Genomic DNA, 55070 nt, shown 5'->3' with positions numbered 1-55070 from the left:
TTTGAGCTTCCCACCATAAGCTCTAAGTCAGAGGAAAATGGCAACCGTGTGACATTTTGTTGAGTAGGAACCGACTAATTACGTTCCCAGGGTCCCAGTAAGTTATGATAGTATTGTTGGTCCTGAAATTAAAGCAGCAAAATCCAGCCAATCAACCAATTTTATTATTTACACCTGTGCTAATCCTTTAGTGACGAGTCAGAATGTCTTCTGATAAACAGGTCTATTTTCATTCTCTGGTTCAGCTAACCTTAACTCCTTGACGCTAATGACTTGAAAGGCGGTGGCTAACACATTCACAATGTAAGCTAGGTGTTGCTAAGTTGAAAGATTGTTGCTCGTTAGCTGGAGGTCTTTGTGGTTTTTTCTTGGTTTGCTAAGTAGTTGATAAGGAATGCTTGACTAGGTTGTTGCTATTATGTTTGTATTGGTTGCTAGCTTGCAAAGGTAATACAATGCGAATTTTGCAGAAATATTAGTAGCAGTAGGGGTAGTCTAGAGAAACCAGAGATGTGTTTGTGGGGATATTCTTGTTTATTCCTTTATGCAACCAAAATGATTTTTTTGTTGAAAAATAGTAATAAAACTGCCTGTAGTCATTTTGTTGATGAAAAATATGTTAACATAAATGCGACAGCAAGTTTTTTTCCCCCATGTTTAGACAAAAGTAGACAAAAAATGGACTACATCGATCAGTCATTTTGTATTTAGACAGCGACAAATCCCAACAAAAGTTATCTCAGGACACTCTACATAAAGAGCAGGTCCATGCCATGCTATATAGTATTAATTATATTATTTATTATTTTATTGATGTAAAAACAGGTGCTTATAATATATTTTTAATTTGGTGATAAAACGAAACAAAAATGCATTGATGCTTGCAGTAAATAAAAAAAACAACCAAACCAAAGTCAGTTTTCTGATTAATTACCTTCTTAATTCAAACAATCATCTTCATTGTTGCTTCTTGCCTTTGCACCACAACATTTTCCTTTCATTTCTATGCATGAGATTCCTTTTTTCCTGCAATGTTTACTATCTATAGCAGTGGTTTGTTTAGCAGGCCCTCTAATAAGGCTGATGCAATTCTTTAAAGCAGGCGAGGTTGATGCATTGACATTCTGTTTAGCCGTGTCAAATGTTTGCTGACCTCTCACCCTTTTAAATATACGATCCTGAGAGCAGTGAGGCTACAAACCAGATAGAAATATACACCAGACTGTGCAAGACATATAAAGCATTCATCCCCCAGGAACAGAAATGTTATTAAAATACTCCTTGAATGACACATTTTTCACAAGCATATGCTTCTTTGAGTGTCAACTACTTTATCAAATTAAATGGGCGAGAAGTCGAAGGTGCAGCCTTGGATAACATTATAAAATGTTACATCTTGCTCTGCCCTCACTGATGCGGCCTTCACCCGGTTTTAAAACTGCTCCAGGAAAGATTTATGTTTAAAATTACACCCTCTCCCACGCACAACCTCATCTGCCTAAACCTTGAATTGGGCAGCAAGAGTGAACATCCTTCAGAGGCCGCAGATTAAAAGTCATCCGCTGGGTATGGTCACTTGTGCTAAATGTCTTTGAACACAGAAAGTGACAAATTGAAAACTGGAGCAGCAAAATATTTCCTCCCGAACAGCTGCAAGAAGGCTGGACTGTGCAAGGGTAGATAAACCTGCCACTGATGGCGTTCCTTTTCATCAGAACCATCCTCACAAGTGGTCACGTGGAAGATTTTTAAGACATGTCTGGATGCTGAAATACATCAATTTACTTGTCCTAAAAGCTATTATCTCTTGATGTGTATTTGGGGACACAAAATTGCAAACGTGTGGGAGGCAGTTTGGAGAAGCTAAGTGTTTTTCTCTGCAGATTTCCTTCATTATTTGTTGGCTAAGTCAGAGAAAATAGTGTTTATTTAGCTTTTTATTAGCTTTTTGGGAAGAGTTGCATGAGGAAACTAAAACCTATCCCCTGCCAATACAGTATATAAAAAGATAAATCCAGCAGCCAGCTAGCTTAGTATAAAAGATTAACTCAGGAGACAGACGAAAACAGCTAGCTTAGTGCTAATACCCACTCTTTTTTTTGTTTAAAACACCCATTCACTGTATTACATGGTTTATATGCAGAGTGAAGATTTCCTGGAGTTTTTGATTGTCACAGTCCCTCCTCCGTGACATCTGTGTGCCTGTGAGTGTGTGTTTTTTTGAGTTTTCATTGTGAGTGAGGAGCGCTTGGTGTGCTTAAGTTTTCCCCTCCCTCTTGTCTCTTTCACTCTCTGCACACCTGCTCTGGATCTCCAATCAGCACACCTGCCTGCCTTGTTTATATTCTGCAAGTGCAGAGCTAGTTTAGCCCTTTAGCCTGCCTGTGTAACTGCCTTGATTTACACCTGTTCTCCCTGTCTCCAGGACTTCCATTTTTCCAGTCTGCCCAGCCACTTACAGATCCCGTCAGGCAGCCAACTTCCTCCCGGATCACTTCATCACTCCCCAGCCCACGTCCCCAGCCCACGACCCCCGCCAGGTACCCCTTCACTATCCCCTGCCAGCTTCTTTAAATGAAACATGTTTTTTACACCTTCCCTTTTTTAGTCTGTATCTGGGTTCAGCCGTAATTCGTAAAATTGATGGCCACTACAAAAAAACAATGTATGAATTTACACTGAGAGATTAAAAAAACTACAAATTTCACAGTTTAAAGGAGCAATTCGCCCCTGGAAAAAAGCCACTGTCAGTCAAAGCTGGTGTTCTCTGTAATCGATAGAAGCAATAATATTTGAAATTAGCGCCATAGCTGTGGAGAAAGCTGTACAAACAGCTCGTGGTTTCGCCCGTACAACACCCAGCGTGCATTGCGCCCCTCCCTCTGAAAGAACCATTTTCCAGTCATGGATGTTGATCACTGCAGTCAACGGCTCAGAGTGGTACAGAATCCAAAATACGACGAGAATATACCGGTGGATCGTCTAGAAAATCTTCGGCTCTGCAGTCTACATTTCAAACCTGACGATTTTGAACGAGACATGACATCGGAGGCGGGCGTCCTAGATTGAGGAAGTGTAGTTTAACAAGCTCCTTAAAACACGTCATCTGGCGGAGGTTTTCCAGAGCCAATTGGAGAAGCGGATAGCGTCCTCCAAAGGCACAGAGCCAAATTGCATCTCTTTTCTACCATAATGGCATTAGCTCCCCATAATAGCATGGTAAGACTGAGGTTGAAAATCAGCGAACTGGCCCTTTAATAAGATGGTTTAGGACGGCTGCTTTTATTTGGACAAAGCCAGGCTAACCTTTTCCCCCTTTCCCCCCTCTTTATGCTACGCTAAGCTAACCTGCTGCTGACCGTAAGGAAAGCTACCGGCACAAGAGTGGCAACAATCTTCTCATTAAGCTCTAATCAAGACAACAAACAAGTTTAAATGTTAAACTATTCATTGAAAACAGCGTTGGATATTTTTATCAGCTGTTACCACTGAGAATTTAAATTACTTCCTGTGTATTCTTCGTTAAAAACACAGACAGAGTGTGAGTGGCAGAGCTCAGCAGGCGGCTGTTTATTATTGCTCTAGTGTGGATAAGAATATCTGTCAGAAATGATACTGACAGTTTTGAACGGGATTCTGTGCACTGCTGGATTGTAATACAACACATCAGTGCAGGAAAATCTGAGGGGGAAGATGTTTTATTTGTATTGAATTTAACAACCATATGGACATCTCAGGGAAGAAGCAGCTTAGCATGACGGGAGAACTGGGATCTTCCTCTGAATGCTACACCATCATTACCTTATCTATTTTTTTTTACCATTCTCCCTCCTCCCTCCTCCCTGGTGTCTTATTTCCTCTCCGGTCACTCCTGGAGCTGTGCTATTCGAGAGCCAGCTCTGTCGGACTCCTCTTAGCATAATGAGGAGTGCACATCAGGCTCATGTGGGGTCCCTGAGCACTGCTGGAACTGTAAAGACAGAGACACCATGAAATTACAGCACAGCCTTTCCTCTCTTCCTTCCTTCCTTTCTCTCATCTCTTCTTCCTCTGCTCTACTCCTTAATGAGTGATGAGTTTGCTCTTTGTTGTTTCTCTCACTTTACACCAACATAAAACAGATTTTATGATCACACGGTTTCATTTTTACTTTCTTTCACAGAGGCCAATTAAAAGCACTAATGCGAATGATTAATGCCTCTTGTTTGCATCCGCTCAGTGATTCGTCCGTCCCTCCGCAGCTCTGATCTGCCACTGAACCTTACTGAAATACCATAAATGTGTAGGGTTCAGTCGCACATTAATTCAGCCGCCTCCGGGGGAGCTGAAGTGGGGACAGCCGCTGATAGTGGAGTGATAGTGCAGTCAGCAGATTTAACTCCAACCGCAGAGCTGCAGCATCAATTTCTCTCGACAGAAGGAGGGAGTATTTGTGCAGATGAGGAGGAGAAAACGAGACAAAAGAGAGATTGAGAAAGATATTGCCAGTGTGCTGAAGGAACAATTTGCTCTAAATTTAGATGCATTTAGCCGCTGCGTCTTTGCAAACAAGATTATTTGCTGCACCCACACAGAGGAAACATGCAAAATTAGACCTTAAAAGATGAGCAAGAATATACCTGGTGCTAACTTGTTTTTCATCGTTTCCTCCCCCTTGAAATGCACCACAGTTTTGCTTACACTCATTTGCAATTCAAAAGCAACTCAACCACCCCCATTTTTAGAATCCAAGTGTTTTTTGTTGTGTTTTTTTCTTACTGGAGAGATTCAGAAATACTTCACTATCCTGCATAATATCATGGAATTTTCTCATTTGCCTTTTCTGTGAAAGCTGTGAAGGTCCATCAATAGATATATATTTGGCGTGTAGCTTCTTAGCTCTCTCGCTGTGATTTATAGAGTAAATAACTGATTGCTTTCACATTTATTTTTGACACAAATTCCCTTTGAATCAATACCTCTTCAGCGTTATTTTGCACAGGACAGATCAGTTATTTATCAGAGTAAAATGCTTCAAAATAGATCCGACTCACTTGTTTTTCCTCCCATGCACAGAGCTCGAAGCTATAGACTGTTTCCTAGAACAGATATTGAATCTCCTGCCGCTCAACACCACATTATGCTTTAAATCATGTTAAGTACACCATTTTTGTCTTCAATACTGCATTAAACCCCTGCAGGGGGGAACTGTGGTTATATTTCAAGGCTGTAAGCAACACTTGCAGTTTATTTGGACGACTGGGGGAAGCTGCAAGAAACGGTATGTTCATCAGCTTCTTGCTTACTGTGTCTGTCTGCTGTTTGGTGCTGGGTAAGTAGTGTAAAGTTGATTTTCACCAAAACATAATGTTAATTCTCTGTGGGTTGGTCACTTCCAATGAAGCTTTTTCACATTACACACTTCATCCATTATAAAAATATCAATTCAAGCCTCTTTAAAGTCTCTGAACGCCCTCAGAAAGACCGTCAGAAAAATCATAACAATTAAAAACTTAAATGAACTAAAGTTGTATTTCTTAAGTGAGGTGCACCTGCTGAGCAGCACACTGACACACTGAAGGCAGTCTGACAAAGCTGTAATATAAGATGGGGGGGGAAAGCAAAATGAAATTCTCTGAGTGTTGAAATTTGCATAAATATGTTATTACGCTGTCAGGACTTTTTAACACAGACGCTCGGAGTAAGATGTCAGTTTCACAGCTGCTCAAAAGTCAGAGCTCTGTACCTCTGAAGAAAGCTTAGTGTTGGATTATTTGGGGGGGTTCTTGTAAGAATAAAGTGAGAAACAGAAAATTCAAGCTTTTTAAATCTTTCTTTAAACATTTTAATCATCTCAGACTGCAGTTAACATGAACTCTCTTGGTCTGATTCCAGTTTGGGTACATTTCTGAAGATCTCTGAATATTTTCGGCTTTTAATGTTGTCTTGTTTTATTTGTATGACAGGGAAGTAAACTAAATCATTGATCGGCTTCAGACTGTACAGACCTCAGCTGCTGTTTTAGCGTCTGTACACTGGCTCCCAGTGTGTTTAAGAATGGATTTTAAGATTTTACTGATTAAGTCTCTCAGACCTGTTGTACTGTACGAGCCGACGCGTACACTGAGATCCTCGGGCAGAGGTCATCTGTGTGTTCCAAATGCCAGACTGAAGACTGAAGGGGGCGGAGCGTTTGCTGTGAGGGCTCCGGAGCTCTGGAACAACCTGCCCGAGGAGATGAGGTCAGTTGAGTCAGTGGTCTCTTTTAAGTCACTTCTTAAAACGTACTTTTATCAGGGAGCCTTTCTGGATTTTTAATGTCTTTTAGAGCTCTTTTAAATGGATTTTATATATTTTTTTATGATTTTTCTTGATTTTATGACCTGTCTATGACCTGTCTGTTTTGCTTTGCTGCCTTTGTAAAGCACTTTGGTAAATGGACTGTACTTATATAGCGATTTTCTCGTCTTTGCGACCCCTCAAAGCTGCTTTTACACTACATGTCACACATATTCACTCACTGATGGCAGAGGCTGCTACCTAAAGTGCCCAAGTACTAATCAGTCATCACATTCAATTTGGGGTTCAGTGTCTCGCCCGTGTAGACTGAGGGAGCTGGGGATCGAACCTCCGATCTTCCAGCTGAAATACGGCCAACTCTACCACTGAGCCACAGCCGCCCCACTTTGTAACTTGGATTTGGAAAAGTGCTCGATAAATAAAGATGATTATCATTATTATTAAACCTGGATGACACATGTACTAAATCTCTCTAGATGCTCAGAAGGAGGGGGATGTAAGTTGAAATTAAAGTGAAGAAAATTGTACTTTTTACCTGCACTTCATAAAGAGAACACTGAAGGCAGTCTGAAAAACATGTCATGTAACGCAAGATTACATGGCAGGTTAAAAGTCAGGCACAGAACCTGTGAAAGCCGAACGTGGGATGATTTGGAGTTAAAAGTTTTAGTTTTAAAGTTCTTTCTTCAAGTATTCTAATTATCTAAGTCTGCCTCTGACATCCTGTTTCTTGGTTTCATTCCTGTTCGGGAAGATTTCCCAAAGAACAGTGAATATTTAACAGACATTTAAAGGTGCAGGTCCAATAATTGTCTTTCAGTATGCCTTCCAGTTTCGTCATTTAGGCAAGAACTGGGAATATTTCACAGAGATTTAAAGGGGCTAGTACGTCCTAATGTGTTCTTATATTATTTTTATACTTAAGTAGTGAACCAGAAGGTGGTGGATTTCAAACAGAGCAGCAAAAACAACTTTTTTATATGACAGAAATGTTTAAAGTAAAGTGGACTAAATCTATTTTTACACCTGCTGTGCAGTCTGACAAAACACTGATGTAAGATAGGGACTGAGCTCAATGGAAATTCTGTGACTGTGTGAATTTGCATAAATATATTATTACACTGTCAAAACATTTGAACACAGACACTTGGAAATGACATGTTGGTTTCTCTGGCAGGTTAAAAGTCAGCTCTGTACCTGTGAGGAAAGCTCAGTGTTGGACATTTTAGAGAGGTAGAAAGGTTTCGCTTTAAAATTGTTTTCTTTTGGGGCGCCGGTTTAGCTCGGTTGGTAGAGCGGGCGCCCCGTGTACAGAGGCTGCAGTCCTCGTCGCACTGATCGCAGGCTCTACTCCCGGTCTGCCGATCCATTTGGTGCATGTCATCCCCCACTCTCTGCTCCCCACATTTCCTGTCTCTCTTCGGCTGTCCTACGAATAAAGGCAAAAAAAAAAAAATTGTTTTCTTTTTTCCAACATTTTAATGATCCTGGTCTGAATGAGACATTTACTCTCTTGGTCTGATTCCAGTTTGACCATTAATTGCATTTACGTATTTAAGATTTAAAGTGGTCATCTCGAAGATAAAAAACAGTAAACAGTAATATCCAGACAGTGGCTGTTTTCGAAATGCCGTACTATATACTACATACTATATACTACGTACTATACTGCATTCGGCGGTGGTATGTATTATGGAGGAGCTTTTCAATTTCATTTTGCAGCATGCTACGCCAGGCAGAAGTAAACAATAACTGCCGTTTCTATACCTATAGCGCCCCCTTCTGCTGGAATGCTGCTGCTGTCCGTCATTTCAACTGCCGCTGTGACGTTCCAGCGCTTTGCATTGTGGGATACAGTAGGCGAGGTAGACTGGTCCGATGCATACTGGAGATTTTTTCCGAATCAGTACGACATCCTGGTATTTTTGGCATACTGCACATTTTGCTTTTGTTTGCATACTACATTTTGGCCAAATCAGTATGTACTGCTAGTATAGTACGGCATTTCAGACACAGCAAACGTCAGACGTTGGCTCTGGCTGTAACTCTTGATTTTCCTCACTGACGGTCTCTTTCCTTCATCTGAGCGTCCAATTTGTTTTTTTTTCTTTGGATTTTCATTTCTTGTTGATATTGTATCTGTAGTCATCCATCTTTTCTTTGTTTGTTCAGCCATAGTAGATTACTGTTTACTCGCAACACTTGCAGAGACCGGAGAAGCAGCCGCTTAGCTCCGCCTACCCTCTCTGGCAGACCAACCACTGCTGGCTGATGGAAAACGCATCGCCACAGACACCCAGTCTGCAAAGGATCAGTGGGCCATAGGCTCAATCACCATTGTGTCACCTCGTTTGGTGATAGATAGTGACTTAACAGAAATGTATTTAAATGAAAATCTTCCAGATTATTAATTTAAGGTAAATTAAGTGTAAACTGTGTATATTTCTTAGAGACTTAAGGTGCAAGTCCAATAATTTGTGCACCACCTTCTATTTTATTAGCATTTCAAAACAGTGAACCTGGATGGCATAAATAACTCTTTTGTATCACAGGAGGAGGGACATTTCTTTAGGAGCTGCACCGATTTCTCCTCCTCGGCTGCAGATAATGAAAAAGCGTTTGCTCTGTATCTCCTCTCTATCTGAGCCACCGAGGTGCTCAGAGCTGAAAGGTTTTCTTCTCACCTCTTTCTCTCCGCTTTATTAGTATTCATCTAAGTTTATCTGCTGTGAACTGTGCGCTTTATTCCATTTAAACACGCTGACACTGAAGAATCCCTGCTATAGTAAACAGCGCTGCGGTTTAATCAGAGGAAGAGATCATATTAAACTTCATTAGCTGAATCAGTGTGTTTCCCTTATCGGTTAACCCCTCTCTCCTCGCATGGTAATTGAAAGTGCAGATGTTATAAGGTAATTGCCTCATCGCTCAGGCCCCTCTACATGTAAATGTCGCGTTTCCACAACGACTTTTGATTTCAACGCTCTGCCTTTTAATTCAGTCACGCTCGTGGTCTCTTCAGATACCATTAGAGCTCTGCAGGCGTTTTCAGCACACCTCCCCACGTGCGTTCTGGGTTAGAGTGATGTAACAGCATCCACTCTCAGAGCACATGAAAGGCCTGTAAGCGGAGGTCTCTGGGTTCAAAGTGATTCTTAATGTGGGCAAATGTATTGTAGCCTCAGGTGGGTATAAAGAGAAAAGAGCCTGAGGATCATGAAGGAAAGCTATTAACTGTGTTATTATAAATGTCGACATTTATACCACTGACAGTTTTATACTTCAGAGCAGCAGGTCAGTGCTCTGCCCTTATAAAACTGCAAGAGTCCTTTGTTTGTCCTTTCTTTTTCTCAAGGAGACGATCAATACGAGTCACTTTAGACAAAATGATATATCTTTAGGACATGTCTGCTTGGCTCTATTTTCCTTAAAGATGAGGAGAGTTAATGAATTCAAACATCGCCGGATGCAGCCACAGCTTCATGTTTCTTTCATCTCCTGAGATCTGAGGAAACATTTTGATGGCTTATTTTGAGCACCAGCTTATTTACTGCAATTGAATCTGATTAAAGGAGAGGACTGGTGGTATTTTCTTTTTTGTGTCAAAAAGACTAAAACATTGTCAGTTGGAACCCCGAGGGGATGTAAGCCATCTGTGTTATGAAGCAAAGTGACAACAACAACAACAGCATGGAGGACGCTGTGGTCTGGGCAAGTTGTGCGAATTTGAACTTTACTGTGTTTATGAGCTGTTTCATTGATTCGTAAAGATTGTGGTCGCCAGTTGCCAGTTCTTGCAGAGTGAACCCACTGACTGTATATAAAGATGGACCACGCGTCTCCACCTCCTCAAGAGCGGGCGCTGCCATCTTGCACATTTGTATCCAGAGTGTGTGCAGTAGAGATCGGCTGGTGGTGCCGCAGCATGGACGTGGACCCAAAACACACCTTTACCTTTTGGCCTTGACGTGTTGGAGCCCTCAGGTGGGCTCAGACTGCAGCAGAGCAGCTTCTTGTGTCGGTCTGAAGCAGATATTCACGCTTCTGCAAACTTCAATGGCTGTAGTGTTAGTTACATCTCCTCTCGCCGTTCCTCCTCTACTCTGCTGCTCGGGAACAGACTGCAGCAGGAGCCGGATTTGTCAACAGAGCTGTCAATCATGAGGCCACACCCCTTTTTATAGCATCAAATAACTAATTAAAAGTAAACTTGTCAGAAAAATGAACACTTGGACATAAATCAGCATGATAGGAACTAACTAGACGTGTATTTTGATTTTATAGTTTGACTCATGTCCCATCTGTTAACATGGAGGAGGCGGGCTTTATGACCTATACTGCAGCCAGTCAGCAGGGCGCGATAGAGAGGGTTTGGCTCCACTTTTAGGGAGCCGTCATGTCGGCCATCTTTTGATACAGTCTATGTCTGTGTTTGAAATCGCATACTGTACTAGCAGTACGTAAGGATTTGGCCAAAATGTAGTATGTAGTATGCAAACAAATGCAAAATGTGCAGTACACATCCCACAATGCAAAGTGCTGGAACGTCACAACAGCAGTTGAATTGGCAGACGGCAGCAGAAGGGGGCGCTATAGCTAAAGAAGCAGCTTTTTGCTATTGGTGGGCTGTCGTTTACTTTCACAGCAGTGACATGCAGGAGAAGCCATGTAAGGTCAGCGAAACCCTTTTGAAGAAGCGGCTCCAAACGACATAATCTAATGTTCAAGACCTTTTACTGTTAAAAGGTTGACTTTATATATATCAGTGTGACTGATGGTACAATTTATTCAATCTGACAAGGTTTCAGGAAGAGTTTATTCTCCACAGCTTGCCAACCAAATCACTTGTGACAATCTTAAAATGAAGATAAATGACATTTGAGCAGAGTGTGTGTGTGTGTGTGTATGTGTGTGTGAAAGTGCTTGAGTCCATTTTACCTCCTGCTATCGTGTAGCCTTTTCGATCTATCTATCAGTTTCCAGGGAGAGATTGATCTGTAATGTGAGCGTTCATGTTCTGATAACAGAAATCTAACCTAAGAAAGCTTGTGAGGAAACATGGGAGGAGATGCAGAGAAACAGCGAGATCAGTCATCAACAAACGGCGAGGACTCAGCTTTTCTGCCGCAGTGAAGGAATTGACTCACATGTCTCTGACACACACGCAGACACCCAGAGGAAGCACTTGAGCCTGCTGCTGGAGGTTTAACTGCAGTCCTGTCTCCCTGTGGGATAATCACACTCTGTTCACACTCTGTGGGTGTGTGTGTGTGTGTGTGTGTGTGTGTGTGTGTGTGTGTGACAGAGAGGCTTGTTTGTATGCACAGCTCGGGAAAGTGACTTCAGTGATACAGGCTTTTTTACACTCTGCTTCGCACGGCTGCACCTCCACTAAAATGTTGTATTTTACTTGATTTAACACATTTAACGTACCCTTGTTTTTAAGTTTATTATCATATTTGGTGTTTTTTATTTACCTTATGTTGTGTATTCCATGTTTGTTATTTTGATCTCTATTTATGTTAAATAACCAAATGAAATCTTTATTTTTTATCGTATTTTTAGTGTTATTATCGATTGAATTCAGCTTTTTATTGTACTATTTTTGCACTCTATTCTTTTTTTTAAGGTTCATTTTGTGTTTTTTATTGTGCATTTATTTTCCTTTAAGCATCTTTAAGCTGAATTTCTTTCTATACAGGGTAGACAGTAGCCAGGGGCTTGGCTTGGGAACCACAGGGTGACCAGTTCAAATCCTGGTACAGACCAAGCATGGAACGAGGCTGGTAGCTGGTAGGGCTGTCAATGGATATTCTAAATTTGAGTAATTAACTGAATTGTAATGAAAAACGGATCGTCGCTCATTAAAATTAATATGTGACGTGGAAAAAATCAACAGTTCTGCAGCTGTCTGGCGAGCTCTCCCATCTCTCTTGCATCTTTGGATTCACACAATACGTAAATAATTAACTTTAGTCGAGCTGAAACGAGCTAATACAACAACCGTGTGGCGTGTAGTAATGAAGGCCCGGCCCGAGAGAGAGAGATTCTCACCTCCAGTGTAACAGACAGGTATAGGTATGTGGATTTTATGTTTATGTTTAAAACAAATGTTCCTGTCACAGCACAGCTCGCTCGGAGCACTGAATGTCCGTTCTACTGTAATTATTTAATTGTTTATTTTGCAAGGGGTAGGAAGCAGCATTTAGACAATTTTGACAGCATCAGTAGCTGGAGAGGTGCCAGTTCCTTTCCTGGACACTGTCCAGGTGTCCTTGAGCAAGACACCGAATCCCCGACTGCTCGGCGAGCGTGTCCATGTGCAGCCCCCTCACTCTGACATCTCCCCATGCGTGTCCAAAGGCTCCTGTTTGTGCATGTGTGTATTTCGGGCCTTTGTGTGTGTAGCCTGTTTGTACTAACAAACTGAGTAATCCACTCAGCGATGAATAAAGTATGTCGTCTTCTTCTTTTAAAAAGTTTATTACTGTTCTATTCCTCTTCTTCTTTTCCTTATTCTATCTGTTTAAGATTAAAACGAAGAGTAATTTTTTTCCCACCTCTACTGAAGTCAGGGAACTCTGTTGGGGTTTCTCATCCGTATATAATTACTCGCAATAAACTTGGACTTATTCTTGTTTCATTTCTTTTTGGACACAGTGGCAGTTCCTGTTATTCCAGCAAAACCGAAGCACCCATCATAAAAGGAGGTCCAACATAAGGAGAGTCATTATAGGTGAGTGAAAATCCCCCAGACGACAGTATCCGACTCGTTAATGTCCCTGCTAATGGAAGAAACCTGCTTTTTGATAAACAGAAAACAGACTTTGCGGCACATTTCCTCCTCACGGACTCCTCTTAACCCCCGCGCAGCGAGATAATTCATGTTGTTTTTCTGCACAATTTGCTGAGATCAGACTCATTTCAATAATGAATGCAATTACAGGTCCTCATTTATGACTTCCATCCCGATCGAGATATTACAGAAGAGCCACGCTGGTTTTCGAAGGTCCCTCCAGCTGCTGTGTGCTCTGGTGGGATAAAATCTGGAAGAAATACAAGGACTAGAGAGGCTGATTTATCAGAGGAGCATACTGAGAGTCATTTTTAAGCAGCTGTTTAGTATGAACATCAAATATCTTTTAACGAAAGGCAAATAAACAATAACTTTCCCTGTTTCTGCTCGGAAATATGATTTTGAGACGCAGCAGGTTTAGATGAGCTAGACCATCCATCCAATTCCTCTGAACATTATAAATAAGAAATAAATGGGTTTTGTTTCTTCAAATTTGGTCCATTTTGACTCAAAGATGAACCATTTAGAATTTAGTGGTCTAAGGTCAAAGGTCAGGGTCACTATGACTCTTCAAAAACTGTGTTTGAGGGGCCATAACTCAAGAAATCAAACCCTAATTCTGACACAATTTCTCCCACATGTCTAATAGGATTACATCATGAGGTGGTGACATTTTTTACCCAAAAGGTCAAAGGTCAACTTCACAGTGACGTCATAATGTCCTGGAAAAACACTGTTTTGACCGCTGGGACTTAACTTTGTCGTCAAGGCCGAGCTGATAAGATTCTGGTGATCAAATGTCGGTCCCGTTCTCGTGAACATGATATCTCTGCAAGGCTGGAGGGAATTACGTCTAGTTTATTTTTATTTGGTCGTAGGTCTGAGAGAAGGACGCCGTCTGCGATCGATCAGTCTCCTTTTTTGTTGTTCTGCTGTCATAAAAAGGGTCTACTGACAATCACATACTCTGCTGAGAAACACACACACACACACACACACACAGACGCTCTTTGCTATAATGTCCCTCTTGTAAATGTTGGTGTTTCATCCTCTCACATTGAAGGCCTTTTTATGCCGTTGTTTTCTGCTAGTATTTTCACAGCACAAATATATCCTCCGTCCCAGCCTCACTTTAACTTTCATTCTGTGGCAAACACTGACGGATGCAAACTGCAAATTCAATGGTTGGCAGTGGCATACAACCGCAAGGCTGTGATTCTAGTGCTGATAGTGGCAGTTCTGCAGCATTGCTACAGTGTGCAAGCTGTGAATCTTCAAAAAGTCTGATTGAAACCACACATTTTATTCATAATTTAATTGACTAAAGCTTATTAAATATGTGTTTGAAACACATTTTGGGTTGCCAGGTTTTGAAAACATCTCTCTGACTCTTGGGTCATTATTTTATTTGATGCTACAGAACAAAGTTTCAGGAGCAGGACCACACCTCAGCCAGCATTCCCATAAATTCAAACCTACCCCTCTAATCCTTTTTCGCTCTCGCATTCTGCACCCCTCCGTTTCACCTCTGCTCTTTTTCTGTTTCATTCTGTCCTCCTATTAGTAAAGCCCTGAAGGGGTTCGTCGTGCCCGGGTGCTGCGGCAGATCCCCAGTTAGGCTTCCCCAAAATGCTGACCGCAACAAGTTTGACCTCTCCAAGTCCAAGCATCATCATCAATGTCATTAATCAGTAAATTGTTCAAGCGTTCAGCGACGCCTGCGAGCTAGTTCAGGCAGGCAACTCAAGCTGCACTCATTTCATTCACAGGCGTCACTTTCTACAATCACCTGACAAACATCTCCTCCCAATTTGGCAGTCTGTTTAAGCTGCAAGATTTCCAGTCTCTCCCTCTGCTCTGTCATTGCCACCGCTGCCCTGCACCACTACTGCACTCATACTTTCAGGCTCCAGGCCAGAGGGGTTTAAGATATTCTCTCATCACTCCTCAAATTTCTGCTCATAAAATAAATCTGTGAGGAGTGATGAAGTCGGAGCCGAGACGCCAAACACAAGCTATGTTCTGCTGCTGCAATAAACATGTCAGACTATTACAAACATGAGTTGTCTGACTGAACTATGTTTTTGTGCCAAGAGTTAGTCTCTAAGCCAACTATGAAGCTAAAGCTAGCAGCCGATTAGCTTAGCCTAGCACAAAAAGACTGTAAATGAGGGTAAAGCTAGCCTGGCTCTGTCTGAAGGCAACAAAATCCATCTACCAGCACATCTAAAGCTCAGCAATCAACACGCCTCCCTCACTGACTCCATCACCTGTGTCTCGTTAGCTCTCAGACCTGTGCCTCCCTAATACAGTCAAGTGTGCGTAGCCTGCCTAACCTCTTATCTCCTGTTTGTCTCAGTTCTCAAACCCCGTTCCTCTCCTCTCTCCTATCTCACCCTCAATCTCGATCCTGTTAGACCCCCTCTCATCCCACCCTACTTTGACCCCCTCTCATCCCATCCTACTTTGACCACCTCTCTTCCCACCCTACTTCGACCCCTTCTCACCCCACCCTACTTCGACCCCTTCTCACCCCACCCTACTTTGACCCCTTCTCATCCCACCCTACTTTGACCACCTCTCATCCCACCCTACTTTGACCACCTCTCATCCCATCCTACTTTGACCACCTCTCATCCCAACTTACTTTGACCCCTTCTCATCCCACCCTACTTCGCCCCCTTCTCACCCCACCCTACTTTGACCCCCTCTCATCCCATCCTACTTCGACCCCCTCTCATCCCACCCTACTTCCAAAGTCTGTCATTCAATGTACTTAACCCCAAATATTATGGACATAAGAAGAAAATCAAATCAACGTCCGTAAATATCAGTGTTTAATGGAACCCCGTCTTCTTTCATATAGGTTTTACTTTTCATTACATAAATATAAAAAGTACAATCATTGGTATAAATGTGCAACTTGCAAACAGAATTAATTTGCATACATTAACTGGATGTAACACCACAATGCAAGCAACATGAGACACGCACGAAGGTGCAGAGGGATGTTGAAAGAGCCGAAGGGAACCATAACTGTGGATCACAGACTTTTATATTGAGATCTGAATGAGAGTTGTGGCTCTATGTAATCTGTATTCATAAAAAACAACAGCAGGACAAGTTGTGTGAATTTGGGAATCATGATCCAGATGAAAGCCAACAATGTGACTCTTGTTAACCATCAAAAGCAGCCAAGCAGAGCGGTAATACATCATAGTGTTAGAGAGTCGCTCAGATGTTTACCTGCCTGCTTCTAACAGCTGTTTCTAATGCGCTCCCGCCAAATATATTTAAAATATGTGGCTTTTTTCCTGGATTTAACAGTCTCAAATTACAAAAGAGTTCACGCCGTCCTCCTCACAGGAAACTGCAGAGAGCCAGCGTTATGCATCATACTGTGATTACAGAGAAATAATAGCTTTGCTGAATAAATGATTATGCCATTAGCTGCATCAACAGCCTTCAAGATTAGCACGAGCATCTCCAGCCTCTGCTTATTCATACAAATGGTTTTATTATGAGGCTTGTAATGGCCGTGGAGCATGACATTTTAATGGCGCTACTTTACAGTTAAATTATTGTCTACAGTACGGAGCAGATTTTCATGTGTGAATAGAGTAAAATATAATACACCGGCGCGCTGTGATCCAAGTCTAATAGTGTCCAATTAAATCAGCATAATTTAAATATCATTTTTGTTTTTGATTATAACATGAGGTCTACGCATTAATCACACAGAAAATAAGTCAGTGATTTTACATTTAAATACAAACATACAGTAAATCCTACAGAATGTCCGCCTGTCTCCTCTTACAGAAGACACAGAGGTCAGCGGGGCAGTTAAAACCATTGCAATCAATGGAGATCAATTTTGCAAAATGCAAAAGGATTGTATAGTACAACACACAAGCTCTACACACTATAATTTTTTCAATAAGGAACCTTTTTGTAATATGCAAGGACTAAAGTAAGGCAATTGATTTCAAGCCAGGCATGCATTTTAGGTGAGCAAACATTACTCTAAACACTATATTCAAGGTCGTAAAAGTGTTTCAGGCTTAAGGAAAATACATTTTAATGGATATAATTTTAATTTGAAAACCTCCGAGGGGGTCTTTATTTTAAGGGAAGCATTTAAGATAACATATCAGACTCCTTTTATTCTCATTTTCAGTCCTGGGTTGGACACACAAATGCATACATACACACATGCTCCTTGTCAAATAGTTAAAGATCAATGCAGATAGCTGGACTCCAGAGGATACAGCGGCTTTTACAAATCAGTAAGTAATCCTGAAGCCTCTGCTGTTGTAAGTCTCAGGGGGGAAGTTTAGGCTACAAAATCATTCAGGAATCATTACTGCCGTGCCATCAAATGTTCCCCTCTGACATATTACAGCAGGGGAACGCCATTTGATTCAAATTACAGTATGTCATTTGCTACAGCATGCCATACTCTGCTCAATGATCCCCTGGGTTTGACACTTTTCTATGTCTGCAATGTCGCTGTAACAGCGTGGCAACACATCTCTGACACGACAAGCTTCACACCACATCGCCAACATAAGCTCACATTGTTGCGTAAGCCACTGTCGGGAATTGTCGAAGGAATAAATTGACACCTTGGGGAAATACACCTATTCACTTTTTTCACTAAGGAGAAGATTAACACCACTCTTGTGTCCTCATTGTAAGTTTGTTCATTAATTTAATAATTGAGATTCAATATGTTTAGAGACCGTTAGATTGATTTGTGTGTGGATTTTATTACCGTGGGACAGAGCCAGGAAAGATGCAGCAATTAACTAAGCAGCCCAAGTTAAGCGTAGAAGGAAACAGCTAATCTGGCTCAAACACGCTAATTAAACATATTATATCTATTTCTTGTTGGGTACCATTTGTTAGGTACCTCCTGTTAGACACCAATCCTGGTCAAAAATCTGAGCTAGGTTTCTTTTAACCATAGCGTTGTTTATATCTATTTGGTGCCAATTTCAGCACCATGGACAGCGAGCGGGTGTCTTTGTATAATATGTGCAGAACCATTACATGGACATGGATGCAGCCACCTTGACTTCACCAATTGGTTTTTGGATGACACTTTTAAAGCCTTGTATTTCGCATTTTTGGCCGTCGCCATCTTGTTTTTTTGGAACCAGAAGTGACCATGTTTGGTGTCTAACAGGGTGGAAATTGTCACAGTTTGCCAAGCCCTAAAGCCTACTTGAGTTTATCGTCTATTTTACTCTAAATGGGACCATAATTTACAGATAGAACATCATGCTGTTTTTAAGAAGACTTGAAACTTGTAGTTGAGACCATAACCACATGAGACAAATGTTTACTGAGGTAATAAATCAAGTGAAAAGTATTTAAGGTAACTAAGTAAACAAAAAAAGGTGCCAACCAGCATCTCTTTCATTTAATAATAATGTGTTTTATTTTGTTTTTTAACCCGACAAACAACTTAACTTGTTGTGGTTTAACAGCTTTCTAGCTCCAGTCTTTATGCTAAGCTAAGCTAACCAGTTCGAATACATACTGAACCTAAAGTCCTGGGATATGGTATCAATCTTCTCATTTAATTCTCCACAGGAAAGTGAATTTCCCAAAATGTCAGACTACTCTCTAACATCCGTTTAAACAAAACCAGTGTTCACTCTGTAACCTAATGTCCATGTTTTTAGAGGGTAGTTAGGTTAGGTTAGGAATGCTGCATCTTGAGTAAGAGAAATGTGACAGTGAGACTTCTTCAATCATTCACATGTAGATATTTGAAAGCTATATGTAGAAAAATAGACTTGAAAGAGTCCTCTGTTTTATATACAGCTATCTTGTATGGCTTTACCATAATGGCATGCAGGAAAAACTAAGACAAGCCTGAAGATTAACTACCTGAGTCATTTTCTCTATTCTTCTTGGTGAAATTTTGGAGTTAAGGAGATCTATGCACAAACAATATGATAATCAGGTAGGGAAAGATCTTGATCCAATTCACGCCTTGATTTAAGACATCCGAATGCTGTATCTATATACATTTATGGCATGTCTTCTCAGATTCACAGTGTAAGGGTGATGAGCGTGAGGAGAGAGCCAAGATCTGCAACGAAAAGGAAGCAGGAGGGTTTTGGCAGGGGCGTGTCCAGGGGGTGGCCTGGGGTGGCATGGGCCCCCTTAAAATGGACCCACCAAGTGCCACCAAATTATCCTGAAGTCTGATTGGTTTTCAACCTGATCAGAGGCGGGACTTTAGCTCAACTTATTGGGCTGTGTTCCAAGAGGCTGCTTGTAGCTTTTATGGCATTTAAAGCTACTAAATATAAGCAGTGGAGATGGCATTGAATGCTTGCACATACTGCATGCCACCCCAGTGCCCCTGTTGGGCCACCCCAGTCCAGTCTTGACACGCCCCTGTGTTTTGGTGCAGTGTGTATGAAGTGAATGCAGAGATGACAAAGAGGAAGAATTGAGCGGCCTGGGAGGAGATTAGTTTTTCTTGATGGACGCCAGGAAGAGTTAAGCCCTTGGCTTAGAGAGGGCATCGATTTTCGATTGGGCATGAATTTGGATATAAAAGCAGTGGATTAACACCATCTTTCTACCTCTTCTACTGTCACCAGGCCCTGTCTCTGCCTCTCTTCCCTTTCCACTTCCTCTAAGACAGTTTAACTAACAGCATCTCCTCCTCTGTATGCTGTTTACGAAACATCAAACACCGTCACACGGCTTTAAATCACCACCGCCTCGGAAGAGATAGTTTCCGGCGTCAGGGACATTGATCATGCAGCCTGACAAGGAAGAACCGTATCCTCTGCTAACACCTCCCATCCATTAAACCTCGGCTACACATTTAAACTAGAATCAAAAGCAAGACCAACCTCTACAGGCTTTTGGATCTTGCTTTGTTGTACGGAGAGGGCTGTGCATCTGAAAAGAAGTCTGCCTGGATGGAAACAAAAAAAATCCTCACAAAAGATAAATCAATGCAAGTGGGAGAATCCTGGAGGGTTTTGTTTTTCACTCAAGCATCTGTGATTGACCCGGCTACTTCAAATCTGCATCATTTAACATAATGTGCCTACGGGATAAATCCATCAATATTTCTTCTTCTTCTTCGCCTTTCTCTACTCTCGTATATTTCACTTGAAACAAACTTACTTCTACATTCTGCTTAAGAACAGTAATAAACATATTGCAAGCCTTTATCGTTTGTTTTCCTTGCAGACAGCTGTTAGCTTCAAAAAGACGAGAAAGCTGGAAGGTGCCTCCTTTTACCCTTCAAGTCAAAGTCTTTGGCCGCCGAAGCATTTTCTGAGCTGATAAGGAGGCAAGTTCCCCCCTCACGAGAAATGGATTTTCATTCTTCAACTCAAGCTCGAGCTCTAGGAAATTACTCTATGTAGCCCGTTAGTGTGGCACAATCACTTCAGCTCCGTCGAAATCAGCTACATCACAGCCATGCTAAGCTAAACTCTTCTATCCACTGTCGTCTCCAGATATGAAATCAATCACCTGAGGGTAAAGCTTGATCCATGTCAAGAAAGATGGAGGTTGCACAATCAATGGAAGGTCTAGCAATGGTGCAAAAAATGCATGAGGAGTATAATGCATAGATCAGTATGTGCTATATCATTCACTTATATCAGCATTCATATATGTACATTCAAAAAAACCCAGCAACGACTGAAGTGTATGCTTGTCTCGGCTCCTTCACAGCAACATTTCAGCCGTACGTGTCCGATATATTGAGCGTTTATAACAGAGTAATTATCTGTAGACTAACACTGACATTTAAGAGACTAGTGATTTGTTCTTGTTCTTTGAGGTTAATGAAATGGGTGATGGGTGGTTCCCATGCCTCCAGACAGAGCTGCCCCCAACTAAAGATTTTTGTTGTAGATAAGTAGTCATAAGTTTAAGACAATAGTCGATTAGCCTTTACATCGGGGTGGCCAACCCTGCTCCTGGAGGGCTACCTTCCTGCATGTTTTAGGTTCCTCCGCACTCTAACACACCTGATTTGAATGATCTGCTCGTTATCAACCAACTGAAGCGTCTCAGGGGATTGGTAACGAGCGAAACATTCGAATCAGGTGTGTTAGAGTACGGAGAAACCTAAAACATGCAGGAAGGTAGCTCTCCGGGAGCAGGGTTGGCCACCCCTGCTTTACATGTTTATGATATTCATTTCTTTTGAGTTCCAGGGCTGATAATGACTGTTGTTGTTGACATAGTTAACACTTGTTAAAGATAGCTGCTTGCTAACAACAATGCTAACAACAAAAGTAGTGACATTAATGGTTCTGAATGTGCCGGAAAAAGGAGAATAAACATTGTTTAACCACAAAATAACATCATCTCTCCCCGGCTTCGGCCCTTAAAACCATAGTTTGGAGACCTGGTTTGTTTAGGCTGACTCAGTAAGCTTTAGCCTAGCCTATAGTTGCTAACTAGATAGTGAAGAATGGTCATGAGATGGTAAGGTTGCATAAAACTAGGACTACTGTAACTTAACAACCCATGGAAAACATGTGCTTCACTGGGTCTGCGGTACAACCTTGTACAGGAGAGACTCACTTCCCCAAACAAACCTGACAGAATACGTTCTGTTACCCACAAGGCCACCTTTCTTAAAGGAGAAGGCTCGGCAGGTAACACTGCAGTATGGTCTAATAGGCATGAAGACAACAGATAAGTTGCAGCTTCTGGACTGATTTTGAGTTCTCTTTGTCCTTGTGACTACCAAACCAGTGACAACTTGGTCAACGAAGGCTCTTTCCATCGACTAACTTTTGGACTATCAGGGGGCAGCCCTATTTTCAGGTCAACTTCAGGTTTCTCGTTGACTCTGTGGTTCTCTCTTCATGCCATCATCATCAAACCATCACCACCATTACCTGTATTTTACCCACAGGCTTGTAATCCCAAAGCAACCAGGAAATCATACATATCATGCATAACAAGTTTCATTGGCAATCCATTTCTAGGCCTTGTATTTTTACAGTCCCCCTCATGGTTTGTCACCCAGTGAGAAAATAAAGAGCTCCCATACTTTGCTTCCTGTCTCACTGGGTCTAACGGGAGTTACTCGTCTCTGCCAGCCTGTTGTTCATGATACCAAGGGCGCCAACCCCCCCAGAGAATCCATTATGGCGTGAGCTGCCACAGACTGTCCTGGGATACCCGTTAGCCGACTCAGACAGCTGCTTCTGCATGAGGGCTAGCGACACCTTGTTAGAGGCTGCCAAGTCTTTCATTGAGATCATCTCCCCTGACAGTCTGCGTCCCTCAGTGTCACTATCACAAGGTCCATCTGAGTCAGGCGGCGGGCCAAACCGGGCCTGGCGACCCTTAGTGCCCGGGCGAATGGCGTTTCGTCTTCCCAGAAGGACGTTGGCCTTATTACAGCGCTGGCAAAACAAGCAGCTCATTTTCTCCAGCATCCAGTTGAGCACCTGCTTGATGACAATAGAGATGACATTGAAGAGCGAGTAGATGCAGCACACGCCCGTCAGCATGAAGAGGAAGTTGGCCAACCTGTAGAGGCTCTGGTACTCGTACGCCGCGCTCTGGCTGCTGACAAAGTCTCCAAAGCCGATAGTGCTGAAGGTGACAAAGCAGAAGTAGAGTGAGTCTAAGTAGCCCCAACCCTCCACGGGGGTGTACATGGCGGATGCACAGCAGGAGATAGTGATGGCTGACAGGCCGAGGATCAGCATCACGTGGTACACAGACGGCTTCCAGCCAGGGAGGGAGTACGCTGAGAAGTCGTGGCGGATTCCTGGCGGGAGTAAACCACTGTTAATGATTCTCCGCTCTCTCACAGCCTTCATCACCACAGCCAGCAGCGTGATGATGCGCTCCAAGAAGAGGTTGAAGAAGAGGATAGTGGCAGCACAGCCCAGAAGCCCATAAAAGATTAGGAACACCTTGCCTGCAACTGTCACAGGTGTTGTCATCCCAAAGCCTGCAGAGACAGAAGAGAGATATCAGGCAGTTAGTCTGCAAACCGAGGCCAAAAAAAGAACTGATTTTCACCCACTGACAGTCTTCAGATTCCTCTCAAGAAGTTGTGTCTCTGATTAAAGGGAAGGGAAGTGAGGCGTGAAAAACCTCAAATCCAAATAAGGTTTTTGAATTAGGCTTAAGTTAAGTTCCTAAACATTTCTGCCATATTGAAAAATGTTTTACAAGACGTGATTGAGTGAAGTTTACACAAGTTATGTGCAGAAAAACATAATATTTTGCATTGAGAAAAGGCCCTTAATATGTGCACAGTGTGTTTAGCAGTTAACACATATTACTGTGCTGTTTATCGTGAATGGACTGCAGAAAACAAGGTCACAGGAGTTACTTTGAGGGGAGGGATGGATGCCAGGAATAACCTCAGGTAGGCCCTTTGAATATATTCTGTCTGTGTGATCTGGCTTCCTGCTATCTTTGGACTTCTTAGTCAATTAGACTGAGTGTTCAAGCTGAGGGCGAGGTTACGAGAGGAGACGAGACGAGAGGATGTTTATGGATTCAGCTGCGACTTGAAGATGCACTTCACAATCTCGAGGAGTGTCACAGGTGCAGCTCTGACTCTGCAGCTCTGGTGTTTAAACAAGCTGATGAGTGAGTTAGAGTTTTGTCTCCATTGTAAGATCAAATCATTTGTATAGATTCTGAAGAGGGCGACCACTTTGACAAAGGAGGAGGTGTTAAAAGAATTACGAAACGATCATTAGCTCATTATTTGAAAAGGGAGAAAAACACTTGCATCTGTCATCTTCATCTATAAACCATTATATGGGTCAATACTTTCAGAGCAGGCCTTTTAGAGAGTGGCCTATTATATATTACAGTTTATAGTTTGTCATCTCCAGGAAAAATCCAAAATGTTGCTGACTCATCCTGCACTTTGGGGGTGTATGTTTATACCCCTCCACCTAGACTGTAAAAGCTGCCGGTTACCGTTTTTAGTGCAGGAACTATGAGCCAGCTAAAGGCACATTTCTCCTGCATTTAACAAAAGTGCAGTACCATTACCCTGGAGTGTTGCAGTGTTTCCACTGACAGGCGGTATGGATTGTCGCTGTGATTTTGTTTGAAAGGTGACGGGGTGCATTTTAGGGGTGGTATCCTACTTCAGCTTTATTGGCTGCTGTAAACGCCAATCAATACTCCCAAGCGTTCCCTTTTTACAGGAAACAAGTGCAATCAAATGGCACCCCGTTACTTTAAAATGAGGCTTCTTTTATCCCCTCATGACAGGATATGGCCAGAGTAAGCATGTTTCCTGTGAGCATCCAATACTTCCAAAACTTTGACACACTCTTGGAGCAATAAAAACACCTTTATCCTCTCTGCACGTTCATGTTGGACCTTAAAATAAATGTCTCCCTCTTGACTCCCTGATAAAGTTTTGATTCCTGTACATATTAGTTTGCTTCCAAGGTCCAACATGAAAGTGGTTGCAATGGTTAGCACTGTTGCCTCACAGCTACAAGGTCCCTGGTATGAATCCTAGTTAGGACGTAGGAAGCCTTTCTGTGAGGAGTTTGCATGTTCTCCCCGTGCATGCGTGGGTTCCCTCCAGGTACTCCGGCTTCCTCCCACAGTCCAAAGACATGCTCGTTAGGGTCATTGATGACGTAAACATTGACCAAAGGTGTGAATGTGAGCGTCAAAGATTGTCAGCCCTGTGACTGACTGGCGATCAGTCCAGGGTGTAACACCGCCCCTCGCCAAATGACAGCTTGGATAGGCTCCATCCCCCCTGTGACCCTGAACAGGATAAGGCGTATAGATAATGGATGGATGGATAAAATTCCCTGGACAAAAGATGTCTATGTCTATCCCTATCCAAAGCGCATCTTAAATCACATACTTTGTACTATATACTACTACATTCTGCATACGGCGCTTGGCGGTAGTATGTAGTACAGAGCTGCTCAAATTAATTTTGCAGTATGCAACGGCAGGCGCCAGTTTCCGCTTTTGGAAAGTGGAAGTAAACAACAGCCCATCAGAAGCAAACTGCCGCTTCTTTATCTATAGCGCCCCCTTCTGCTGGAATGCTGCTGCTGTCCGTCATTTCAACTGACGTTGTGACGTTCCAGCGCTTTGCATTGTGGGATACAGTAGGCGAGGCAGACTGGTCTGATGCATACTGGAGATTTTTTACAGAATCAGGACGATGCATACTGCACATTTTGCTTTTGTTTGTATACTGCATACTACATTTTGGCCAGATCAGTACTGCTGCTAGTACAGTATGCGATTTTGAACACAGCCCAACTCTTTTGGTGTCCTGGGAGCGCGACTATCTTTACATTTTTTCAACATCATGGTGGTAGCAGAGGAAACATGAGAGGATCACCAAAGCAAGCAGGATTAATTTCCTGAGGACCAGGAGTGATTATACAGCATTTTATGGCGATACGTCCTATAGTTTTGGAGGTTTCTCTCTATGTAACAGAGTTGTTCACAGATCAATAGACCAGTATTCCTGTCATAGTCTTGGGACCATTTAGATTTCACCTGGGTCCTATCTTTGGAGGCAAACTCCTGTTTGGAAATCACAGGTTAAGAACAGAATTGGTTTTATTATGAAGAACAAAACATCAATTTATATTCTAAACATCTGAAATGTAGAAAACAGTGCAGTATTGTTTGTAATAAAAAAGCTTCAGGCTGCAAATGCTCACATCAGCATCCACAGGAGACCTCCAACATGCTGATGTTTGATATTTTATGTGCAAATGTTCTGCTCTGTACATTATATGGTTATTTGTATGCACACTTACAAGCACTCATTCTCTCTCTCAGGGCTGAAGTGAGCACGCACATGTATTCACTCTTTACAGCAAACACACACACACACCCACACACACAATGTCATTCCCCTTATCCACAGAACAGCAGATGGTATATTTGTCGACAAATAAAATCGTGCTGAAAGATCAAGCGGTTCACTTCCAGGCCAAGGTTAATTGATTTTTCCATCATGTCCGTCCTCCGTTTCAGTCTTCTCAGAACATTAGGACGACGTTTTCCCCCCTTTTTCAACCAAGCAGTCCGTAATCATCCCTGTCAGGTAATAAATGACATCAATATCGAGACAATACTTCCTTTATGATACCCAAAATGGCTTTTTTGACCTTATCTCTCGCACTGAAAACCACTCTCCTGTGTGTTCTGTTGACACGCTGGGTCATTTAGATCAACGCTGATTGATACAGATTGTTTTATAGAGACGCGGGGGAATACAGGCTCCACATATCCACACATGAGCGCACACACACACACACATCTTATGGCCTTAAACACACACAGATAGACTTGGGTAGGTTTTAAACATTACACCAGACGTTGAATCATTCGGTTTGGTTAGAGACAAAGTTCAGGAGCAGACAGTGCAGCACAAAGAAGGTGAGGGGCAGCGATTACCCAAATGAAGCCCTCCAAGTGAAATCCTATTCGAGTGTTTCATAGCTAATTAATTAGACGTCTTTTTAACCCAACTTAATACTAAGGGAAACCGATTACATCTTCAGAGCGCACGCAGAGACAGTCTTCTGCACCGTCTCTCATTACCGAGTAAATTACCTCAGAGAGGAAAAGGCACCAGGCATCGATTCGGTGTAGCATTTCAGAGCCATTACTCCAGACCACTGTGTCAGAACGCATTAGGGAAAACAGAACAATAATAGACGGTAAGGGGACGAGAAAGCTGAAACTGAGGACGCAAACAGTGTGTGACTTTCAGTGTCGCAGATTTAGCTTTACCAAAATTCACATTTACACAGTTGTTGTATATTTTGGGCCGTAAACGATAGCAATGATATTTTATTTATATGTTGCTTTGCTTTCTACAGCTATTGAACCCCTTTGATCAGCCCTGATCAGCGTGTTCTTTGATCCTGACTGCAGTGAAGACATGCCCAGGAGATGCATTACTCATACCTATTGATTTATGCTATTTATTAACAAATGATGAGGGAAGATGTCGCAGCTATTTTACAAGTTACCTGAGTAATCCTGCCTGGTGTGAGACTCGCTCGTCGTGTCTCTTCCCTGTTGATTAGTTTTGTTTTGTCATTCACTCTTCCCACTCAGGTTCTTTGCACTACTTCCTGCCTTTGTGTGTTTTCACGCTTGTGTGCCCCACCTTTATTGTTTTCACCTGTGTCCAGTTAGTCACACCTGTGCCTGATTACCCTCTCCTCCCGAGTATACTTAGTTTTGTCTTCTCCTGTTTCTGTGCCAATTTGTTCTCGTCAAAACGTCAACTCATGCTCTGTGAGCGGTTGTTTCCCTTCGTGTTTTCACCTGTTTTCTGCTTGTAACCTTTTGTTGGATGTTTATTTCTCACCTGCTCCTCCAACCTTAAGCCTTTTGTTTTGCTCTTTTCTCTATTTTTATAAATCCTTAAGTCTGCTCTTGGGTCCTCTCCATTTTTGTTACAACCCCCCCTGGATACAGCTGATTTTCTTTGTACTCTCTCATGAACAGTGGGATAGATTACCAAACAATCTGCTCAGGCCTGAGGACAAACAACAACTTCACCCGGGAGAGGAGGGATCGACTGTGAAGCTTTTTCATGTACCACCTTATCCATGCAGTTTTATATGCCTAAACCTAACAGACCAGTTGATGTTAAGCACGTTAGACAGGAATAAAAAGAGATAAAATAAGAAAGGATACCTTGTGAAAAAGCGCTTGTATTTGGGATGTTATATTTAAGATATTAGGGCAGTACGTGGTTATTGCTGTTGCCTCACAGCAATAAGGTTCATGGTTCGAATCTGTGAATTCTGTGTGGAGTTTGCGTGTTCTCCTCGTGCATGCTTTGGTTCCCTCTGGGTACTCTGGCTTCCTCCCACAGTCCGAAGACATGCTCGTTAGGTTCATTGGTTACTCTAAATTGCCCGTAGGTGTGAATGTGAGTGTTTAAGGTTGTCTGTCTCTATAGCGCCTTTCACATATAGACTTCTCTCCTAACATTTTCCGGGTGAGCTACATGTGTGAACGCAAACAGCCACATTTTTTTTCACCTCGACTCAATGCAGACTTTTTCCTGACAGCATCCTAGTAAAATGTCTGCAAGAATTCAGGGTGAGCCGACCTGTGAATGCAGCAGATAATAAGAACATTCAGCGTGAGAGAGTGGGCGGGGTGATGACATTTATAACACGCGACAGGTGTGAAACCGGAAGAGCGGCACATGACAGGATGATTCAAAACATGGTCCATCCAAGGTAGAAGAAGAAGGATCATGTACAACAATACAAGACGACAATAGCAAAGATGTCTGCAAACTGGAGAGATGTTGAGATTCGGGATCAGTTGTGGGGAACGGCAAGGGACTCGGCTGTGCATGACCAAATGACCACACCTCGCTTCTGCAGGGTACTTTTTACATTTATCAAATTTCCCCCTGTGAGGGGCATGTGTCAGAGGGAAACTTGGGAAAATGTCGGGGGCAAACTGTCTCGAAATTGTCAGGAGTGCATTTGTGAAAGCAGCTATACGTCAGCCATGTGATTGACTGGCGGCTTGTCCAGGTGTAATCCCACCTCTCATCGGCTCAGCCGCGCTTATCCTGTTAGCGCTTTAACAGGACGAGCTGCTTAGATAATACATGGGTTTTGTTATAATTTTATATCACTGCTGCATTGTCAATTTTTCTTACAGTTACATTTTTACACAGTAGATTTCTCCCCTTGGTAGGTTTTCCAAACTTCTACTTCCTCTGGTGCGGTAATTGGTAGCCTGCAAGGCTTTCTGGGTAGTTACCCCAACATTGTCGACTTTCCTCACCAACACTTTGTCATTTATATTTTAAACTCTTAATTGGTACAGCTGGAGTCACCGGTCCAGACGGATGCTCCTGCCGCCGACCTCAGATGACTCATTTAGTTCAGAAAACTTCGTAATGCAGGAAATGATATGTGGGTTAATCCCATTAAATCAAAGCCCTCTGAGAGTATTTATTAATTACATTAAATAATGCATTCTCAACATGGAAAATATTATTCCGCTTTAATGGCTAATGATGCCGGCACACGTAATTACACGCTGGAGATCTGACCAGAAGCAGCGTGATAGAAATGGTGCCATCAGTATCCATTAATGAGCGTTTTGACAGATTTAAGAGACGAAGAAGAAGATGCTCTAATGATTATCAGACTGCTGGGAAATAAAATGAGCTGGAGACAAAAATAGATGCTTGGTGATTTTAGTGTTCAGGTCAAGTTTAGATCTCATGTGCTCTGCAGCAATCAGACTCAATTTAGATAAAGAAGTCTCATTAAAAACCAATGGAAAATGATAATGGGCTCATCAGGGTTTGTAGTAAAATAAGGATGCAAACAAACAACAGATTCCTGAGCGTGTTGCTAATAGAGGTATTGATGGACTCTCTGCATTGCATTTGTAACAATTACCAAACCACTCGCCTCTAAGCGGTAATCAATCATCACATCTAACAGCAGAGAGCCTCTGAGTGAAGGAGATCTGCACAAAATCTACAACACGTACTTCATTATCTGGAGAGTCTGCAGTGCAGCAGAGTAAACGGCAGCTATTAAATCTTAACCTATAAAGGGCAGCGGGTGAAATTTCCCCAGGCAAGATATTCTGTTTTGTATTGGTGTGTGTATCCGAACAATGAGGGAGTAGAAGCGATTTTTCAATAAGCATATAATCATAAAATCACAGCAGTTTTAGTGGAAAGATTTAAGCCTTTCCCCCAGGCTGAATGCCACGTAATGCTGGCTTTATTTTCCTTTATTTGATTAGTATTGAAAACAAATCAATAAAAACATTGAAAGCTATGAATTTGTTAGTTCAGTGCTCCGTGTATTCCAACTTTTCTGCCCTCTCTGTGGCTCTCCCTCGATCCTCACAGAAGTTTCTACTGAAGACTTTAAAGTTAAAAGCTGCTACATTTCTCATTACACATTATAGTAATAAAAAAGTGTTTTCATTGTACTACAGAACCCATAGAGAATCCCACAACTCTGCCGTTCCTCTGAGCTTGAAGCAGCATTTTAACATCTTTTCAGTGGTAGCGCTGTCACGGTTCGGACGTAGCGGGCCTATGTTCTTCTCGTACATGCGTGGGTTCTCTACAGGTACTCCGGCTTCCTCCCACAGTCCAAAGACATGCTTGTTAGGTTAATTGGTGACTCCAAATTACCCGTAGGTGTGAATGTGAGCATGAAAGGTTGTCTGACTGCCGGTCAGTCCAAGTGTAACCCCGCCTCTCGCCCAATGACAGCTGCGATGGGCTCCAGTCCACCTGCTACCTTGAACTGGATGAGGGGTATAGATAATAGATGGATGGATGTATGCTTGCTTGTTCTGGTGTTTTGGCCCGGATGTTAGGTGTGTCTGCTCACTCTTTCTGCCTTCGTAGCATCACAAGGCGCAGCTGCTTTTAGCTAAACAGCTTTAAAATGTCATTTTTTTAATTTAACCATGAAAAAGCTCCTGGCCAAGACAGGCAGCAGCACATAAACAAAGTTTCAGACAAACTATGAGCAGCCATACATACAAACATAACACAGAATATGTGACTATAATACAATAAAAGACATTAAATTACAAGTCAAACCAGTCAAACTTTGTCTAAAACAACCACAATCATAAAAATCTCAAGCAGAACATCTGCAGCCCGATGTGTCTGCCTCCGAGTTATTCAAGAGTGCCTTAAAAGCATCCAATGAGATCGGTTCCTTTAATTCCAGGTCCTTTTGAAACTCGTTCCACGTGTAGGAAGCAGCAAACTCAAACGCCTTTTCCCCCATTGAGTTGTGACCTTTGGGACAGACAGAAATAGCCAAATGTACACCACCACCAGACAGACAAGCTAGTTTAACACTTCCACGTCACACATTGGTCAGTCACCAGATGTGTCAGAACTGTAGGTGCCCCTCTGTAGTGTCACCTCTGGAAGCTGTCTTCTGGCTGGATGTGGTGCTGAAGTCAGGTGACAATGTGTAAATGGACTGTACTTATATAGCACTTTTACAGTCTTCCGGCCACTCAAAGCGCTTTTACACTACATGTCACATTCATACCATTCGCTCACTGATGGTAATGACCGAAGTGCCAGTTTCTAATCAGGCTCTATACATTCATACTAGATGGCTATGCCGCCGGGAGCAATTTGAGGTTCATTGTCTTGCCCTTCAACATGTGACTGTAGCAGTCAGTGATCGAACCCCCAACCTTCCAATCGAGAGACGACCGACTCTACCACTGAGCCACAGCCGCCGCAACCAAACGGGGCAGTAAAGAATGTGTTTCTTACAAAATCTCCTTTCATCTGGGAATTGTCGAGTTTTTTCTCAGAACATTACTCTTCTCTACTCTCGTACTCGTACGGCGTCATAGTTGACATTCACTTTAAACAGTCCAACTGGCAAAAAACAGAAAGATATATCATTTAATTGTCGATTAAAAGAGAAATTACAGAAAAATAATCTGTTTAATAATTGGTATGTGAAGTAGAGTTATTGCAGGTAGCTCACCTTGGAGCTTGGGGGCATATTTGCTCGACGCTTAACTGACACTTTTAAGAAAAAGTATCCTGAAGAAGACATTGATTCTTCTTCCTGGAACAAAACCTCACAAGGCCAACGATGACAAAGCCGAGCACATTTCAGTCTCAAGCTGGAGACGCTGAATGAGTACAATTACAGCCAGAACGAATGGACTCAGCTACCGATGTACACAATAAGGGGGGAGGAGAACAGCTCCTAATGTATAGCCACATGTAGGGTTATAGAGGGTAACTGAAAGCACTCAGTCATCTGCCTGTGTCTGAATGAAGGACGTGGGCTGTGAGTCCACTCGTCTCTCTGAAGGTCGCTGATTGTCATGGAGGACACGCGACCCCCGGAGGACCTGAAAATAGACCCAAAGGTTCATTGTGAGACTGTTTTGCAAACCACAATCCTCACCTCTGCCTCCTGCTGCCTCTTCATGTCCCCAATTACTGAGCTTAAAAACAAGTCCAACCGACTGCGTCCCACTGCTGTGAATACTCTTAAATTGACCTGATAGAAGCTGCAACAGAGAACGCCACATCGCTCTGATGACTGTGTCTCTGTGGCGAACAGGAAATAATTAGTCACGGGGAGGCGTGGCGGGGGTCTGCAGAGAGGACAGAGGGCTGAGGAAGCAGAAACACGGCCAGACCCCAGACATCATCACTGCACCATCTGCCGAGGAGCTGCAAGGATTACTGGCAGACTGGAAAATAATAGGAACATTCACACTTTGCACCACAAAAAAACAGATTAAAGAATAGGTCAGAGTATATTAAATCTAATTTTAAATGCGGCTGTGTGTTGTATCTGCATGCTTAAAGCATCTGGAAAAACAAAATCCAAATAAGGTCCATAAAAGTGTCTGCATTTCAATCTAAACTCCAAATATTGTCAATTAAGTCTTTAGACACTCTCCTGAATTGGGTCTGAATTCTACGGTGGCCGACAAGGGCAATCGTGCTGCTACGGCCCAAACAGTTTCCGTTAGAGGACACAGGCGTAAATTCAGAAACACATGCAAAAGTACAAAAAACAAATGCAACGATGGAAACACGCTGCCAGAAAAAAAAACGGTGCTGAAAAATGCATCAACTTCAACCAGCTGCAAGCACAGAAATTAAGTAGAAAATTAAGTAAAAAACACAAACTAACCATGAAAACAAATGCAAAAGAAAAACGCTTCAAACCCAGTCAGCACAAGATCAGTGCTCCAGGCCTGCAGGGGGCGCTCAGTGTAAATGGTTTATTATTGACGGGAGAGAGACGGAGGGAGACGAGACAGTGAATTTATGACTTATCAGACTTTGTAATGTTTGACGCCGCTGTAGCGGAGTGTCTCTGTTATCCATGTACCGCTGACTGCTGTGCAGAAACTAATGGAAACTGTTTGGGCCACTGCAGCCTGATTGCCCCTGTAGGCCACCGCAGAGTTTGGTGTGGTTGAGCCAGATATTTATTATGAAAATAACAATTAACCCTGCAAACCAATCACAGGAAAAGTAACACAGCAGCTATCCTGTTGGTGAAGTCTGCTGATGATTACTGATGGCTGCAGGTATCGACTGGGTTGACTTTTTTCGGCTGCAGGTTGTTGAGAATCGTCAGAGGGAGTTTAGTTCTTTGATAAAACGGCACAAGCTAACACTACAGAGCTATCATTTAGCATTGCATTCATAGCTTATAAAACAAATAGGTACATCTCAGCTAACGTTGCATGATTATGCTAACGGCTAACTGATATGAACAGCAAAACATTTTGTAACTCACCATTCAGTGACCAGTGAAAGTGATTTTTTGAAATGGCAGAGCTTCAAACATAACGTTTAAGGCTGCCCTCAACACCAATCTCTCATCCCTTTGTTTTGCGGTCTGGCAGAGGGCACTTTCCTTATTCCACTTGGCAGTGTAACAAACTACAAGGCTTTTGGCAGGCGATCTGTGATGCTTTATCTATGATCCATGGAGTTACTTCCCCAATGGATCCCAGATATGCCTTTTGGGCAACCTCTTAAACTCTAATCTTACACATAGTCACTCCATAAAGCTTACAGGGGTCTTACTGGCTATTGCCAAAAAATGTTTATCGGTGAAATGGAAGTCAGACCTCCCATTATCAGCTGGACTGTGGCTATAACTAAGGAATAAGATACGTTTTCTCTATAGAATATGACAACCTTTTAGCTACACGGAGAATCTCCCATTTCACATGATTGAATGATTGTCTGCATGATCCTCTCTATTCACCACACTAATGTTTTAACCATTACATTCTACTGTAGTTAAGTTAGCTATCTCTCAGCTTCTCTTTGACGGCTCCTATGGCGATAAATGGTAACTGCGGGAGCACACTTCCCAGATATCCAGACAGTGTCTCATGCGTGATGTCCACGGTTGGCTCCGGTTGTAACTCTTGATTTTCCTGGCTGACGGTCGCTTTCCTTTTCAGACTGTTTGCTTCATCTGAGCGTCGAGTTTGTTTCTTTTTCTTTGGATTTTCACTTCTTGTTGAAGTTGTATCTGTAGTCATCCATCTTTTCTTTGTTTGTTCAGCCATAGTAGATTACTGTTTACTCGCAACACTTGCAGAGAGCGGAAAAGCAGCCGCTTAGCTCCGCCTACCCTCTCTGGCAGACCAACCACTGCTGGCTGATGGAAAACGCGTCACTAACTGGGCGCTGCTTGAGATTTTTTCCATGAAAGTCGCCACAGACACCCAGTCAGTAATACTGCAAAGGCTTTCATCAGTGGGCCACAGGCTCAATCACCATTGTGTTACATCATTCAGCGACAGATAGAGACTTAACATTGATTAAAATGAAAATCTTCTAGATTATTCCTTGGTTATCCTGTGATTATAAAGGTTTATTTTCACCCATGTTTTAGTGGATGCTTAATGAGACCCTCAACTTTCATATCACATGCATTTTATCATTTAAAGCCACATTTCCAATTAATCCTTTTAATTAGACAGACTATAGTAATATTTAAAAACAACCAGTGCTTCATACAATATTTCTATGGAGCCCTGAAGCAAAACAACGCTTTGAATTTCACCCTCAGCTCACCCACACACAAAGTATAGGCCGTATGTTAATGGCGTCTGTTCTGCCTGTCAAAGCATTGATAATGAGTGTTTTGTGCTACACATGGCTGTGCAATAATTAGAAATAATTGACTGAGGTGTTCTGAGTCAATGCAGATATAAATTACAGCTCAAACATTTACACACTGTTGGAGGTAACAAGGTAAGAGCAGCACAGACAAAAAGACGTTCTCTCTCTGACTCTGTGATTCGTTTGGCTCCAGCGTAACTGAATCCACTCCTGTGTTTTAAATTGTGTCTCAGTACTTAATTCAGCAGCAAAGAGAGTCTGGAGGATTGATGACTCCGCCGCTGTCTGTATTGATTTATCGTCCAAATAATACGCTGCATTGTCTTTGGATCCGCGCCAACAGTTATTCTTTCTTCCTTCGTTTTTCGATCTGTTTTTAAATTTCTGCAAAAATTTTTGCAGAAATTTAAAAGAACTGAAAAGAGTCCAACATGGATCCACTGTTGTGCAGTCTCACAGAACATTGATCATATGCAGAATAAATTAAGGTTCATGTGGCTTTATTGTCTTTCTGCAAACAGTAAGAACAGATTTTGTCCTTTCATGTGAGTGAGGAGTCGCTCTCTCATCAGATTGATTGCTTCTCCCTGATTGATCTAAAGGGTACGTCCTTGTGTTTCCTATCATCATGCACTGTGTGCACAGTCAGTGTTTGAATAAAAGCTTAGCTACATAAAGCCCTCCTGTATTATTCCCTAAAGTAAACACACCTGTCCAGGTGGTGCTTTTGAAACACTATCATCCTCAGATCCGTGTGATAAGCCTCCATGCTCAGCACATTACAGATTTAATGCTCATGCTAACATGACAACACATTTAATGTACTGTACTTTTATGGCACATGCTGAGGTGGGAAGTAACAACGTACAAATGCTTCATTTCTGTACTTAAGAAACGTTTTCAGGTATTTATATTTTCAGTTTCATTCTCTGAAATTGTTTTACTTTTATTCCCTCATCAATATCTACACCGCTTATCTGGCTGGAGCCTATCCCAGCTGTCAGTGAGCGAGAGGCGGGGTTACACGTGGACTGATGGACAGTCAATCACAGGGCTGACACACAGAGAGGGACAGCCTTTCACGCTCACACATACAGGCAATTTAGAGTCACCAATGGGAGGAGTGGGAGGAAGCCGGAGTACCCGGAGGGAACCCACACATGCACGGGGAGAACATGCAAACTCCACACGGAAAGACCTTCTAGCTGTGAGGCGACAGCGCTAACCACTGCACAACCATGCAGCCCAAAGGTTTTCCCCCAACATTAAGGCCAATTTCAACCTTAACTGATGGCTCAATTACACATGGAAGAGATGATTAATTAGCCTATGCATCATTGCAAACCATGCGCTGAAGATGCAACCGGACGTAAAGCACGAATCAGACGAGAGAGAGAGAGTTGACTGCAGAGGCTGACAGGGAGAAGCTGTAGCAACATGGGCGACAGTGAAGCAGCCAACATGTCCAGCATGAACTTTTTCAGTATTTTGAGCTTCAGTAGCTCTTCTGTTGGATCGGACCACACGGGTCAGCCTTCACTCAATGAGCCTTGGCCACATGACCCTGTCTTTTTCCTTGCTTGACCACTTGTGGTAGGTCCTGACCACTGCAGACCGGGAACACCCCACAAGAGCTGCAGCTGTGGAGATGCTCTGACCCATCTCACCTCATCCTTACACACTTGAAGGACAAAATGTTGACTTGCTGCCTAACATACCCCACCCTCTGGCAGGTGCCATTGTAACGAGATAATCAATGTTCCTCACTTCACCTGTCAGTGGTCTTGCTGCAGCTCAGGGCCAACACCCTTCAATCACCATATGTCAATGTCGAGTCCAAGCACCAAAGACTTCTGACCATGATTTATGACCACAGCATCATCGTTAAAGTATCTCTTGATTGAACTTCCAAATAAGAGCTGAGGTTCAGTTAGCTCAAACAAAAACAGCCTGAAAACATGAAAACAGTCCAATCAGACACCAGCAGGAGATGAATGTTTCAAGCTCAGCAAACATACGAGTTAATGGTTTTTCATTCCCCCTAATGTGAGAGCACGAGTGCCTGAAATTTAAGGCGGTGCAAGAACCAGATTCCTGTCAGGGGCTGCTAAGTCACTGACAGCTGCAATCATGATCTTGGATCATACACGGATCAAACTGCCTCAGAGAAATGAAGAAGTGATGCTCTGCTGCTCACAATTAAATGATGCTTTATATTCTATTAACTGAATGTGCACACTATGAGTCTGACTCTGCCAGCCCAGGGGTGGATGGGTAATTTGTTAACGCTGGCAAAACACAAGCGTTTCAGCACATTCAGCTACGTGTGATCTGGTGCTTTCTAGGGATAATAAATCTTTCATTATGAGGAAAATCAAAATGCATGCCAAATGTTAGTGAAGAAGAACCGCTGAATTATTTAAGGTCCGATAAAAGAACCACCAGCTCATTAAATACATCCAGTCAATCCAGATGATCTGCTCTGAGAAGCTCTCATGATTCACTGAAATAAATACTGTAGTAAATGAAGTGAGGCTCAAGTGTGCTGTTTCCTTTTATCTAATTTATTTTCAACATCGCCCGTACTGAATGTAGTTTCCAGTTTTCAACAAGCTCTGGTGCAGAGCTATTCAGCTGGCAAATTAATGTGCCAGATTCTGCCCTTTAATCGCTCCTAATAAGCCTTAATATAATTGAAACAGATCAGTTATACGTTCTTATTATCTGGCTGTAACCACGTTTGGTTCTGCTGTAAAGCTGGCTGTTTAACCCATAGGCTATAACCCATCGCCAACGATATATCCTCTGGGAGCAACAGTGAACATGTCGGGCAGTCCGATTTAGCCAGCGGTTAGCGATAAGAACTTCCAGTCAAGACTTCCTTTTTTCCGCGCGTTGCATTGTTTACAGTCCAGTTAGCAACTTGAGGAGCGACCGTGTGTTCAGATCAAAAGTGATCGAATTTCAACCCCTCCAAATGTTTCTCATTTCTCATTTCATACCATCCCCCGGAGGAGCGCCCGCTCATCTGTTTGTGCTGAGTCTCAGTTTCACTGTAAACAGTAAGTTACACGGAGGCTGCACTCCGGCTTACTTCGGCAGGATGAAGCCGAAAAACAAACAGATTTTCTTTAATTAACGGCTCTTAAGTTTCCTGAAATAACAACATCATGATGCAGATTAGTAACAAGTCACAATGAAGCTTTGTCAGGTCTGACCGCAAGAGGAGAAAACTACTTTAAAATTTGTTGTTTGAACGGAGGTCGGATCGATCGTTTCTTATGCATTCGAGGAAGTCGGGAAATCTAAACGCTGAACGGCTTTCGAGACGCAGCATCAAGCGATTTTAACTCAAGTTGAATTTTTGACCGAGAGCAGATTGTTAGCGGTTAGCATGCAGATGTTTGTTTATAGAGATTAATAAGAAGCTAAATCCTCATCAGATGACGCTGATGGTGCATTACGTTCTCTCCACACGGACTGTTTTTCCTGCATACCCTGCAGCCTGCTGATACGTGATTGGTCAATATTACTCGGACTACGAACGTACTACAAACAGAAACCAGAACACTTGCCATACCATAATCCAGTCATGTGCCTACAGAGTCTACATTTTTATGTACAGTCTGTAAATTGAGATTACATGGGGCCTAATGGGGATTGACTCACTTTTGGAGCCATCCTCAAGTGGCCACTCAAGGAACTGCAGTTTGTGCCACATCTGCTTTGGCTTAAATTCTCCTCTCCAAAGGTTTGCCCCTTAACCTTACATATGTACGCTCTTCAGTAAGTCTCCCTTCTCCAACATAACAGAACAGGTCTGCCTCTTGTGTTTTGTCATTTGTCTTGAGAGCTGATGTGTAATATTCAGTGGCAATGACTCCCACTGGTACGATTTCAGGCTTCAGGGATGACAAAGTGACTCTGTCAACGTTTCCATCTTGTAATCTAATCATAATGATCACCCACCTTACTGATTCAAGGTCGAGCTCAAAAGTCATGTGTGCCTCCGCTTTGCAAAGTCTCCCGTGAGTTATTGCTTTTTCTCTGGTTTGAAGGATTTCACTGATGCTCTGCAAATCTGAAATTCAATATGCGACAACTTTCCTGCTGTAAATGGTTTCGGTTGAAGGATACAACAGTGCAGCACATCCTCTTTTCTCTCTTTTCTTACACAAGCAGCCCGTACTTCACACAGACAAGTCACTGCCAAATCACACTGTCCGCCAACTTGCTGCTTAGTAACATTGATAATGATTCATATACATGACCCCAAGTTGCAGGAGAGGAATTGTTTTGCAAAAGGGCAACACCTCCCCCTGTAAGCGTGTGACTCTGCTGCGTCAAAGGTTGCCAACTATCTCTAAGTTTTTCTGCTTGTGGGGAAATTTTAAACTCTGGTAGCTGCAAGTCAGCAATGACATCAGCAGCACCGGTGCAAATTTAGTTGTCAGGGAAAATTATGATGATCAAAATATTAACACCAGAACAGAATGTAAAATGGGCGTGGAAATAAAGCCCAGTGGACGCAGGTCAGAGGCATCAGGAGTTCATCCGGTCCCAGGATTTTTTCCCAGTGCAAAGAGCAGAATCAGTAAAATGCTAATCAGTTGGAGGAGGAGGAAGAGGAAGCACCGCAAATCTGCTGTGTCCTCTAAAATGATCTTGGTATCACTCGGCCATGATGATCTGAGCCTGTGAGTTAAGGCGAGGACACGCCTTAGCAGGCCGGGGCTGATTTATGACCCGCTGAGACAGAGCGCAGAGGTGTGTACAGCCATCCTGTACAGCAGCAGTCAAGTTAGGATGGAGATTTATTGAAGCTGGTGCTTCTCAGCAGGTCTGCCCTGCGCACAAACACACACGGACAAACACACACACCTTTAACTCTACACCAGGAGGCACCCAGGACGGGAGCAGGGAGAGGGAGCAGAAATGATGGGATACAATGTTTTTGCAGGTATCTGGAGAACAGTTTATTTCTTAACTATTGAATTATTTGTTAATTTACCAGATGTCATTTACTGAGTCATTTATTCTATTCCCCCTCCGGTACACTTAAAGCTCCATAATCATCCTCTGGCATGGTGATATCTTGTCCTTTTAGTTAGTTACAGTTATTCTCTTAGCATTCGGGCACTCAGTCTGTAAACTAAGCAGTTAGAAATAGCACTTTTATCCAGTTTAAATATTACATGGTTATCACATCTTTAATGGTTGGTAACACAGCAACTGGATTAATTTAGCCACAGTCGCCTGCACCGTTTATGCTGCAGCGGTGCAATTTGGCTCCCCTTCCTCATCTGGGACACAATTTTTGTGCTGAGCTTCTGGACTGCACACAATCTAAAGAGACCCCCAGTGCCTTTCATGTGACTGAAGGTCCCTCTGTTTTCCACTTTTAACAGTGACATTTTCTCTGAGTCTGTGATTTCACAGAGCAGCCCGGGAGATCTAAAGGGAGGAGAGGGGGGAAAAAGACGTCAGCAGCAGAGACGAGGTAAAGAAAGGAGAGTGACGATGACCAGAGTACTACTTGTGTAATATAAGCAGGCTCTATTTTGTAACTATGGCGATTTTGTCCCAACAGACTGAATAAAGAACGGACGTAGCCACAGTGACGTCACACATTGTTTGTCCACTGCCTTTTTAAAGCCTGGACTTTGACATTTTGGCCGTCCCCATGTTGGTTTCCAGGAGCCAGAAGTGACCAGATTTGGACGAGAATTTGAACAGTCCGTGCCTGTGGCTAATTCAGTAGCAGCAGGAAGAGCTGGTTAACGATTGCATACCCCACAGAATAAGATTATATTAGCATATAACTAACCGGAGTTGTTCATTTATAAGTTTTAAGAAGCTAAGTTTGCATGTTCTCCCTGTGCATCCCTCTGGGTACTCTGGCTTCCTCTCACAGTCCAAAGACGTGCTCGTTAGGTTAATTGGTGACTCTAAATTGACACCGCCTCTTGCCCAATGACAGCTGGGAGAAGCTCCAGCCCGACCTGAACAGGATAAGCGGTACAGATAATGGATGGATGGAAGAAGCTAAGAGAGCTTTTGGAACGTAGCTGACTCAACACTTGCTCCCTCAAACCTCCGAGAGCAACAAGCAGATAAACAGCACAGACCGGCTAGCTTAAAACAGCTGATCATCTATTGACCTTGGCCCGCTGTCTTCTCTGCTGGGAAAAGCCAACAAAAATCATGACTGCTATGCACTGGACACCACAAATTAATCAACGTATGACAAACACTGAACGTTCTTACAAGCCAGCATACATGCTAATTAAAGCTAACGTGTTAATAAATTAAAACTGGAGCATAGACTAATTGGACGGCCTGTTGGTACAATAAACAGGCACCAACAACACAAATATGGCTGTGAAGTTCGAGTGATTTGGTTGAGGTGACACCAAACCTGTCACTCAAAAAAAACATGTCTTATCTATAAGTTACTATAAATTAAACGGGTAAATTGTATATTAATTCGCCTTGGTACATGTCATGAAAAGAGGAATTAGCTTGTGTTAACCTTTCCTGCTTCAGCGACCCAACCGTAGCCAGAAAGAGCAGGGGAGACTTATCGCTCTTCTCCAGGGCCGAAGCTGTAGCTAGCTTTGAGGCTAACTCATGTCACTTTAATACACCAGCAGCAAGCAAGACACAGCAGCGCGGCTTGAGTCTTGAGGAGTTGTGGCTTTATTACACTATTAGACTTAACTGTACAGTTGTTCTGTTATTTTCTTATAGCGACCGTTAACACTTTTCCTCCGCTGCTCCGATCCCCGTTCACTCTCGTAACTCATGCGCACACTCACTTCCTGTCTCTCTCACTCACTTGCTTGTGCGCTCAGCTAGTCCCAAACAGAGCTACGATTCTAGTATAACACTAACGTAACAGTTTTTCGTACCAGGCTGAAAACATGTTTAATACCGCTTTATAGTTTTTTATTTTAACATGGGGCCTAATAGGGATTGACTCGCTTTTGCAGCCAGCCTCAAGTGGCCACTCGAGGAACTGCAGGTTTTTGCACCTCTGAGGTTCAAGCTTGGTTGTTCCACAGGAACACATTGTATAAAGTAAGGCATGGCAAGTTTATTTATATAGCACATTTCAGCAACAAGACAATTCAAAGTGCTTTGAAAGCATGATTGAATGATTCAAAATAAGTACGTCTTCTCTAATAGCCATAAGCAGCAGAGAAAAGTGATTAGATTTCCAGATGTTTGACAGGATTAAACACTGTCTGGGAGAGTTAAGCAACAGTTCTGAAGTGAGAGACAGACGGCAGGAACGAGTGTGAAACACTGCTGCACGTCGATGAATCTGCTTTCACAGATTGCAAACCTTTCCCACCCACCTCCTGAAAGCACATTTATAACATACACCGACAGTAACACCAACACAGATGGTTTTGTCCCAGCGAGGCGGCACCGAGCGGTTAATCTAAATAAGAACACGACATCAAAGCAAAAACACAACCTGCCTCCAGGGATCCACGCTGTCTATCATGTGACATTTCCAACTGCTTAAATGCCAAAAGCACGCTCTGCTAGTCTGAGGTGATGTTGTGTTGTAACCTCTGAGACATGTGAATTTACAAGGAGCAGTACAGTGCGGGGGACAAATTTGGTTTGCAGTTTCATTCCAGAGACATGCGTTGTGGTCAGGGAAGCGTGTAATAGTCGCACAGACCTCACAAAAGGTGCCTCGGCGCTGCCAAATCAGCACTTTTTAAATTGGCGAGAGGAGGAAGATAAACTATCCAAACCATTAGGCTTTACGTTTACTCACACTGCACAGTAACACATGAGGGAGAGGATGTGGCTTATTATTTTTACATCTTCTCTTGTTTGTGACATAATAAGCTTTAAGGGCTCTTTGACTTAAAAAAAACTTCAATTAAAGCCACGTCCTTTCTGTCCTTCAGTAGAGGTCAGACCTATTGTTCATTAAATAGACTGCAGACTTTCTGCTGCGTCTGTAACATCGCTTGTGATTTCTCAGACTCATGGCACAACATGGAGCTGCGTTTCACTAAATTAGACCCGATGATGCATCTTCACTTACTGTGGGGGAACACTAATGAGCCTGATGTGGGGGCTTTAGAGGCAAATCAAATTTTGCACAGGAACTTGATATTTCAAACACAGGTGGGCAAACTCTTAAATTCGTAGTCAAATTCTGCAAAGTTGCAGGAGTTCCACATTTTGGTGCTGTGTCTTGGCTTTGACAGGAAAAATGTGACCTCTTTAGGTTTATAACAGACTATATTTCAAACTCAAAGCAGTCTCAGAGACGAGATGCTCACTTTAAGCAAAATTCTTGCACTGTGTTCTGAGGTTTAAAAACATGTTGTAGCTTAAAGGGGGGATATTATGCTAATTTCAAGCTTCATATTTCACTATGTGACACCTGTGGAGTAGCTTAGCATAATTTACAGTTAAAAAATGTCCTAAATTTTCTCACACTGGTGCTCTGGGCAGGCCCTCATACATACTCTGTCCCTTTAAGAAAGCCCGCTTTCTTCTGATTGGCCAACTTCACGAGCAGAGCTGTTGAGTGGAGTGGTAGAGTGAAAAAAATTTGCGAGGCAGCCTGAGCTGCTGGGTGGGCGTGTCCTTGAACTGTGCAAGGGGGCAGGAAGTTCTGCTGTGTCTCGGGCAGATGCCCAAATATAGAGTTCCTCCACTTTGTGACATCACAAAAGTGAAGCGTCTGGAGAAGTCTGTCTGAAATCAAGCGTTCACAGCAGCCTGCAGACTGAGACTTTTTTAGCAGGGGATTACTCCAACATACTTTGACCTACAGATTTGAAACTAAACCACATTTAGTCTGAACGTCCAACAGTGTAAAGTTGTATACATTAAAATGTGAAACGACATAATACCCCCTCTTGAAAGCTTCATGAGGCAACTATGGCCAAACAAGCAAAAGTAGTCGACATTTTAAAAGCATGCAGCCGAACACACAAATGTTCTGTGCCTCCTTGTTTATGGAGCAGAATGAGTCCACAAGAGAATCGAATCAAACTACCTGTCTCTGTCATTTTTGTGCAGCTAGCTCGCTAGGTTTAGCTCGTTGGAGAGTCTGCTCAGGTGCGTCGAGTGCACAGGCACGAGCTTTTGACATTATTGTTGTTGGGATTTACTAAGAATTTCAACAAACATGACAAAAACTACTACTTAAAGTACTAAAACTACCCGAGCTGTATAAAGCTTGCTAGTGTCGTGTTAGCTGTTAGCTCGTCTCGATGTGCGTGGGTCGAAATCACTAAAGGAATCTTCCGTTTCTGCACTTTACTTCCCTTCGGCAGGTCAGCACTGAACATATAGCATTTAACATCAGTGAAGGCGTTTACTAAGCTGCGGACTCTAGCTCGGGCACACAACAGCAAGCTAGCACTGTCCATGTGATGAGCTGTGAGCACCGTTCAACTAACTCTCGTCACTAACCAATCCTCCTGCAACAACAAGCAACACATTTGTAAGGGAACAGAGGAGATACAAACCTAACCAGTGTGAACTGCCTTACACTAGCTTCAAATATCAAACTGCAGACTGACTCATTTACTTCTACAAGCTGAGTCCATTTGACATAGAACTGTCTGAGCAAATCAGTGTTGCCAGACTGAAAACACAGCAACATCGTACTGCATCGTATTTGACTCAAAAAATCGTACATATGAACAAAAAATGAGAAAGGGTCAAAATAGCACACTGAATTGCAAAATGCCCTGTGCGCCATATTAATGTAACAACACAGAGGTCCCGTCCTTTAATCCCACTACTCCCTTTAACAATATGAGTCATGTGCAGCCCATTACACAATCATTCCTTCCGTTATCACCTTTCAAAACAAAAGCACCATATCTACTTCATAATCCTCGCACATTCAGGGAAGCTGCTTGCAAGCGCAGAGATGCAATGAGTGACAGATGCATCGCTGAACTGTTATTGTGGCTTTCTTTGAGACGGCAACATTCTTGTGCATTGGGCCTTTTTTGGCATTATCGACCGCATATCGTACAGAGGGCAAAAATATCGCAACGCTGGGGCAAATGCTGCTGCAGGAATTGCACACAAACATGTAGATGCATGCAACAAAAGCTACTCTACTCTTAAGTTTATATTAATGTATCAGAGGCCTGTTAATTGAAGCAGTGTTGATTCATTTTGGCACCTTGATGGCAGCAAAACAAGCTGTAAACATTGATTTAATATTACCCCCATTGTTGATACATTCACCAGCCTCTACTGATTTCCAAGACCAGCACAAAGACAACATTTATTCAAACAGTATTTTCATGTGACAGAACACCAAATATGCACTCTCCTCTTGTGTTTGTTCTCAGCTACCTCCAGAGGAAGACATCCGTCTCTTTGGCCAATAATTGCTCCATTATTCTCACCAGTAAGCCGTTTGTTCTGAGTAACAGGGCGGGTGGTGTAAAGTGTTGGTGCTGTGTCAGGTAACAACATCGATAAGAACATGACACATGGTCACCAGATCCATTGTTAAATAGAAATATTGATGAGTGCCGCTTTAAGCCACATTTTGAGGGTTTTTTCAATCTGATGCAACTCTGCAAACTCCAACTGAACAGAAGGAAAACACCTTTAATTATGTAATGTATCTGAACTGTACATTACAGCAAAGCTATTAGGCCAATGAGGCCCCTTTGAATATCAAACTTCAAGCTGGGATCAGTGGGATGAGGTTAATGCCTGTCCCAGTGTATCCTGAGAGAGGAGCGCCCTGCTGCAGCAGCTCTGTCCAGCCAGGGTTTCATCTTCCCCTAACTGTGCCCACCCCCGACACCTCTCCTCGTTTTGCAAGCTAGGGAAAGCCTGGTGCTTAAACGTGGCCTCATTTAAAAGGACAAACTGTACGAGTGTCTGTTTTGTAGTGTTTGCTAAACTGTCCTATTTGCTTTGTCTGCCTTTGTGGCTTTTCTGAGTGGGCGGATAATCTTGTGATGGTGCAAGAAGCTGCAGTGGCTGCCAGGGGCAAGAGGAGGCGAGTAGAGTCCATCCCCAGGAATAAATAGCCCAGAACACAATCCAAACCTGCAGCTGAATTTTATGCAGAAACGACGAGCTGCCCTGACTGGTTTGTTCCACTCAATCTCAGAGACTTAAAAGTCTCAGATCAAACAGCCATCAGTAAGTACACTTGATTCCAAACAAGTACTCCCCCTTGGACCGCTTCAAACCTGATTTCTCCAAAATGTCATTACAGCAGCTATAATTAGACCAACAGGCCCACAAATGGCTACAGAGGGCTGTCCTAATTGGCAGTTGTCAGCTATCAATCAGCCCCCATCGCTATAAATAGCTTTCGTATTAATAGAAACACTCTTGCGCCCTCTTTAATGAGCGTGCAAACAGTAAAGCTGTGTCTGAAAATGTAGGGCAGGACAGCACAACCAAGAGTCTGACGAAAACAAACAAGCTCTTCAATCCAACGCTTCAACAAGCTGAGAGGCAAACAGCAAAAAAACAAGAGTCTCTCCAGTCAGGCTGTGTGAGAGGTGGCTCAGAGGTGAAGCAGGCCGTCCACCAATCGGTGGATGAGTTTGATTGACATGTCAAAGTGTCCTTGGGAAAGATACTCAGCCATCGGTGTGTGAATGAGTTAGATTAGATCCTGATGGGCAGGTTGGCACCTCGTATGGCAGCCTCTGCCATCAGTGTGTGAATGTGTGTTTGAAAAGAGGAATGTGGCGTTTAGAGTAAAGCGCTTTGAGTATTTGTAGGACGAGAAAGGCGCTGTGAGTGCAGACCATTTACCATCTTATAGGCCTTACTTAGACACAGCAGTGCTTTGAGCTGGATGCTAATGTCAATGCTAACATGCTCAAATGGACAATGCTAACATGTTGATGTTCAACCATGCACGTATTATAGGAGCTGCATACCAGACTTTGTTTGCTACTGTTGCCTCTGCAAACCTCTGCATTCCTCAACCTGTCGAATCAAATTGGACTGACGTTATGAAAATATAAACCTTACAAATGTCATAATACAAAGAAGCGCAGTTCAATGTCTCTTGTCAACAGTTTTACAGTCTCTTTATCTACGTGAAGTTTTTTGTCAGTGCAGTACCTCGAGTGGCCACTGGGACAAACTGACAGCAGGACTGAGTCTCGGCATCATTTCTCGTTCTTATACATCCATGTGTTTAACAGGTGTTGTTTTGGTTGGTCACTATTTTTGTAAAACAGATGAGCATGCAAACATTTGCTGTTAGTTTTTCTCATATTTGTTCATAAATTAAAGTAATAATCTCAAAGATTTTCATTTAAATTAAATTTTTAAGTCTCTATCTATCACTGAATGAGGTAAAACAATGATCATTGAGCCTATGGCCCACTGATGAAAGCCTTTGCATTTGCAGTATTACAGACTGGGTGTCACAAGCGGCGCCCAGTTAGTGACGCGTGTTCCATCAGCCAGCAGTGGTTGGTCTGCCAGAGAGGGTAGGCGGAGCTAAGCAGCTGCTTTTCTGCTCTCTGCAAGTGTTTCCAGTAAACAGTAATCTACTATGGCTGAACAAACAAAGAAAAGATGGATGACTACAGATACAACTTCAACAAGAAGTGAAAAACCAAAGAAGAAGAAACAAACTCGACGCTCAGATGAAGCAAACAGTCTGAAAAGGAAAGCGACCGTCAGCCAGGAAAATCAAGAGTTACAACCGGAGCCAACCGTGGACGTCACACATGCAGCACTGTCTGGATATCTGGGAAGTGTGCTCCCGCAATTACCGCTTATCGCCACAGGTGCCGCCAAAGAGAACGAAATCTTCAGGATTATAACTTTAAAGCACCAAAAGTTCAAAGTTAAGCATTTTAGAGCTGTCGGTATATTGTACTGGCGGCACGAGAGACAAAGTTGTAGTATTACCAAAGTCCTGAGGATTCATCCTCTGGGGATTATGAAGGTCTGTATGTAATAATGTGACAAATCAGATTAGATTTGATTGATTTGTTTTTTAATTGATGGAATTATTCAACTGGAAAAGTTTGAGCTGCAGGTAGTGCAAGGTGAAAACCAACAAACTCTGGAATGAATTACATCCATTGGGCACCATCTTGCATGTCTCTGCAATTTGTTCAATAGTTGTTTGTCATGAACTGATGGACAGACCAGACAACAGACCGACATTGCCATTCCAACACTTGGCTGAAAAGCTGAGATTGAAAGCTAGTTGTTGACCTTGGAAGCAACACTTCTTGTCTCTTGCCAGCTGAGACATTTCCATGACACCTGGGCGCCGGCAGAGGAAGGTTGTGTGTCGTGAATGAAAACTCCAGAACAGTGTGTTGAGAGAGCTTTTGTCCACTACCATTTTTTGAGGTCAGGGATGAGCCTTCTATCTCAACTTTTATGTCCTTAGAGTGCTCGGAGAAATTGGAAATTTAAACACTCATAGTTTCATAACAACTACGCCGAGATATTTATCTTTGAAAGATTATGTGAGCAAAAGCTACCGAGAGGACTTTGTGTTGAGGTTGTCTTTGTTACAAAAGTGCTTAAGATGTTAAGAATTAGACACAGCATAGCACTGCTTTTGTTGCATATGTTTTAGTCTAGATATCTGCATATGAATGCAGAATCTGTAGGCAAGGGACAAGATTTTTTTTGTTTTTAAAGATCATTTTTGGGGGGTTTTATGCCTTTATTTCAGCGAGAGGACATTGGATAGTGGCAGAAATGGGGACGACACGTGGCAAAGGGCCGAGGGCGAGTTAAACCCTGGGCCGCCACATAGAGGACTGTAGCCTCTTTTATGGTCACCAATTTAACCGCTGAGCCAAACCGGTGTCCTGCAAGGGACAAGATTTTGGGGTGTTGGAAGTGTTCTGGTTTCCGTTCGAGTCTAAGTAGTCCTTTCCAATCGTGCTCGAACTCATCGCCTATCAGTAAAGACAAAGAGTTTCTTTATTCTCTATAAACAAATATCTGCAGATAAATGCTGCTAACAACCGGGCGTAGATGTTTTTTCTGCACTCCATTCTCGCGTCTTACGTTGCTCTTCGACTGGCTCGCGAAAACGGAACTCTTGGCCCGGATATCCTTGATATAGCTTCCCTGAATTATAACTGGCTACACCAGAAGCCCTGACAAACTGGCGATCGCTCCCAAAGGGTTTTATTGTCGTCAGATGAAAGCAGAGTTTGCATTTGTTTGGACCGGACTTAAAGAAATCTGCAATGTGCTTTTTGTGTTGTGAAATTGGGAAACAGAACACGAGTAGCAACAAAGATGACCGGCCAAAACTCTGTGTAAACAAATGCCTCAACTGGCCACAGCTTCACTTTCATTCTTCAAAGCAACACAGTGGAGGCACATCAAGGGGAGCAAAGTGTCAGTGCTGATTTGAAGCCTCAGCAGAGTCGGAGGAGGGAAGTGTTTGGGAGGAGTGTCTGGAGTGCACAGGGGGATGCCGGGGTTGATAGAGTTGTGTGGGGAGGCCCCCAAATCCCTTTTATATCACCAGCTCACAAGCGTGTTGAAAAAGTAGCACACAAGCCGGAGGGAAGGGGGGGCGGATGAGATCAAAGCGAGATGGAAATCCAGACAGAAATCCATGCAAGTGTAAGAATAAGACAAAAAACTGTAGACAGACATCAGCCTTTGTTCCCCTGAAGCAGCTGAGTCAGTTTATCTGATCTGCTGAGGGAGGACTGCGCCGCTGCATGACAACTGGAGCACAAAGAAATTCAACCTGCCACAAACATGTACACAAACACAGCTGCTGAGGTTCCCCTCCTGCGACTGGGTGAGCTGAGTGCACGGCGCCCTGAGAGCTGCGTCTGTGTATCTGAGGGCAGAGGAGCCAATAAAGCTCTCCTGACAGCTTACAGTAAATAAAGTTCTGACAGGTCTCCTGCTCGTGTGGATCCAATTCTCCCCGTGCACCCATCAGTTTCCCTTATCTCTCCCCTCACCACTGTTTTCAATTAATCGGAGGTGCAGAGTGTATCTATGTGTGTGTTTGTGTCTTGAGGGCAAGGTCAGAGACAGACAACTGCTGTCAGCTCGGATGATAACCTGCACTGTGTTTGTTTGTTCATCCATTCACGCTCACTCACTCATGCCTCTGTAGCAGGCAGCGAGGGAGGGGCAGAGGGGGTATAAGCGGGGTGTTGGAGCCATCAGGCATGCAGTGCACCGCTCGCTTGGCCCTCGGGGTGCCCTGCGAGGGACACTTGCTCTTTTCTGACCTATCGCACAAGTAAATGTTAAAATGAGGGGGAGCAGACGGGGCTTCTCATTGACATTCCTGCCGGTTTTGAATGGAAATGTGGCAAAAAAGGACTGCACCCATGGGTGCTGTCCTATAGCCAGGGATGAGTGTGCCGTTCCTGGCATGCAGGCGAGTCAGATGTCGCCCCGCTGCCAAAGTCCCTCACAGCCAGATTGTAACACATGAGTGGAAAAAACAGAAATGTTAATCTGTTATTCTGCATGTAAGCCAGCTGAGAGGAGCAGCGGGGAGGGATGGCAGCTCCGGTCCTTTTTACACCCAGACTGACAGCAATGAGCGGATTATTTAATCAACACAGAACACATTAATATGAATCATTTCCCACTTATTTTTCCTGAATGAGGCTTAATTGGGGGATTAGATCCTAAAATTGGCCACTTAGACTCCCATACCTTCTAAAAATCCAATTATCTTAATGTTGTGAGCTGATGCATGCTTGGGGTTTGTATATGGGCTTTGGTAGGAATAAATATATGAAATAAAACGTGATTTTTTAACACGTATTTAAAGGGAAACCATGCTTGCCACCAAGTGGACGCAAAGGTCAGGGGAATGCTGCATAGATCACCCACCTATAGTCGACACCACAGTTCCAACAAAATAAAAAGCTCCTGTAAAATCCCATCGTGGCCTCAGAGCGTCAGCCCGGATCCCGGCGGCGATAGCAGCCTCGTACTCCCGCAGGAAGGAGTTGAGGTCCTGCAGGCTGATGTTGAAGGTCTCGCTGAAGTTGTGGAGCGTCCCGTTCCAGCGGCCGTGAGCCCGCAGCTCCGAGGGCCTCTCGATGGCCGAGAAGACCGCAGCGCCGCACAGCAGGTACAGGATGATGAGGACGGCGAGCAGCACGAAGCGGCCGTTGTCCTCGTTCAGGTGCAGGGAGCGGCAGCCTTGCAGTCGCTGGCCAGGCATCATCCAAATTTCAGCACCACGCGCGCGTCGGACAGCGACAAGCTCCACATCGGAGACGGCATTCACTCGTCTGCAGGTGTCCTCTGAAAGTCTCTGTCCTGCTCTCTTACTGCACTTCTGTGGACAACATTTCCTCTAGTGAGAGCTCCACGTTGTCCCATTGTAGTTGTGAAGTGATTATCTGTAGCTGAGAGGAAGAAAAAAACGCTCCACTTGTGGATTTAAGTCTGTAGATCCACGAAGAGTTCCGAAGAGAAGCTGCACAGTTTCATAAAAGACACATTTTCCTAAACAGTTGTTGCAGTGCAGTTAGTGTGAAGTGGACTGCAGCTTAGATCCAACCGGACGCGCTGAACGCTTCTTTGTGCAAATGCAAGCAGTGGTAGTAGTATCCTCTGGGTCCCCTGCACCAAAATGTTCCTCTGTGAAAAGAACAAAGGAAAGGTTAATGCATGCCTGGAAAACCCTCGATCCTGTCCTCAGGTAAAGTCATGCATCCTCAGGCTCGCTCGTGAATCTGCAGCTTTCATGTGGCACATTACATCCTGTCAGCGCATATGGTGAGATCACTCCTCGCTACGAACCGGAGGCTACAGCATCCCGCCACTTCAGAGCAAAGACAGCAGACTGAATAAGACATTTAGGTTGTGCAGTCGGCTGAGGAAAAGCAGCATCCCCGCGCGACCGTAGTTGAGGTATTCCTCAGATAACAGAGGATTTACATTTTCACTTGAGTGCAGCCGTTGTACCTCGTGCCATGCGCACTGAGGATACTCCACTCACTGGAAACTTGCAGATCTAAAGGCACACTCCTGAACTAAGCTGCTGGAAACGTTCCTAAAAGCTTCATCAATAGAAAATAAAGAAATAAAAAAATGTTTGAGGAAACATTCAGGTCATAAAAGAAGCAACACAACAGAGTAAAAGTATTCCTAACCCTGCAGTCACATCGTTCTTAAGTGCACCAGTAAAAAATCAAGTATTAAAAGTAAAAGTGCTCATCATGCAGCAGAATACTTTAGTGTGAATCCATATTTTAATTAATAATTAATTATGAATAAAATATTGAATTATAATCGAAGCTGTATAAATGAGAAATAAGTAATGTTGCAGTTAACTGTTCTTTAAAACATCACAATCAATCTGCAGCATTGCATCATAGCTAGTGGATGTGATCAAGTTTATTTTGATTAATTTCACAATAATCAATTAACGGACAGTCCAAATTAAAGATTTTCAATTTACAGTGATATGAAACAGGGAGAAGGAGGTTTGGCACAGTTTGGAACCACAACATGTTGAATTTTAAATGTCTTAAAGGTTCGGGTGTTCAATATATTTTCAATTAATCGCCAATAATCAATTAATCAAAGCTCCTGTGAGGAGTTTTTCTCTGGTTATGAAACAGAATTAAATTAATTCTGATTACTCCTTATGACCTAGAAAAGTAAACCAGACCATCAGCAGCAAGACTGATGATTTCTTATTTTTAATGCCTGAAACCGCCAGCGGTACGATTAACTGCATGCTGCCTTTGTTTACATTTTCCAGGGTTAAAATTTAAAGTGAGTGATACACATGACTGTTAAAGAAAGCTGGATGAGATTTTTTGGTGTTGCATGTGTGACGTCCACGGTTGGCTCCGGTTGTAACTCTTGATTTTCCTGGCTGATGGTCGCTTTCCTTTTCAGACTGTTTGCTTCATCTGAGCGTCGAGTTTGTTTCTTTTTCTTTGGATTTTCACTTCTTGTTGAAGTTGTATCTGTAGTCATCCATCTTTTCTTTGTTTGTTCAGCCATAGTAGATTACTGTTTACTCGCAACACTTGCAGAGAGCGGAAAAGCAGCCGCTTAGCTCCGCCTACTCTCTCTGGCAGACCAACCACTGCTGGCTGATGGAGAACGCGTCGATAACTGGGCGCCACTTGTGATTTTTTCCACGAAAGTCGCCACAGACACCCAGTCTGTAATACTGCATATGCAAAGGCTTCCATCAGGCCATAGGCTCAATCACCGTTGCGCTACCTCATTCGGCGACAGATAGTGAAAAATCTAAATCAGCAAAGAGATAAGAGGTACGGCTTTGTCCACAGGGGTCGCCAAAATCAATACAAACTGAAAGTTCCTCACAGGAGCTTTAATCTATTTCACTTTAGTCTACAAAGAACAAATGTAAAGCTCTATTTGTAATGTACTAAAAGCTGTAAAAAGTTCAATATTTTCCAATGAAATGCAGAGAGGTCGAAGCATAAAGTACCTCAGGATGGTTCTTAAGTACTCGATTAAGCTAAATGTACTGGAAATAATAATCATATACCAGATCAGGACTTATTGATCCGTCCTAAGCATTTGTGTGTGCCTGTTGCACCTGTGGTCCTGCAGTAAAATGGCTGAATACAGACATGATCTCATCCTGCTGTCACTCTTGATTTAAATGAAAAACAGTCCACACAGTTTGAAGACCTAACAGGAGACGTACTGGTATGATGGAGGGGTTCTGCGATGCACTGACTCAGTGTTTGTTCATGCGCCAAAATCTACAAAGGAACACAAAAAGAGACACTATACTGCTTTTACAGCAGGTCAAGACTTCTTATTGACAATTTCCTGAACAAAGGACACGGCTGAGTGAGCCCTTACAAGCCACACAAGGCTCAAATTGCAGTTTAAAAAAAGCTCCATCCTTTTGGGGTTGTTGGACAGGCAGTGGAGATTCTAGCAAAATCAATGGCGACCTCGAGGAGCTGATCCATGAAAATACCGGAAGAAACATCGACTGATGCTTTAAAAAGACACTTTACCTGACTAAGGCAGAAGCTCTGATTCACTGTAGAGCTCGGAAGTGATGCTCTGTTGACGTAAAACAAACTTTTAATTCTTCTTAAGAATAATAAGCATTCAGGAGAGAGGACATGGGGAGACGTGTGGTTTGTACCCACGTTGTTGTGACAGGCGGTGCTTATTTTTCTAATGAGAAGACTCGGGGAGGTTGCATAAGATGGCTGTATTGATTATGCTTTTTAATCCAGCTAATTGACTTACAAATATCAAGGCAGAATACAGAACAAGGGCACGCTCAGCACAGTTATCGCACAGTCTGTCCTTGTCAAGTCCAATCATGAGCTCAAAATGTACGAAAGCAGCGGACGGGGACGTGACAGACGACGTCAGTGAAAAGTCTGTATCATCAACAGGAAGCAATTTATTAACAGTAGAATTAGAAATGTGCTCATAGCAGAGAATGCAAACGTGCCTTAAACCTGCATTCTTTCTAATGTCCAGCAGGGGGCAAAAGGAAGTCTGATTATATGAATCTAGATCGGAAAATTAGTTGATTTGGTACCTCAGTAAACATTTTCCTAACACCTTTATAGTCTTTATCACTAGTTTCAGGTCTTCTCAAATAGAGCATGATGTTGAATTTGTAAATAATGGCCCCATTTAGAGAGAAATAGACGATAAAGCAGGTTATACTTTGGGGCGTAGCTACCGAGACTGAAACATACATATGTGTCTTTTTTGTAAAGCCTTTTAACAACCAATGGAAAAACAATTCACACAAGGAAGGTAAAAGTAAGAGGCAAAGTTAAATGTCCAGTCCAGGTGAGGTACACAGGTAATCACATGGCAATAATCCAAATGTCAAAAATCACTCACGAGGAAACTGCTGGAACAAGGCAACAACAGGGGAGACACACACAGGCAATCAAGGGGAAACAAGACACAGGTGAGTCTAATCAGGCCGGGGTTGACATATGAGGCACAGGAAGCAGGAATATAAAAGGCAGAGTATTTCAAAATAAAACAGGAAATAACAAGTATTTGTGTAAACAGTTTTAAAGGGGTTGTGGCTGCTCAGGATGTTTTAAATAACTACAGATTCATACATGTGTCAATATATTTTTTTAAAACCTACTTGTTTTTAGTTTTATTTTTCTGTGTGTATGTGTCACACTTCATAAACAGGATGTCTGGTTGCCACCATGGCGGCCTATTAAACAGGAAAGAGACAATAAGTAAGCAATCTGTCGCCCAAATATGGTGCTGAGGTTTTATAAAGCGAGGGGAGACGTCCACTTCTTTTACGCAGTCTATTACCTTTCATACACTGAGCCCGAATGAAAAGACTTATAGAAAATGGAACATTAA

At 42.9% G+C, this 55070-nt stretch overlaps 1 protein-coding gene across 1 annotated transcript; it reads right to left on the bottom strand.

Moving 5' to 3' along the window:
* Positions 1 to 22152: 22152 nt before the first annotated feature.
* Positions 22153 to 50925, bottom strand: kcnk12 (potassium channel, subfamily K, member 12). Its single transcript, XM_069659197.1, has 2 exons — positions 50586 to 50925; positions 22153 to 23045 (listed from the first exon to the last, which is right to left on the bottom strand). Exons 1-2 carry the CDS (start codon positions 50923 to 50925, stop codon positions 22153 to 22155), a joined length of 1233 nt encoding a protein of 410 aa, XP_069515298.1.
* Positions 50926 to 55070: the final 4145 nt, after the last annotated feature.

The sequence above is a fragment of the Semicossyphus pulcher genome, unplaced genomic scaffold (genome assembly GCF_022749685.1).
Source record: "Semicossyphus pulcher isolate SPU_LCO1_2020_fin unplaced genomic scaffold, fSemPul1.0.p SCAF_12, whole genome shotgun sequence".
Lineage (NCBI taxonomy): Eukaryota > Metazoa > Chordata > Actinopteri > Labriformes > Labridae > Semicossyphus > Semicossyphus pulcher.
The sequence above is the reverse complement of the archived record's forward strand: the minus strand, read 5'-3'. Positions and strand labels throughout refer to the sequence as shown.

Coding starts and splice junctions, on each gene's coding strand:
- kcnk12 (XM_069659197.1), bottom strand. CDS start 50,925: ATGATGCCTGGCCAGCGACTGCAAGGCTGCCGCTCCCTGCACCTGAAC. Junction 23,046..50,585: donor AACTGTGGTGTCGACTATAG/GTGGGTGATCTA, acceptor CTGTCTCTGCAG/GCTTTGGGATGACAACACCT.